Here is a 72,089-nt window from a genome sequence, read left to right on the forward strand (position 1 = left end):
CGAACCCGCGACCTATCATCGAATCGATGCACGCGCTAGCCATTACGACACAGCGTCACTGTGGCAGTGTCCCAGGCGAGATGTTTATTATACTAGCCCTCACACGCTGGGCCGGTGGCTGGGCCAAGCGAGGCCTACATTGTTTTTTTTCGTTTTGTGCTTTACTAGCGCGCGTGCAGGGGCTCATTTGTTGGCATTTCCTGATCGGCGCTTTATGCACCTGATTCTTTGTTTTAACCACCTAGATAACCACACCTCTGTTGCTCAAAAAAAAAAGAAAGATAACCACACCTCTTGTGTTCCGTTACACACCTGCTGCCTTTTTACTCTTCATTCTTTTTTCGTTTCTTATATTTTTATTTTTATTTTTTTCGTTATTTAGATTCACGAGCTGTTTTTCAAAATCTAATAAGTTTTTTTCAAAACCAAGAACGTTGTTTCCAAATTGATGAACTTTTTTCAAAATTATGAATTTGTTTCGAAATTAATGAACTTTTTCTCAAATCAATGAAGTTTTTCACAATCAGTGAATTTATCAAAATCATTGAAGTTATTATGAAAATAGATGAACTTTTTTAAAAAACAATGAAATTTTCTCACAATAGATAATGTTTTTCTTAATTTGATGAACTTCTATAAAATTTCTGATTTTTTTCAAAAATTGATGAACTACTTGTGTAAATATTTAACCCCTTTTTGATTTCACAAATTTATTTTGAAATTATGAAAAAAAACTGAGAGGTTTGTTCCTACCGGATAAACTGCACAACAAACGGGGAAAAACTTGGCTCTTAGCGAGCGATCGAGCCAGCGAATCGAGCGGCCGAGCGAGCCAACGAACTCTGCAGGGTCGTGGCCTGCTCTTTGAGGGGTGCCTAGGTTTATTTTCATTTCATTTCAATGTTTTTGTTCCTTTCGTTTTCTTTATTTTTTCTTCTTCATTTTTCATTCACCGGGTTAGTTTTTCTCCTTGATTTTTAACATACTAAAAACATTTTTTAGATCGGCTTCAGTAATATTGTGAACATGTTTTCAAATGTGCATGAACATTTTTAATGTACGTTGAGCACTTTTTTGCATATAGAGAACATGTTTTAATGGATGATGTACTTTTCTTCCCAAATGGTGAACATTGTTTTAATATAATGTACGTTTGGTAATATATGTTGAACATTTTTTTAATATACGTTGAACAATTTTCTTAAGATCTTATGGATATTTGACATAATGCCAGGTGAAATACATTTTGTTAACCTTTCAAGTAACTGCGCATTGAAGAAAATAGAATTAATACACGAGTAACTAAAATAAAAATGTGTATTGGGCCTAAGTGAAGACACATAAATTTTGGGTCATGCGCAACCTCGCTAAGCCCAACTTCTGGCCCAACATTTCACACCACTTATAAAAGAGCGCTCCCCTCCTTTCGTTCGCGAGGTGGCCTCCTGCCGTCCTGGCTAGCGAGCGCAGCTTTAGAACTCCGGGTCGCGGGTTCGAATCGTCCTGGCGCGCGATTTTTGTTTCTGTTATTTATTTGTTCAATTCGTCGGAAACTTTTAAACTAGTCCGTGGAAAACATGCGAACGAAAAAAATCGCTCTGAGTAGCCTTTTTCCCATGAAATAATGGGCATTTATGTGATTACATATCCGCAAAAAAAATCTGCCACATAGGCACCCGACAGGTGGGCCCCTTCGGTCAGATACACTGTCAATACGTGATTTAGACCTTTTTATAACGGCTAGCCCCAAACTTGGTACTGACATGTAAAATTACGAAAAATGGTACCAATCTGCATGTAATGCCCCAATTGTGGTACTTCTGTGTAATTTACTCCATAATCTTTGTTCTGATCCGGCAAAATCAACACTGGTGATGTAACCAAACGTTTCTTCAACTCCTGGAAACTGGCATCACATTCCTCAGTCCATTTGAACTTGGTATCCTTCTTCAACAACTCCGTCATAGGCTTTGCAATCTTCGAGAAATTTTCAATGAATCTCCGGTAGTATCCTACGAGTCCAAGAAAATTACGGATCTCTCCAACTGTTGTTGGTGCTTCCCAATTTGTCACAGTGTCAACATTGGTGGGATCTACTGCTATACCTTCTCCGGATATAACGTGTCCTAGGAATCCCACTTCCTTTAACCAAAATTCACATTTGCTAAACTTTGCATATAACTGATGTTCTCTGAGCTTCTCAAGTACTAAACACAAATGTTCCTTATGCTCCTCTTCATTCTTCAAGTAAACCAGAATATCATGAATGAACACTATGACGAACTTATCTAAAAACTCCATAAATATTGTGTTCATCATGTTCATAAAATATGCAGGTGCATTAGTCAGTCCAAATGACATAACGGTGTACTCGTACAGCCCATACCTGGTGGTAAAAGCCATCTTAGGTATATCCTGTTCTCGAATCATCAACTGATGGTATCCGGATCACAGATCGATCTTGGAAAATACATTAGCTCCTTGCAATCGATCAAACAGATCATTGATCATTGGTAGTGGGTACTTGTTCTTAATTGTTACTTCATTCAATCCTCGATAATCAACAACCATCCTTAATGATCCATCCTTTTTCTCCACTAGAAGTTCTGGCGATCCCCAAGGCAAAGAACTTGGGCGAATATATCCTTTATCCAGTAACTCCTTAATCTGCTTCTTAATCTCCTCCAAATCTTTTGCGGGCATCCTGTATGGTCTCTTAGATATTGGCCCTATGCCTGGCAAAAGCTCGATCAAAAACTCAATGTATCTATCCGGTGGCATGCCTGGCAATTCCTCTGGAAACACATCAGGGAAATCCTTTACCACTAGTATTTCCTCTTGCACAACTCCTGTTAACGAATTTACTTGAGTCCTCTTCGGCACACGCCGGGATACATACTTGATCCTTCTTACTTCTGGGGTGGTGAGCACACTACTAGGAAAAGTGCTATAGATGAAATGGATGCTAATGGCGCACCTGACACGTGGTGCGCCACAACTATATAGCAGTGGCGCACCATGTGCAGATGCGCCATTAGTGTGGAAGACACTAATGGCGCACCAGACACATGGTGCTCCACTAGTAACAATTTTTTTTCATTTTTCCAAACATACTAATGGCGCATCCAGCCATAGTGCGCCATTACTAGTTCTAACTAGTAATGCCGCACCAGCCACACAGTGCGCCACTACTATATTTTTTTATTCTTTTTTTTGCAAAACTACTAATGGCGCACCGTGGCATAGTGCACCATTACTAGTTTAAACTAATAATGGCGCACTAAACTAGTAATGGCGTACTATGCCACCGTGCGCCATTAGTATATATATATATTGCAAAACTACTAATGGCGCACCTGACGCTGGTGCGCCATTAGTAACGAGGGTTACTAAAGGCGCTTGAGTGGATGGTGCGCCATTAGTAACCTGGGACCAGTTAGATATTTTGGACAGCCACACCTACACACTCACTTTCCCCACTTCATTCCCTCCACCTCCTTCTCCAAGCTTGTGTCGGCTGCCTCCTCCTCCTCACCTCATTTGCACCATAGATTCATCAAAATTAAGTGGCTACATTACCTTTTTTTGATAGGTAAGTAAGGGGAAAGCTATCTTTATGTTGTAGATCTACTTTTTTTCTCCCTAGCTCGCTCCAACAACGTGCACATGCACTTTTTGTGGCCTAGCTAGATCTATGTATGTTTGTGGTGTTGCATATGTTTGTGGTGTTGCATATATGTTTGTGTTTGCAGGTACCGGTATTTGAAATGCGATAGTTGCCAATATTTTGCCGGAATGTTGATTCATTTCCGTTTCGGCGAGAATTTTGGCACTATGCATTCTTTTTGGTCCTATTTTTATGGAAAGTCATCCCAAATTTTTTCTTGGTTCTAAAATATCGTTTTGCTCTACCCCGCAGGCGACCATGGTCCGCACGATGACCGAAGGCATCGTGAATAGGTTTTTGAGCTCCATGAAGGCCGAGATGCTTCAAAAGAATGAGACAGAGATAAGATGTCCGTGTCGAAGATGCAAGCTAAAGAGCCTTATTGCGGACCCGGATTCTGGGCAGGTGCGGGACCACCTGCTCTTGCGTGGTTTCATGGATGGCTATCGGTGGCAAGGTGATGAAGATGACTATGAAGTTGTCCATGGGGGCCGGGCAAGAAATGAGGAAGGGCAGCAAAACAACCACCGCGGCTCGGGCGGGCGAGAAGACGAAGAATCTCCAGGACATGATCACGATGGTGATGCTGTACACAGTCATCATGTAGAAGATGCCGGACATGATGATGAGGAAGATGCCGGAGCAGACGAAGGGCATGATCATGAAGATGAAGATGCCAGCGAAGCAGACGACGATGGACCATCGATGGGCTGGGTGGAGGACCCTCATATTCAAGAGCTGCTTCTCAAGCAGACGGATAACGCAAGAGCTGCTGCCCGAGAGAAAGCCAAGCTGGATCAATTAGAGATAGACGCGGTTATTCCATTGTATGAAGGATGCAGGCCCAAGGATACCCGCCTGAAAGTAACGCTCATGGCTTTGGAGATGAAGGTAAAACACAAAATGATCGACGCATGCTTCGACGAGAACATGTCATTCTGGCACGAACATCTTCCTGAGGGGAACAAGTGCCCGACCAGTTTCGAGGAGGCGAAGAAAATCGTGTGTCCTCTGGATTTACTGCACGTGAAATACCATGTGTGCATGAACAATTGCATCATTTATCGGGACGAGCACGCGGAGTCTACCATATGTCTAGTGTGCGGCGTCACTCGATACAAGAAGAGGAAGAAAGCTCCTCGAAAACCGGTGCAGTACTTTCTGATCACTCCTTGTCTGCAACGGTATTTCGCGGACCCTAAGTTAGCAAAGCTCCTACGTTGGCACGCGGATAGGGAGGAGAAGAAGCGAGAAGATGACGCAAATGATCCGGAGATAAATAAAAAGACAAAATGCTGGGTCACCCTAACGATGGGAGCCAGTGGCAAGCGTTGAACTTCGAACACCCAGAATTTGGGAAGGATCCAAGGAACATCGTGCTGGGCGCGAGCACCGATGGAGTCAATCCGTTTGGCAGCCAGAGAAGCACACATAGCACCTGGCCTGTGTTTGTGTGGATGTACAACCTTCCCCCCTGGTTGTGCATGAAGAGGAAGTACATTCACATGAGTATGCTAATTGAAGGGCCGAAACAACCAGGGAACGACATCAATCTGTATCTGGGGCTGCTGAAAGAGGAGCTAGACATGCTGTGGAAAACACCAGCCAATACGTGGGACGCCACAGAGAAAGAATATTTCCCTATGAGAGCCACACTGCTCACGACGATGCACGACTATTTGGGTTACGGATATCTCGCGGGGTAGGTGGTCCACGGATTTTCTGGATGCGTCAGGTGCATGGATGACACAACGTATCGCCAGCTAGATAGAGATCCCGGGTCTTCGAAAACCGTGCTCATGGCACATCGAAGGTGGCTTCGTGATGATGACCCGTGGAGGAAACGCAAGGATCTGTTCGGTGGTGAAACCGAACCCCGAAGACGCCCGCGTACGAGGAGCGGCAAGGAAATAGATGAGCTGTTGAAAAATTGGAAAGATTGCCCACTGCCGGGAAAGAAGCAAAAGGCACCAGAGCCAGGAAAGAAGCGAACGGCGCCAGAGCCGCTGCTAAAGGTATGGAAAACGAGGTCTGTTTTTTGGGACTTGCCGTACTGGAAGATCCACCGTGTGCCTCACAGCCTTGATGTCATGCATATCACGAAGAACGTGTGCGAGAGTCTGCTAGGTACCTTGCTCAACATGCCAGAGAGGACCAAAGATGGGTCAAACGCAAGGGCAGACTTGAAATCAATGGGCATCAAGGAGGCGCTTCACGCTAATGATGATGATGATGATGATGATGATGATGATGATGAGGTGAAGTAGGACACGGAAAGTCGAAGCAAAGGCAAAAAGGCCAAGAAGACCGGAAATGACTACCCTCCCGCGTGCTGCACTCTAAGTCAGGAGGAGATCGATCAGTTTTTCACCTGCCTCGTAGGAGTAAAACTTCCTTACGGTTACGCGGGGAAGATAAGCAAATACCTAGACCCAGCGAAGCAGAAGTTCAGCGGGATGAAGTCTCACGACTGTCACGTGCTGATGACGCAGATACTTCCAGTTGCAATCCGTGGGATCATCGATGTGCACGTCCGTGAAACGATATTTGGCCTATGCAACTTTTTCGACGTCATCTCTCGGAAGTCAGTTGGCGTGAAGCAACTCAGAAGGCTACAGGAAGAGATCGTGGTGATACTATGCGAGCTTGAGATGTACTTCCTGCCCGCATTCTTCAACGTTATGGTGCATCTGCTGGTCCATATCGTGGAGGATATCATCCAACTCGGGTCGACGTTCCTGCACAGCATGATGTCGTTCGAAAGGATGAATGGTGGCATCAAAGGATACGTTCGCAACATGTCACGTCCAGAGGGAAGCATAGCCAGGGCCTTTCTGACCGAAGAGTGCATCTCCTACTGCACGAATTATCTAGGCATCAAGAACCCCGTTGGTCTGCCCGTCAACAAGCACCTCGGCAGGCTAGCTGGATGGGATCACCATGAGGGTTGATACGTCTCCAACGTATCTATAATTTTTTATTGCTCCATGCTATATTATCTACTATTTTGGACTATGTTGGGCTTTATTTTTCCACTTTTATATTATTTTTGGGACTAACCTATTAACCAGAGGCCCAGCCCAGGATTGCTGTTTTTTGCCTATTTCAATGTTTCGAAGAAACGGAATAACAAACGGAGTCCAAATGAAATGAAACCTTCGGAAACGTGATTTTCTAACCGAACGTGATCCAGGAGACTTGGACCATATGCCAAGGCATCAGAGAGGCGGTCACGAGGGTGGGGGCGCCCCGCCCCCTAGGGCGCGCCCCCCTGCCTCGTGGGCCCCTCGATGCTCCACCGACATACTTCTTCCTCCTATATATACCTACGTACCCCCAAACGATCAGAACAGGAGCCAAAAACCTAATTCCACCGCGGCAACTTTCTGTATCCACGAGATCCCATCTTGGGGCCTGTTCCAGAGCTCCGCCGGAGAGGGCCGTCATCACGGAGGGCTTCTACATCATCATAGCCTCTCCAATGAAGTGTGAGTAGTTTACCTCAGACCTTCAGGTCCATAGTTAGTAGCTAGATGGCTTCTTCTCTCTTTTTGGATCTCAATACAAAGTTCTCCCCCTCTCTTGTGGAGATCTATTCAATGTAATCTTCTTTTTGCGGGGTGTTTGTTGAGACCGATGAATTGTGCGTTTATGATCAAGTCTATCTATGAATAATATTTGAATCTTCTCTGAAATCTTTTATATATGATTGGTTATCTTTGCAAGTCTCTTCGAATTATCCGTTTGGTTTGGCCAACTAGATTGGTAGTTCTTGCCATGGGAGAAGTGCTTAGCTTTGGGTTCGATCTTGCGGTGTCCTTTCCCAGTGACAGAAGGGCAGCAAGGCACGTATTGTATCGTTGCCATCGAGCATAACAAGATGGGGTTTATTTCATATTGCATGAATTTATCTCTCTACATCATGTCATCTTGCTTAAGGCGCTACTCTGTTTTTAACTTAATACTGTAGATGCATGTTGGATAGCGGTCGATGAGTGGAGTAATAGTAGTAGATGCAGAATCGTTTCGATCTACTTGTCACAGACGTGATGCCTATATACATAATCATGCCTAGATATTCTCATAACTATGCTCAATTCTGTCAATTGCTCAACAGTAATTTGTTCACCCACCGTAGAATACTTATGCTCTTGAGAGAAGCCACTAGTGAAACCTATGGCCCCCGGGTCTATTCTCATCATATCAATCTCCATCACTTTAATCTTGCTTTGCTTTGTTACTTTGCCTTTACTTTTTACTTTGCATCTTTATACCAAAAATACCAAAAATATTATATCTATCAGATCTCACTCTCGTAAGTGACCATGAAGGGATTGACAACCCCTAATCGCGTTGGTTGCGAGTAGCTATCATTTTGTGCAGGTACGAGGGACTTGAACGTGGCCTCCTACTGGATTGATACCTTGGTTCTGAAATGTTGGGGAACATAGTAATTTCAAAATTTTCCTATGCACACGCAAGATCATGGTGATGCATAGCAACGAGATGGGAGAGTGTTGTCTACGTACCCTCATAGACCGAAGAGGAAGCGTTGACGCAACGTAGAGGAAGTAGTCGTACATCTTCCCGATCCGACCGATCCAAGCACCGAACGGACGGCACCTCCGAGTTCTGCACACGTTCAGCTCGATGACGCTCCCCGGGCTCCGATCCAGCAAAGCTTCGGGGAGGAGTTCTGTCAGCACGATGGCATGGTGACGATCTTGATGTTCTACTGTCGCAGGGCTTCGCCTAAGCACCGCTACAATATGACCGAGGTGTAATATCGTGGAGGGGGGCACCGCACACGGCTAAGGAACGATCACGAAGATCAACTTGTGTGTCTAGGGGTGCCCCTGCCTCCGTATATAAAGGTTCAAGAGGGGGAGGCCGGCCGGCCATCATAGGGCGCGCTAGGAGGAGTCCTACTCCCTCCGGGAGTAGGACTTCTCCCCCAATCCTAGTTGGAATAGGATTCGCGAGGTGGGAAAAGAGAGAGAGAGAAGGAAGGGGCGCCGGCCCCCTCTCTCCTTGTCCTATTCGGACTAGGGGGGAGGGGCGCGCGGCCCAGCCCTGGCCGCCTCTCCTCTTCTTCCACTAAGGCCCATTAAGGCCCATGTACCTCCCGGGGGGTTCCGGTAACCTCCCGGTACTCCGGTAAAATCCCGATTTCACCCGGAACACTTCCGATATCCAAATATAGGCTTCCAATATATCAATCTTTATGTCTCAACCATTTCGAGACTCCTCGTCATGTCCTTGATCACATCCGGGACTCCAAACAAACTTCGGTACATCAAAATGCATAAACTCATAATATAACTGTCATCGTAACCTTAAGCGTGCGGACCCTACGGGTTCGAGAACAATGTAGACATGACCGAGACACGTCTCCGTTCAATAACCAACAGCGGGACCTGGATGCCCATATTGGTTCCTACATATTCTACGAAGATCTTTATCGGTCAGACCGCATAACAACATACGTTGTTCCCTTTGTCATCGGTATGTTACTTGCCCGAGATTCGATCATCGGTATCCAATACCTAGTTCAATCTCGTCACCGGCAAGTCTCTTTACTCGTTCCGTAATACATCATCCCGCAACTAACTCATTAGTTGCAATGCTTGCAAGACTTAAGTGATGTGCATTACCGAGAGGTCCAGAGATACCTCTCCGACGATCGGAGTGACAAATCCTAATCTTGAAATACGCCAACCCAACATGTACCTTTGGAGACACCTATAGAGCTCCTTTATAATCACCCAGTTACATTGTGACATTTGGTAGCAGAGAAAGTGTTCCTCCGGCAAACGGGAGTTGCATAATCTCATAGTCATAGGAACATGTATAAGTCATGAAGAAAGCAATAGCAACATACTAAACGATCGGGTGCTAAGCTAACGGAATGGGTCATGTCAATCAGATCATTCAACTAATGATGTGATCCCGTTAATCAAATGAAAAATATTTGTCCATGGTTAGGAAACATAACCATCTTTGATTAACGAGCTAGTCAAGTAGAGGCATACTAGTGACACTCTGTTTGTCTATGTATTCACACATGTATTATGTTTCCGGTTAATAAAATTCTAGCATGAATAATAAACTTTTATCATGATATAAGGAAATAAATAATAACTTTATTATTGCCTCTAGGGCATATTTCCTTCGATCTCCCACTTGCACTAGAGTCAATAATCTAGTTCACATCGCTATGTGATTAACACCAATAGTTCTCATCTTTATGTGATTGGTTCACATCTCCATGTGACTAATACCCAAAGGGTTTACTAGATTCAATAATCTAGTTCACATCGCTATGTGATTAACACCCAAAGAGTGATCATGTTTTGCTTGTGAGAGAAATTTAGTCAACGGGCCTGCCATATTCAGATCCGTATGTATTTTGCAAAATTCTATGTCTACAATGCTCTGCACGGAGCTACTCTAGCTAATTGCTCCCACTTTCAATATGTATCCAGATTGAGACTTAGAATCATCTGGATCAGTGTCAAAAACTTGCATCAATGTAACCCTTTACGACGAACCTTTTTGTCACGTCCATAATCGAGAAACATATCCTTATTTCACTAAGGATAATTCTGACCGCTGTCCAGTGATCTACTCCTAGATCACTATTGTACTCCCTTGCCAAATCAGTGCAGGGTATACAATAGATCTGGTACACAGCATGACATACTTTATAGAACCTATGGCCAAGGCATAGGGAATGATTTTCATTCTCTTTCTATCTTCTGCCGTGGTCGGGCTTTGAATCTTACTCAACTTCACACCTTGTAATACAGGCAAGAACTCTTTCTTTGACTGCTCCATTTTGAACTACTTCAAAATCTTGTCAAGGTATGTACTCATTGAAAATACTTATCAAGCATCTTGATCTATCTCTATAGATCTTGAAGCTCAATATGTAAGCAGCTTCACCGAAGTCTTTCTATGAAAAAATCCTTTCAAACACTCCTTCATGCTTTACAGAATAATTCGACATTATTTCCGATCAACAATATGTCATTCACATATACTTATCAGAAATGCTGTAGTGCTCCCACTCACTTTCTTGTAAATACAGGCTTCACCGCAAGTCTGTATAAAACTATATGCTTTGATCAACTCACCAAAGCGTATATTCCAACTCCGAGATGCTAGCACCAGTCCACAGATGGATCGCTGGAGCTTGCACATTTTGTTAGCACCTTTCGGATTGACAAAACCTTCTGGTTGCATCATATACAACTCTTCTTTAATAAATCCATTAAGGAATGCAGTTTTGTCTATCCATTTGCCAGATTTCATAAAATGCGGCAATTACTAACATGATTCGGACAGACTCTAGCATAGATACGAGTGAGAAACTCTCATCGTAGTCAACACCTTGAACTTGTCGAAAACCTTTTGCGACAATTCTAGCTTTGTAGATAGTAACACTACTATCAGCATCCGTCTTCCTCTTGAAGATCCATTTATTCTCAATTGCTTGCTGATCATCGGGCAAGTCAACCAAAGTCCACACTTTGTTCTCATACATGGATCCTATCTCAGATTTCATGGCCTCAAGCCATTTATTGGAATCTGGGCTCATCATCGCTTCCTCATAGTTCGTAGGTTCGTCATGGTCAAGTAACATGACCTCCAGAATAGGATTACCGTACCACTCTGGTGCGGATCTCACTCTGGTTTACCTACGAGATTCGGTAGTAACTTGATCTGAAGTTACATGATCATCATCATTAGCTTCCTCACTAATTGGTGTAGTAGTCACAGGAACAGATTTCTGTGATGAACTATTTTCCAATAAGGGAGAAGGTACAATTACCTTATCAAGTTTTCTACTTTCCTCCCACTCACTTCTTTCGAGAGAAACTCCTTCTCTAGAAAGGATCCATTCTTAGCAACGAATGTCTTGCCTTCGGATCTGTGATAGAAGGTGTACCCAACTGTCTCCTTTGGGTATCCTATGAAGACATATTTCTCCGATTTGAGTTTGAGCTTATCGAGATGAAACTTTTTCACATAAGCATCCCAACTCCAAACTTTAAGAAACGACAGCTTAGGTTTCTTGCCGAACCATAGTTCACACGGTGTCGTCTCAACGGATTTAGATGGTGCCTATTTAACGTGAATGCAGCTGTCTCTAATGCATAACCCCAAAACGATAGTGGTAGATCGGTAAGAGACATCATAGATCGCACTATATCTAATAAAGTACGGTTATGACGTTTGGACACACCATTACACTATGGTGTTCCAGGTGGCGTGAGTAGTGAAACTATTTCACATTGTTTTAATTGAAGGCCAAACTCGTAACTCAAATATTTTACCTCTGCAATCATATCGTAGAAACTTTTATTTTCTTGTCACGATGATTTTCCACTTCACTCTGAAATTCTTTGAACTATTCAAATGTTTCAGACTTATGTTTCATCAAGTAGATATCCCCATATCTGCTCAAATCATCTGTGAAGGTCAAAAAATAATGATACCTGCTGCAAGCCTTAATATTCATCGGACCACATACATCAGTATGTATGATTTCCAACAAATCTGTTGCTTGCTTCATTGTTCCGGAGAACGGCGTTTTAGTCATCTTGCCCATAAGGCATGGTTCGCAAGCATCAAATGATTCGAAAAGTCCATCAGTATGGAGTTTCTTCATGCGCTTTACACCGATATGACCTAAACGGCAGTGCCACAAATAAGTTGCACTATCATTATTAACTTTGCATCTTTTGGTTTCAATATTATGAATATGTGTATCACTACGATCGAGATCCAACGAACTTGTTTCATTGGGTGTATGACCATCGAAGGTTTTATTCATGTAAACAGAACAACAATTATTCTCTGACTTTAATGAATAACCGTATTGCAATAAACATGATCAAATCATATTCATGCTCGACGCAAAAACCAAATAACACTTATTTAGTTTCAACACTAATCCCGAAAGTATTGGGAGTGTGCGATGATGATCATATCAATCTTGGAACTACTTCCAACACACATCGTCACCTCACCCTTTACTAGTTTATGTTTATTCTGCAACTCCCGTTTTGAGTTACTACTCTTAGCAAATGAACCAGTATCAAATGCCGAGGGGTTGCTATAAACACTAGTAAAGTACAAATCAATAACACATATATCCAATATACCTTTGTTTACTTTGCCATCCTTCTTATCCGCCAATCACTTGGGGTAGTTCCGCTTCCAGTGACCAGTCCCTTTGTAGTAGAAGCACTTAGTCTCAGGCTTAGGACCAGACTTGGGCTTTTTCACTTGAGCAGCAACTTGCTTGTTGTTTTTCTTGAAGTTCCCCTTTTTACCTTTGCCCTTTTCTTGAAACTAGTGATCTTGTAAACCATCAACACTTGATGCTCTTTCTTGATTTCTACCTTCATCGATTTCATCATCATGAAAAGCTCGGGATTCGTTTTCGTCATCCCTTGCATACTATAGTTCAACACGAAGTTCTACTAACTTGGTGATGGTGACTAGAGAATTCTGTCAATCACTATCTTATCTGGAAGATTAACTCCCACTTGATTCAAGCGATTGTAGTACCCAGACAATCTGAGCACATGCTCACTAGTTGAGCGATTCTTCTCCATCTTTTAGCTATAGAACTTGTTGGAGACTTCATATCTCTCAACTCGGGTATTTGCTTGAAATATTAACTTCAACTCCTAGAACATCTCATATGGTCCATGACGTTCAAAACGTCTTTGAAGTCCCGATTCTAAGCCGTTAAGCATGGTGCACTAAACTATCAAGTAGTCATCATATTGAGCTAGCCAAACGTTCATAACGTCTGCATCTGCTCCTGCAATAGGTCTGTCACCTAGCGGTGCATCAAGGACATAATTCTTCTGTGCAGCAATGAGGATAAACCTCAGATCTTGGATCCAATCTGCATCATTGCTACTAACATCTTTCAACACAATTTTTCTCTAGGAACATATCAAAATAATCATATGAAAGCAACAACGCGAGCTATTGATCTACAACATAGATATGCTAATACTACCAGGACTAAGTTCATGATAAATTAAAGTTCAATTAATCATATTACTTAAGAACTCCCACTTAGATAGACATCCCTCTAATCCTCTAAGTGATCACGTGATCCAAATCAACTAAACCATAACCGATCATCACGTGAAATGGAGTAGCTTTCAATGGTGAACATCACTATGTTGATCATATCTACTATACGATTCACGCTCGACCTTTCGGTCTCAGTGTTCCGAGGCCATATCTGCATATGCTAGGCTCATCAAGTTTAACCTGAGTATTCTGCGTGTGCAAAACTGGCTTGCACCCATTGTAGATGGACGTAGAGCTTATCACACCCGTTCATCACGTGGTGTCTGGGCACGACGAACTTTGGCAACGGTGCATACTCAGGGAGAACACTTTTATCTTGAAATTTAGTGAGGAATCATCTTATAATGCTACCGTCAATCAAAGCAAGATAAGATGCATAAAAGATAAACATCACATGCAATCAAAATATGTGACATGATATGGCCATCATCATGTTGTGCCTTTGATCTCCATCTCCAAAGCATCGTCATGATTTCCATCGTCACCGGCATGACACCATGATCTCCATCATCTTGATCTATATCAATATGTCGTCACATGGTCGTCTCGCCAACTATTGCTCTTGCAACTATTGCTATCGCATAGCGATAAAGTAAAGCAATTATTTGGCGCTTGTGTCTTATGCAATAAAGAGACAACCATAAGGGTTTTGCCAGTTGCCGATAACTTCAACAAAACATGATCATCTCATACAACAACTTATATCTCATCACGTTTTGACTATATCACATCAAAACATGCCCTGCAAAAACAAGTTAGACGTCCTCTACTTTGTTGTTGCAAATTTTACGTGGCTGCTACGGGCTTAAGCAAGAACCAATCTAACCTACGCATCAAAACCACAACGATAGTTTGTCAAGTTGGTGCTGTTTTACCCTTCGCAAGGACCGGGCGTAGCCACACTCGGTTCAACTAAAGTTGGAGAAACTGACACCCGCCAGCCACCTGTGTGCAAAGCACGGCAGTAGAACCAGTCTCGCGTAAGCGTACGCGTAATGTCGGTCCGGGCCGCTTCATCCAACAATACCGCCGAACCAAAGTATGACATGCTGGTAAGCAGTATGACTTATATCGCCCACAACTCACTTGTGTTCTACTCGTGCATATAACATCAACGCATAAAACCTAGCTCTGATACCACTGTTGGGGAACGTAGTAATTTCAAAAATTTCCTACGCACACGCAAGATCATGGTGATGCATAGCAACGAGATGGGAGAGTGTTGTCTACGTACCCTCGTAGACCGATGCAGAAGCGTTGACGCAACGTAGAGGAAGTAGTCGTACATCTTCTTGATCCGACCGATCCAAGCACCGAACGGACGGCACATCCGAGTTCTGCACACATTCAGCTCGATGACGCTCCCCGGGCTCCGATCCAGCAAAGCTTCGGGGAGGAGTTCTGTCAGCACGATGGCGTGGTGACGATCTTGATGTTCTACTATCGCAGGGCTTCTCCTAAGCACCGCTACAATATGACCGAGGTGTAATATCATGGAGGGGGGCACCGCACACGGCTAAGGAACGATCACGAAGATCAACCTGTGTGTCTAGGGGTGCCCCTGCCTCCGTATATAAAGGATCAAGAGGGGGAGGCCGGCCGGCCATCATAGGGCGCGCTAGGAGGAGTCAAGAGTAGGACTTCTCCCCCAATCCTAGTTGGAATAGGATTCGCGAGGTGGGAAAAGAGAGAGAGAGAAGGAAGGGGTGCCGGCCCCCTCTCTCCTTTTCCTATTCGGACTAGGGGGGAGGGGCGCGCGGCCCAGCCTGGCCGCCTCTCCTCTTCTTACACTAAGGCCAATTAAGGCCCATGTACCTCACAGGGGGTTCCGGTAACCTCCCAGTACTCCGGTAAAATCCTGATTTCACCCGGAACACTTCCGTTATCCAAATATAGGCTTCCAATATATCAATCTTTATGTCTCAACCATTTCGAGACTCCTTGTCATGTCCGTGATCACATCCGGGACTCCGAACAAACTTCGGTCATCAAAATGCATAAACTCATAATATAACTGTCATCGTAACCTTAAGCGTGCGGACCCTACGGGTTCGAGAACAATGTAGACATGACCAAGACACGTCTCCGGTCAATAACCAATAGTGGGACCTGGATGCCCATATTGGTTCCTACATATTCTACGAAGATCTTTATCGGTCAGACCGCATAATAACATACGTTGTTCCCTTTGTCATCGGTATGTTACTTGCCCGAGATACGATCGTCGGTATCCAATACCTAGTTCAATCTCGTCACTGGCAAGTCTCTTTACTCGTTCCGTAATACATCATCCTGCAACTAACTCATTAGTTGCAATGCTTGCAAGACTTAAGTGATGTGCATTACCGAGAGGGCCCAGAGATACCTCTCCGACGATCGGAGTGACAAATCCTAATCTCGAAATATGCCAACCCAACATGTACCTTTGGAGACACCTGTAGAGCTCCTTTATAATCACCCAGTTACATTGTGACGTTTGGTAGCACACAAAGTGTTCCTCCGCCAAACGGGAGTTGCATAATCTCATAGTCGTAGGAACATGTATAAGTCATGAAGAAAGCAATAGCAACATACTAAACGATCGGGTGCTAAGCTAATGGAATGGGTCATGTCAATCAGATCATTCAACTAATGATGTGATCCCGTTAATGAAATGACAACTCTTTGTCCATGGTTAGGAAACATAACCATCTTTGATTAACGAGCTAGTCAAGTAGAGGCATACTAGTGACACTCTGTTTGTCTATGTATTCACACATGTATTATGTTTCCGGTTAATACAATTCTAGCATGAATAATAAACTTTTATCATGATATAAGGAAATGAATAATAACTTTATTATTGCCTCTAGGGCATATTTCCTTCATGAAAAACTGAGGGAAATACTTTCTACTTTGCTGCATCATCCCTTCCTCTTCGGGGAAAACCAACGCAAGCTCAAGAGGTAGCAAGGGTCGCCGTGAAATGCATGTTGACTTCGAGGGTCGACTCGCTGACTTTGAAAGAGCAAACCTAGTCACGCTACAACACATAGACGTGGTCGATCCTTGGTTGGTAGAGCACAAAACCTTTATTCAGAAGACGTACAATGACCGAGGCCAACAGAGGACGGACGGAGATATAATCAAAGAGCACAACTCATGTTTCACGCGTTGGTTCAAGCAGAAGCTTCTGTCATACCCTTTACATGAGGATTCTTCCGCGGAAGAACAACTCATATTCGCCTTGTCACAGGGCACTGAGCATAACCTGATGACCTATGAGGCGTACTATATCAACGACTACACATTCTACACCGAGGACAAGGACATGAAGAGCGATGGTTATCAGAACTCTGGGGTAATGATGGAATCCTACACCGGTAACGACAAGGACAGATACTACGGTAGGATGGAGGAGATCTGGGAGCTGAGCTACGCTGGAGAGAAGGTCCCGATGTTCCGTGTCAGGTGGGCCAAGAGCGTCCTAAAAGAAGACCGGTATTTCACCACCATGGTTATACCCGAGGCCAAATCCAAGACCGCGGGCGCAAACGTCACCGCGAAAAATGAGCCAGGGTACTGGCTTCCCAAGTGGACCAATGCTTCTACATTACCGACCCGTCAAAGCCCAGTCGTGTTGTCGTGAGGAGAGGCAAAAGGAATATCATTGGAATGGATGGAGTAGCCAATGAGCAAGACTTTGACAAGTACGGCGACCCGAAGATCGAACATGACGACGACAATGAAGTAGCAGTACACACCACAAGAAGAAGAAGGACCACCCTACCTAAAGGACGTTTGTTCCACAGAAGAACTCCATTTGCAAAAAAGAAGGGCAAGAAGATTGTGAATAGATAGCTAGCTAAGATCGATTGTATTTAAATCGTAGCCTTCATTTCTCGATTGTATTTCATGGGCACTTTTTGATATCATGAATATTTTTAAATTTCATGGACACTCGATCTCGACCCCCCTCCATCTCGATCGCTACCCCACCTCGCCAGACCCGGTCTCCCTCGCCGCCGAGCACCCCCCGCACCCTCTCCCCCGCTCCACCGGCCGCCGCCGTCGACCCCCCGCACCCTCCCCCGCTCCACCGCCACCGCCGACCCACCGCACCCCTCCCCCGCTCCACTGCTGCCGATGACCCCTCGCACCCTCCCCGACCCACTCCACCGTCACAAATGAATGCAACTAAAATTGCAAAAAAACAAATTTGATTACATTTTCAAATAACAAATTTGATGATATTTTCAAATAATAAATTTGATGATATTTTTTAAAAAATTATTATTGTTTTTATTAAAAATTATTACTATCTCATATTCATATTCATTTTCTAAAAAATTATTAGATGCAACAAAAAATAAAAATAAAATTACTTATGGCGCACCTCTGGCTGGTGCGCCATTGCTATATACATAAAAAAAGATTACTAATGGCGCACCTCTAGCTGGTGCGCCATTGCTATATAAAAAACGATTACTAATGGCGCACCGATCGCGGGGGCGCCATTGCTATCTAAATAACATACTAATGGCGCACCACCGCGGGGTGCGCCATTAGTAAGCTTTCCCCCACACTAAATCCCCAATCTCTCACATTTCTCTCTAATCTCTCCCCATGCCTCATTTCACCCGCGCCCGACCATCACCGCCCCCTTGCTCACCATCCCGGGCCGTGCTCGCTGCCCCCCCTCCCGTGCTCGCCGTCCTCGAGCCGAGCGCCGCCTCACTCGTCGTCCCCCCTCCGCCCGCGGCCGGGTTCGCCACCTCGCGTCCGGCCTCCCTCGCGCTCTGCGGCTTCCTCATCTTCATCAACGTCTTCGCCTTCCTCCTCGCCGTCGGCGCCGAGCAGCGACGCAGCACCGTACCCCCCCGACCCTCCCATCCCTCCTCCTCCCCTTGCCCCCCGCCTGCGCCGGGGCTGACGCCCCCTTCTCTGTCTCGCAGGGCAAGGTGGTGCCGGACGAGTACGACGAGCACTCCTACTGCCTCTACGACACCGACGCCTCCACCGTCTATGGCATTTGCGTCTTCTTCATGCTCCTCCGCACGCAGCTGCTGGTCTCCGGCGTCACCCGCTGCCTCTGCTTCACCATCTTCGCCATCTCCTGGTGCGCCTCACTCAAACCCTAGGTCGATCTCGTTCAATCTCAAGAGCACATTTGATCTTTCCAGTCTGATTCGATAGTACCAGCAAGCCTTTGCATTAGTGTACTAGTATTCGACAGCACTCTGAATTTAGTTCAGTGTACTAGTATGAACACAAGTGTTGGTGGCAGCACTACACTTCATCATTTGCATTAGTAATGTACGGGTGAGAGAAACAAAATTTGAATGGGAAAGGGAACTTTCAGTCCAAGTTTTAATTGTCACCTGGGTATTCAGAGTTCAGTGCAAGCACTAAATTCAGTACTAGGTTTTGTTCCTACGCTTCTCTGCATCATCAGTTCATTAGTAAATTTAGTACTAGGTTTTAATTGTCACCTGGAAACAAAATTATTAGTAATGTATGGATGTTTTGTTAGTACTAGGTGATTGAATTTCTCTAGAGATGATTCATGACATCTTCAATGACAATGGCCATGTATCATTAGAATATGAAAGCTGAGAGTTGCCACATGAACAATAACAAATATGCTAAAAAATCTCCCCAAAATGTATTCAAGAAGCTGCTGCAAATGGCGTCATCATCAGAACAAAGCTGCTGCAAATGCATAACTTTTTATTTACAAGTGCATCTGCACATTCTGATCCATTCAGAGTTATCATAAATATATTTCCAAGGTTTTTTTTTCATTTCACTATAGAGTCTTTGCTTCTGGACTCAATGCACATGCTCCACGAAAGTAAATTGCCATGGTCCAAATGTAGCAGAAGTTTCAAGTAATGTTTTGTTTCTGTGTTTGAATAGGCAGCAAACTTTCTATTCTTTCTGTGTTTGTACAGACTTGCTAAACTATTGATGATTTTTTGTTGGGTGACCTATTAGATCTGGAATAGAAGCTCACATAAGTTGAGCTGATTTTTGTCCATATGAAAGCAGAGGACCATATGGTCTGTGGCCTTTTCATCCATATGAAAGTAGAAGCACATTGTGGTGCTAGTTTGCTGGGTTTTGTCTCCGACCTTCGTGTTGTGATGATTTTGCAGGTACCCCGAGAGGCCCTTGAGTTTGCCGAAATGTCGATTAACTTCTGTTCTGGCAAATTCGGGTACTCCATATGTCCTATTTTCAGCAAAGGTCATGGTGAATTTTTCCGTGAATTTTAGCATGACTTTGCTAAAAATCGGACATATGGGTACTTGCTACTAATGCATGGGGCAGGGTATCTTAGTACTTAATTAAGTAGGATCAACTGCCCCTTTATTCTTGCTGCATTAAACCATAGGTGGCAATAGAGCCAAGTGATTAGGCCCAACTTAGAGTCGACAAACCCTAAATGATGAAACCTTGGCTTTTAGGGTGCCTCGATGTCTTGATGAGAACCTAAATGATGTAAACTTAGGCTTTTAGGGTGCCTCGGCATCGACAAACCCTAAATGATAGAAGCTTAGCTTTTAGGATGCCTCGGTGTCGACAAACCCTAAATGATGAGACCATGATCTTGTTCCTTGACAATAACCAACTTTTTGACCAAACTTTTTTCCTATTTAGAGCGAATCATGGCCCACAACAATGAGGCCGGCGGTTCGGGCGGCAAGCAATTCTGGGAGCTATCCCAGGAGTTGGAGGAAGAACCTCACCGCTGTGAGGACGCCGCGGAAGACACCGATCCTGACTACACAACCCCTAGTGGCGGCGGGGATGACACCACTGATGATGGCGCCGAGGATGCCACCATTGATGATGGCGACGCACACACAGATGGGAGCTAACCGAAGAGGCAACGGAAGGACCAGCGCCCGAGCGCGTCAAGGAGGAATTTACTAAAGTCAACTCCGACGGGCATCCGATGGCGCCCAAAGAAGTAGTCAAGGGGTACTCGGTTCAGCTCGGGTGCATTCTCCGGAGCACCGTCTCGATCAACACCGCGAACCTAAGGCATAAGGACCGAGGGAATTTGCGCAGCCTCCTTTTCACGAAGCTGCATGAACGATACAAGTTCCCCGCTGACTTTGCAAACACATGCCTCTCAGCGAATAAAGTGAACAGTGCCGCCCTCACGAGGATGAGCACGGCCCTGTCTACTTGGAGAAGCACGGTGAAGGCAATGATTGAAAAAGGTGCTAGTTATGAGAAGATCAAGGCGAAATATCCTTTGATGAGCGAAGATGACTACAAGGAGTTCAAGATCAAGTGCGAGAGCAGCGCAACCTCCGAATCAAGTCAGTGGGGGAAAGAAATGCGGAAGTTGAACTTAGGGGTCCACCAACTTGGTCCCGGCGGTTACAGAGTGGCGGAGCCTATATGGGACAAGGAGGACACGGAGCGTGCCGAGCAAGGCCTACCGTCCCGCTTCGAGAAATATCGTGACAAGCAGACCAGGATCTTTCTCAAGGCCCGGTACAAGGAGGACCCGGTAACAAAGGAGCTTACCACGGATCTGAAGACCAGGGCGCTTGAGCTTGTTCTGGTAAGGAATACACCCCCGCCTAATTAGCTCCATATGGTTGCATTCTAATTAATCCCCAATATTTCTAAATGGTTCACGTTCCTTCCGTAGGACAATGAAAGCAGTAGCGCGGGGTCGTCTCAGAGCTCCCCTTTTGACACCCCTTTAAATAGGGAGTTGAACGTAATGAAAAACAAAGGATAAGCTCAGTAAGCCGGCGTCAGCTGGTCGTGTGGCCGGCAAAGGCTTATCCACAAAATTGTCGTCATACAATACCACTGGTGGGCGAAAGGAGAAAAAGACCAACTCGGAAAAACAGTCGCGCGAGGTTGAAGCACTCAAGGCACAAGTAGCGCGGATTCCGGAGATTGCCCAAGAGCAAGTGCAACAACAACTTGGAACGACGCTCAACGCCATGGTGCCTACGTTGATCCATGGGCTGACGACGTGGATTGCGGGCGGCCAACAGGGGCCTCCCCCAGTTCCCAGCTTCACGGCCAGCAACTTGCACAATGCGCAGGCGGCGCCATTGGTGTCTCCGGCGGAGGCGGTATTCGTGTCTCCGGCGCCAGCACGGGCATTGGAGCTTAATGCACCCGGGTGTACGCCAGCCGGCACCTCGCCAGCAAGCTGCCCCTCCGTCAGTTGCACGCCCGCCGTTGGCGGTGCCTCGACATTAGCCGAGCTCGACGGCATCACGGTACCTAAGCCTCTCAGCCGATGACTTCATCTCCTTGCCTTTGACTGGGCATCCCTGACGCCCTTCATGTTTTCACAGGGCGCCGCCGACGTTCCTTGCACTCTCCTGCACTTCGTGGGTGGCGAGTTGGTCGATGTCGCCAAGGGCAGAATCATTCAACTGGGCAACCCCGTGTTCCACGGTAATCCGATGCCACCCATAGTGTATAGGGTTGAACTCGTTCGGGTGCTACCAGGCTACGACGAGCTGTTACCTCCGATTCGACCCGCTGGGGCTGACGAAGATGATGAGATGACCCTCAGCGCCTGCGTAACCTGGCCCTTGCTTTGGCCGAACAGCCAGATTCGTTTGGGGGCGGGGACACCACTCCACAGACAAGACCGCCAGTCGTGCCGACGCCAAGCCATGGCAAGAACGCCGCAACGCTACCAGACATGCCGGGCATCCCTATGGCACAGGATCCGGACATGCATATGGCACAGGATCCGGATGACGACGACAACGATGACGGTACATTTACCAACGTTGATAAGTACTTTGCCGAACATGGGTACGGTGACGAGTTCTGCAGGCCTCCTTCTCAAGAACCCAACCAAGACGACCGCGATCTAGCTGGTACGGCGGAGAAACCCAATTGCAACAGGCGTCGTCTGGCGTTCAGTTCTTAGGAGACGCCTCCAGCTGCCGCCTTCACCGAGCCTCAGATAGCTGAGGTGCGAAATATTATCAGCCCCAACACGCTCAAGAAGGCGGTCTGTGAGCAGAACTCGGTCCCATTATAGTAGATCAAGAAGGGATGAAAACGAAAGACTAAAAAGGGCGCCGGTGTGAGCCAGCCTGCACCGAGTACGATCCTTGCTCAGGACGGGCCACCTTCACCTAAGCATATCTCGAGGAGGGTGCATGTGGCGGGTAGGGCGATGCTACCGACAAATATGCTCAATGCTGCAACCGGTGCTATGCGGAGTTTGCATGACAGTGTTCTTTCTTTGGAGAAGCAGCGTCTCAGAGAGAATGATGTGGCATACCCGCTTTTCATGGCCAAGGTGCCAGAGGGCAAGGGCTTTGTGGATGGCGCCATCGGGGGTACGATCGTCCTGCGGTTTGATGACATCTTTTCTATGTTTAACCTTCATCCGCTGCACTACACCTTTGTTCGGCTGTTTTCGCTGAGTATGGAGATGCGGATCATTAGAGACAAGACCCCAGACATCGTGATATTCGACCCCTTCTACATGCGTGCCAAGCTCTTGGGCAGCGCTGGGGACCGCCAAGTCGCGAGTTCATACCTCAAAGGCGTCATTCTGGCAAACCTAGATAAGGATAACTTGCTCGTGCCTTACTTTCCCGAGTAAGTCATCCCCTAACCGCCCCGTAACATATGATTTCTTAGATTTCGATCGTTCTTTTTTTCTAACATTCCGTGTTCTGTGAAGTGACACACATTGCACACTCATCCTCTTAAGCCCGAAATATTCCATGGCCACGTATTTTGACCCGAACCGTGACTCCAAGATAGACTACACAAATATCAAGAAAGCTCTTGATGATGTTCTCCTCGGCTACGCCAAATCTGGAGGCACCTTCACCAGGCCAGTTCGTAGGTACGGCAGGCACGTGTTCGCCCACAATACTAAGTTCTGCTGTGTCAAGCAGCCGCCTGGCGGTCAGAAGGATGCCTACTACTCCCTCCATCACATGCAGCGATCGTACGGGACCATCATCACCTTCTTCTACCAGATAATATCAAAGATTTGGCCGCAAGGTTGTCGCCAATCCAGGACGCGGACATCAGACAAGAATTCTTTCGCATCCAGTCGGAGTTTGCGGAAATCATCCATCAAGATGTCCTTCATACCTCGGTGCAGTTCTACCTCAGATATCAACCGTCCAACAGTGAGATAGACACAACACTACAAATGCAGGTTGACAACGCCCGCGATTTCATGACCATCTTGACAGACGGCGGCTTCATCCATGCTCCGGTCCCATTAGTCGAGTCGAAAGTAGTGATGCTATGTGTAGTTCTGAAACATTGATTGGCTCATGTTGTAATTAAACTTTAATGAATTGTATGTCTCTTTGGTTTGGACAGTCGTTCAACTTAGATGTAATCGATGCTATTTATTAGTAGGACCATGAATCGTGCTATTAATGTCTTGCTTTTCTCTTCCGATCCTTATGTTGCACACTTATATATTGCTTATGTATTGTCTGTTGTTTGGCTTGTGCATAGAGATGTCGTCGTATGTCATGTACAAGGGTAAGGTTCCCGGAGTCTATGACGACTGGGAGGAGTGTCGGAGACAGGTTCACCGTTTCAGCGGTAACAGTTACAAAGGGTACACCACTAGGGCGGAGGCGGAATCTAAATACGCCCGCTATCTAGCGGGGGAGAGGAGGGAGCGTTGGAGGAACCGGATGAAGACCAGTTTCATCGCCATGATGCTCATCGTGATGACCGCAACTCTCTTCTATGTGATGGTAGTTTAGATGATCGATATCGACTTGTAATGTGAAGACAAACTCGCTACTCGTGGTCTCGAGACTTGTAATGTTCTATCTTTGTTCGGTCTTTTGAATTCGGAGACTAATATGATGAATTGTATTCGGAGACTAATCTTCTATTGTATTCGATGAATCTGCTATTGCTATGTGGTGCTGTCTATATTCTGTCCAATAATATATTTTGTAACCTGTGCAAAAATCAGAAAAGTAAAAAAAAACCTAATATTCATACTAATGGCGCATCTCCTCAAAGTGCGCCATTAGTATGCCAAAGGATACTAATGGCGCATCACTACATAGTGCGCCATAAGTATGCCAAAGGATACTAATGGCGCATCACCCCACAGTGCGCCATTAGTGTGCCAAAGCACATGGGTAAATATGGCCCCCTGGGAGGCATACTAATGGCGCATGTTGGTCTATACTAATAGCGCACGGCGTGGTGCGCCATTAGTATACCAGATACTAATGGTGCACCAGTGGTGTGCCATTAGTATATAATACTAGTGGCGTGGTACTAGTGGCGCACCAGTAGTGCGCCATTAGTAGGCAAAACTGGTGCGCCACTAGTAGGTCTTTTCCTAGTAGTGGCAAAATTGACTTACTGGCGCAATCGATGTTTCCTCCATACAACGATAGCCAATCCATACCCAGAATTACATCCAAACCTTGTGATTCCAAAATGATTAAATCCGAGGGAAACACATGCCTACCTATACTCATTGGCACTTGAAAACATCCTTTACTGGCCATGTACTGCACTCCTGGTAAGCTTACTAACATAGGTGATCTAAGAACTTTGGTGGGCAGGTTAAACTTATCCGCAAATTCCCTTGATATGTATGAATGCGATGCACCATTATCAAAAAGAACGATTGCAGTAAAAGACTTAACCAAAAACTTACCGATTACTACATCTGGCTGTTCTTCAACCTCCTCTACGTTAACGTGGTTCACCTGTCCCCTATTGAAAGGGTTCGGCTTCTTCCCAGAGCTTCCATTGCCATTTCCATTCTGGGCTTTAGGACATTCATTGGCATAATGTCCAGTCTTCTGGCACTTAAAGCAAGTGACTTGGCTCAGGTCTCTCTTGGCTGGGGTTGATGGCTTGGCACGGTTCTGGCCATTGCTTCCTCCATTCCCATTACCATTCTTGGGGCCATTATGATTGTGCGAGCTACCTCCTCCATGGGTATGCTAAAAATGTCCTCCCGGTCTAGGGGTAAAACGCCGCTTCTCCTGGGCTCCAGAATTGTACTTCCCTTGTCCATACTTCCTCTTGCGGTTCTCAATTTGCTGCTACTTCCCTTCAATCATAATAGCACGATCTACCAACTCCTGGTAGTTGTTGAAGGTTGCTATCATCAACTGCATGCTCAACTCATCATTCAGTCCTTCCATAAACTTCTCCTGCTTGGCTGCATCCATAGCAACGTCATCTGGGGCATAACATGCTAGCTTACTAAAGTCCTCCACATACTGACCAACTGTCCGTCCTCCTTGGCTCAAGTTGTGAAACTCGCGCTTCTTCATGGCCATAGCTGCTACTCAAACATGGGCAGTACAGAAAGCCTGCTGAAACTGGTCCCATGTGACAGTGTCGATAGTGAAAGTGGCTGTGAAATTCTCCCACCATGATGCTACGGGTCCATCAAGCTGATGTGCGGCAAACTTCACCTTTTCCGCATCAGTGCATCCTGTCATGGTCAACTCCCTTGCTGTCTTGCGGAGCCAATCATCTGCTACGATAGGCTCGGTGCTACTGGAGAACACTGGCGGGTTCAGCCTTAGAAAATAGGCTAAGTGATCAACAGGTGGTGGTGGTGGTGGGGGTGGGTTGTTGTTGTTGTTGTTCCACTGATTCTGATTCTGGACTAGCAACTGCATCAACGTATTCTGCTGCTGGATCAACTGAGTGAGCTCTGGTGGGAAGATAAATCCGGGGTCACGTCTCGGAGGCATCTGATGGGTTTAGAAAAGATGAGATTTAAGAATAGAGAGGGGTCTAAAGAGAAAACATTACCCATATGCACATGAGGCAAAAGCAAACAATGTCACTTCATTCAATCAAACAAGGGCATACAATCAGTCTAACTATCGCAAAAGTGTTCGGACTACTATATTGTGGAATACTACTACTGATGGGGTGGTCTACTAGAAATATTCTTCAGTTGCATACTCCATGTTATCTGCTCGAGCTTCGTCAACATAGTCATCATCGCTACCGTCTAGGTCCGAGTCGGTGTCATCGATGATGATGTAGTCTTCCGGGCGAATCTCCTTGGGTTCTTCGTCTTCTTCTACTGGTGTAGGGCCTCCCGTAAATATTCCGATCTTCATGGTTAGGTCGGCATTCTTATCCACTAGTACTTTGATTTCCTCTTCATAATCTTCATGTGTAGCCTTGAGTTCTTCCTCCAGTTCCATGATTCTTGTCCTCGCCTTCTTCAGATCTATCATATCTGCGCACATCTGGTTCTCCCGTCGTCGAATGTGTTGGTTTAACTCCTGGATGAAAGCTGCGATTGATCTATCCTTCTTGGTGCTGATCATCTCCCACTGCTCATCTCGGCGCCCACAAATCTGGTAGATTGTATCCTTGAGATCATTTCGGTAAACTTCTCCAATACGTCCCATGCCGATGTGAGCTGCCATGCTCTTTCCTAGACTCCAGGTTGGTGCATCAAAGGAAAACTCTATGGGCTTGGTGACTGGCATGAACGTCCTTCCTGGAACTTGAACTTGAATCATCCAACGCTCTTCTTCAGGTAAAGTGGCGTTGTAGGTTCCGGTGAAGCTTGGTACTCCGATGTTTAGATATCTAGTGACTTCCTTCAAGTGACGTCCAAAGGGTGTATCTTCATCCGGTTGCATGAACTTGTTCCTTGCATCCGCCATCCTAAAAGAGTAGAAAAGATGAGGAGTCAGAATAAGAAGAGTGAGCAGTGATCTAGGGCTTTAGCTTAGTGGTCATGTCCTACAGTCAGCGTGTGCTCTGATACCATCTTGTAGCGACCAGACCTCAAACGGTCCGATCTCTGCGCTCCAGTGTCATCCCTGGATCAGTAATGCTGACACCGCACAGTACTTGAAGGATTTATAACAAAGTAGCAATCACACACTTACTACATCGAGTGTCTCAAAAGAGAACTTATTACAATAAATTTGGCTTAAGGCTATCTAATAACGATAACAGTGGAAGGCTTGGAAGATAAGTGAGTCCATCAGCTCCAACGGCATCACTGAGTATAGAACCATGACCTAAGGCATCTTACTCGTCGTCTAAAAAGTCTGCATCATGAATGTTGCAGCCCGAAATGGGTCAGCACATGGAATATGCTGGCAAGGTAACACATAGATAATAATGGAAAAATAAACTATACTACATGCATATTTGGCTGCTGGAAAGCTCTATGGTTACAGTTTTGCGTAAAGCCAATTTTTCCCTACTGCAAAGGAATAAATTTTATTTAACTATCATGGTAGTTGTTAAACATTGAAAGTGTAGACACGCTCTCAAGCCCAATTAAGCATCAACATTAAAACCCAACAATATTAATTGAAGTAACACGATGAGATTCACATGATAATCCAAGTACTAGATACTTAAGATGTCCATAACCGGGGACACGGCTGACCATGATTAATTTATACACTCTGCAGAGGTTTGCGCACTTTTCCCCAAAAGACTCGATCTCCTCCGTTGGGATTCTCGCACTACATGGTGATTGAGAAACGGATGACCGAGACATAGTCTTTCAGAAGCGCTAGCACCTTACGATCGGGTAGACTATTACACCTACTTTCCCCTACATCTGCTAGTCTACCACCGTAAGAGTTCGCACGACTTAATCAACTATGCTAGATCCCATAGTAGCATGTGGTTGCACACGGAAGTTTCTAGTATGAATAATCTCATGATCCCTTTGAGCCTGGGTGGCGGTCCAAAAGAAAGCAAGCAATTGCTGGAATACCCAGGTGCCTCAATCCACCCAGATGTGTGTTTAAGTTGCCACCTTAGATAAACCATTAATTATCAATCTCACATCTGTCATGGATACACTCACCCAATCCACGTCTACTAGCATAGCATAGCAATATAAGCAAACGTAGAAGTAACTCCAAAAGGTTTGATAATAACAGGTAATAGGTTCTACCTCATCTACTTCCCAAAACCCACAGTTTAATTAGATCCTAATCATGCAATGTTTGAGGATTGATCTAATGCAATAAAAACTGGGTAGTAGGAGGTATGATCAAAGTGTTACTTGCCTTGCTGATGATCCGCAAAACCTAGCGATTTGAAGTAGCAAGCGGCGCACTCCGGGTACTCCATCGCAAACAAACAAGCATACAATAAGTACTCATCTAATGCACAGGTAAAACTCAAATAAAAGGTCTAACAAGAAAGTTCAACTTAAGAACTCCAGTTGGCAAAAAGAATCAAATCGAACGAAGCAACGAAAGTCAAACGGCAAAAGAAACAAGCTTCGTTTACTATTCTGGTTCTAGGTCAAATTTTACAAAGGCAAAAACTTGGTTGAGTTGGTTAAATGGAAAAAGGGTTTCGAGACGAAACTCTAGGCGCTTGAATCGCCTGATTCCGATAAACGAGCGAAAAGTTATACTAAAACGAAAATCGGATCAGAAATCGCGATCAGAAATATTCACGGAAAATCCGAGAAAAAGAAAAACGACGAACAGATTACCGAACGAACGTCGTTATCTGGATCTAAACGATGAACGCGTTCGTTAAAAACGAACGAACGAGAGAACGCTCGCTAATTAACCTAAACCGAAAAAACCAATCAAATAAAAAACAAAAACTAAAAAAACCGAACGAAAAACTGGCGAAAACCAACGGTTTTCTAAAAAAACCGGCGGCGGGCTCAACCTCGGCGGGCGGGTCCGGCCGTGGCGGCAGGCGGCGGCAGCAGGGCCGATCCTGGCCCGTAGGCGGTTCGCGTTTTTTTAAATAATTTCGCGCAGAAAAACAAACAAAAGAAATACTAAACGGACTCCAAAAATTCTGAAATAAATTTCCCTGGCTTTTAAAATCAAGCCGCACGGGATGAACATTTATTTGGGGCCTAAATGCAATTTTGAAAAATGCGCACTTTTCCTAAATCTTTACCTAGTAGTAATAAATCACTCATTGGCTTCTGGTCGTCCGTCGTCGTCAATTTGTAAAAAAGTCCCTATGATTTTCTATAATCAATCTGCGGTCCTTTTTAAAGTGAGAAAAACAGTTTGAGCCCAGATCTGGCCTGCCCAGCCCGAGTGCCGCCGCACATACGCCGCCACCACCAGCCCCGCAGAGCTCCCGACCCCGAACTCCTCCTCCTGTGCGCCTCCTCATCGGCCTCCTCGCCGGTCGTCCAGTGACCGGCGTCACCGCCGAAGACCACCTACGTCACGCCGCCGCTCCACTGCCTTTTCTCTCTCCTCTCTCTCTCTCTCTCTCTCTCATCTCCGTGCCTCCTTCTCTCCAGGAGCACAGCGCCAGCACCATGGATGCCCAGTGCTCGAGCTCACCTTGGAGGTTCGAACGCCGCCACGGGACCTCCACCGGCCAGATCCGGCGCATTCCTCCCGGATCCGTGCGCCCTGCACCTCCTCTACACGATCTGGCGCCGCCTAACCTGCCATGACCTCCACCATGGAGCTCCTGTAGCTCGTCCCCTGCCTCCTCTTCATGTGCTCGAGGGAGACGCGCCTCCAGCGCATCGAGCACAAGGCGCAACCGCGCCAAGGTCTACCCTGGCCACCTCTGCGTCCAGCCAGCCTACCCCGGGTAACGGTCGATCCGGTTGGCAACTTGGCATGTGTACTAGCAGGGTCCCGGCAACTATATTATACTCTTTGGTTGGGATTAGCTTTTGCTGTTACTGACGAGAATCAGTACAACTATGATGGACTGCTTTTCTAGAGCTAGAGCACTACAAAAGTAGACATGGTCTTTCACAGCTACACAATTGGAATTGATCTCTGTTCATTCATAAATCATAATTAGTGTAGTTCAAGCAGAGTGTTAGGGCCATTGTAGTTTGTCTCACTAAATCGAGACTTCAATTATTAAATAATGTTACAACTTATATGTAGATAACTTTTATTAACTTGATTTTTCTATTTTGCAGGTCCCTGCAGTTATTTGTCATTGGATACTTTAGAAACATTCTGTAAATTGGTATCAGTTGCACACTTTTTGTTTATCTTCGTATCTATGATGATTACCCACTCCAAAGCATCCCTACGTTAATCAGGGATAAAAGGAGAAGAGCAGAACCAGGATTTTTATTCAATGGTGGTTGATTAGTATGTATGATCCAATCAAATGTGTCCAGCTGTCCTCGTGTTCATCTCCAACCTTTGAAACTCAGTTTTCAAGTTTAGAAATCCAACATGTATATTCCAGTACATGATTTTGTTTTATGATGGTTTATTTAGTAGGAATGATCTAATCAAACATGTCCAACTCTCCTGACAGTGTTCCTCTCCAACCATTGAGGCTCAGTTTGGAAGTTCTGACTTAGCATCAATCCATCATGTAAATTCCCAGTACATGACTTTATCTCGCAGTGGTTAATTTAGCAAAGGAGTTGTACCCCGTTGTTTGAAGCGGGTCAGGCGCCGCCTCTGTCTGCGAGGCTTCCACAAGTAATATAGTGGCGGCCTGGCGCCGCAAAAATTTGCTACCTCGACGCCATTCAACTTCCTCACCAGTCGCTCCTATGCCCACTCACAGGCAAGTAAAACTTTGCATCCTTCAATAATCTGCTATTGATCAAATACTCGTATAATTTATCTCAAGTATCACAGTCCAGATCATTAATGTATTGTTTGTGTTTCTATCATGCTAGATTTTGTTTCAAGTTCATTTCATGTGTAAGCAAATTTAGAGTGTTGAAGTCGTAGTGAACTAAATAACATTTGGAACCTTTGTCTAACAATCTTTGTCCAAGTCTGAGATGAACAGGGCAATCGGTTTTCCAAGATTGAAAATTCATGAATAAACAGTTGTGATGCAAATTTACAGAACCTGAAACTTGATGATAGTTACTTCAGTGTGCGCGCACCTTTTGCCATATTTTATGTACTGTACAACTACTTTGCTTTTGTCCGATGAAAACTGTTTGCGACACTTGGCAGCTTGGCCTCCTGGGAAGAAGAGACGAGGGAGAGAGAGGAGGTGAGATGGAGAGAAGAGAAGGAGGCGGGACGACTTAGGCCAGTGTGGCCCTCACTTCATTACTGCTTTGCCTTGGTTGGCACCGGACACACAGGCCCCACACAAGCGTGGTCTCGGATGTCTCTACTATGGGAACACATTGCTGAATCGCTCTCATCTATGACTGTTCCTATTCCGTGCATCATGCCACTCCGATGGTGTAAAGCTAGCTGTCGTGATTGTTTGGGTGGTGCACAGCCAGTGTTTGTTGGAATGCCTATGCGACAACAGGTAAGTGATTGACTTTGCAGCAGCAATTACTGATGAAGATTGCGAGCAGGTTCCTCTTTTAGCACGACCGGCTGAGTTCCTCAGTTAAAGATTTTTTTACTGAATTGGGATGCTTTGCCTGCATTTAAAGTGGATATTGTTGATTGATAAGTGTTGGCAGTTACTAGAATTATTGATGTTTCATAGTATTTTTTTTGGTAGCTCACAACCTCATGTAGTGCTTGACAAAACCTAAGAATATTGAGAAGCTTCGTGCTGCGAGTGCGAGGAGATGAACAAGTACTTCTCTCACTGCAAGGTACGATCATCAGTTAGTGTCTACAATCTTCTTTCTCGGAAAATAGGGGATTTATATCAGCGTGCCATCACTGCAAGGAATCAACACCATCTCAACGGCGGCAACAGCGGATACAGAACAACTGATGCGGCCTGAAGTGGACCTCATTCAACCTTAATTCCAGGTATAGTAATAACTATCTTGCTGCTTAATTACCTCCGCTACTATATAGCCATTAGAACTGATCCACGTATACTGTATAGGTAATTAGCTTTTGCTGGGTCCAGTTGAGTATCACCTGATCTTTTGAACTTCTTTTTTCATGCACATTATTCGATGGTGTTTTGAAAAGGCATACGGCAGTTGTTATTTTGGAGTTTTGAAACTATTTCTCTTGCTATTCTTGCCTCGCAGAAGGCAGGCAATGCGCGGCAAGCTATTTCACCTACTTGTTAGATATTGCATCCTTATTTATTCTCAACACATGGCAAGTTGAGTTGTTTCTATTCATATATACTGTAGTAGGATACACACACAAATATTTTGTAATGTTGTAGCCAACAAAGAGGCACAAAAGAGCAGATGCAAGTTGCTGTCAACTGGCGCTCCATCTGGATTCGGAATTCATTTTCATATGGGATGCATTTTGTGCAGTAAAAAACCATTGGCTAGGAAGAAATAAAATCATGAATTTCCAGCCAATCAACTACCAAATATAGGCCCTTGACAGCAGCATTAATTCTGTCTCATACTTAAATTTAGTTACGGCATGTTGGCTTAGGTTGTTCATATAAATTTTCTTATTAATTATGTGGCATATCACTTAATGAGGTTGCCTGTGTGGTATATGTTTGGGGCAACTCGGTTTTTTTCTAGAGGCCAGAGCTCAGTGTCTAATCGCATCAAAGCATGCTGCTGTTTAGCATGATTGGCATAGCTTACAGTTTTTGTTAAACTGAATTAGCGAATATATGTTGCTTTTTCACGTGCGCACCATGTCATTTGAGACAATTTCAAGATCTTAGAAATTAGCCCCAAGCTTCAAAATTCCAACAAACTAATACAAAGATAAGATTATTCATTTAAAATTAGCAAGTTATGAGAGGAGGTTTTGCATAAAGTAATTCTACATGGCGTAAGATTACAATATTCATTGTAGCAAGATTTTCTTTCTAATCTGCGGCACCATCAAATTGGACATCCATCATGGTTCATGACATTAGGCATCAAGGATATAAGCATATATGTTGGATATCTATGACATAAAGAGATTATCGTTTCAACTACTTGACCTATCAGTGTTTGGTTAGTTCAATCAAATTTATAGATTTACTGTTGATTGTTTGGATGGTTGGTTAGGAAAGTGAAAAGGAAACTCTTTGATGTTGACAACTTAGTTTCTCTGTGGTAATGACAAACTTCTTAATTTACTCACAAGTGAGGATCTGATGTCAGTTATTTTGTGGATCAAACCTGCCAGCAATGACCTTACTTGAACAATATCTATTCTGTGGGATCATACCGCTGCAAACGTGCCAGCAAGTAAATTTGTTGGCATTTTATTCTGTTTCAGGATAACTTTTCTTTTTGTTGCTCAATAAAAGGAATATCCCTCTTCGTAAATCTATTATTTCGCTTTCCCATGAAGCTGTAGTTCTCTCCAAATAATTTTGAGATTACACTAAGCAGAAGCTGCTAAACATGCTGTGGAAGCTGATGCAAAATCAAACAGTAAAGTGGAGGTTGCTCTGTGTTGCCATTGTTGTATGAATATAATGCGACCTTCTGCTATTGTATGAAGAAAAGTATGTGCATAACTGCATACTTGCAGGAATAGAAGATAGATAAATATGACCTTGCGTACAGATTGTTGTGTAGATAAAACTGACCTTGCTTACAGATTTTGTTGTATGTATTTTTTTTGTATAGTTGACCGAGATAGATAGAATATGGTAGAAGAAAGAGGTGCAGATTGTTGTATGGCCATATTGTACATGGTGATCATTGTTGTATTTATTTTACATAGATAGAATAATGATGTAGATATAGAGGGTTTTCGCATATGTACCAATTTTCATAGGAACTATGATTATGTATGACTGGTATATGGTGCACAAATCAGTCATATACTCATTTATTGCGTGTGGCATGTACTGTGTTTGTGAAGTGCGATGAGCAAACAACCTGAGTGGTTTTCTTCTTACTTGTCATAAAGTTTTGATGGATGAAGTTCTATACAATGCTTACTAAATTTTAGCGAGTTGACAATTTTCTGTCCTGTTGCAACGCACAGGCATCTGTCCTAGTTCAAATAAAATAGCAAATAAAACCAAAATAAAATCTTATTTGATTTTATTATCAAATCCTCAATATTTTCTTTATTTTGGGAAAGTCATTTTATTCCTTGTCTCATATTTTTATGATAGAAATAATTGAAGATAAAATAAATAAAATCAAATGATCCTATCACTATTAGGGAAAAGCCTAGCAGTAGCGCAGGTTTTAGGCCTATCAGTAGCGCGGGTCGATGCGTTACTGATAAGGCGCTACAGCTAACGTATAGCAGTAGCGTGCCTCCGCCCGCGCTACTGCTAAATCGGCTTAGTAGTAGCGTGTTCCTAGAGGTGCGCTACTGGTAATTAGTAGTAGCGCTTCTCCCTGCCCGCGCTGCTACTATTATTTCGTATTTTATTTCTTTTTTTTCATGTTGTGTTCGTACACCTTTACACAAGTTTTCATACAACAGGAATTTAGAAATTGTTTTGAAATCATAATGAGTTATTACATCACGGGGTGAAAGAACCGTGGACTAGTTTCAAGTGGATGGACATCCACTTGAAACTAATCCGCGGTTCTTTCACCCCCGTGATGTAATAAATATCATCATCATCATTATCATATCATTAACAACTTATCATCATAATACATCATTGTCATATAACACCTCCTCAAGATCATCAATGAGACATCACATAGCAAATTGGCCACTAGTCGTAATCACAAGTACTCCTCGTCATGAACTCTAACACATTGTATCACATAATAAACATATTGTACCTCATAGGACCTACTACATTCTCTTAGGACCTACTATATTCTCTAAGGTAAAATAGCAAAAAACAAGATAGCCCCTGACTCTCCATTATGGAGAATGGAGATTATCCTGTCTCCAATTCTTGCCTTTCGCTTAATGTTACTTCCAAGAACCTCCTTGCGAATGTCCAAACATTTTTTCCATTCTTTGATTAGCATGTGTTCACCGGTTTTAGAAATCCGATATGCACAGGTGAGCTCCTTAGATTGACCTGGCTGTAGGTTCATAACTGCAAGGCGACCATTCTGATACATCAGATGAGGCACACAATCCATCGGGATTTCCTGTTGAAAAACATAGTAATAACTTCGTAGTTAGCAATGATGTACTAGTTTTAGAAGTATGCAAAAGATGCATGGATGTTGTAATAGTAAAAAATCTTACCAGGGTATCTCCATAGAAGTTACCGTGGTTCAACACGTGCACTAGTGGCACGTATTCACCCTAATTTGGAGGATTTCGATAATAGGTATTGTAATTCTCAAGAAAAGTACAATAAGAAATCAGATGGCTTTTCTCCTTATAAGTTAATTCGGAGCCATCAGTGTAGTGGGTTTTGTCTACCATCTTCTGCACATTCTTTGAAGATTCAAAATAAGCTATCAATGGAAATAAGTTGTCAACTATTTTTGAAATAAACAACATAAATTAGTTAATAACTATATTTGAGAAACTCACATTGTGGTAGAATCGGAAGCGTATCAACAAGGACCCAAATGTCCATATTATCTTGCTCGATGTCAGGATTACCAAGATCCATGGTGACAATCATACCCTCATAAAAACCATACATTTTGAAAAGTGCTTCCCAATTTTGGCAACCAAAATGGGTTACGCTCTGAAAATTGTACAGATTTACTTCAAAATCGATATCATGATGGGTCCTTAGGTGTATTTTCTTTGTTTCAAAAGTTTCATGGTCTTCAAAACCCATCATCTCCAAGACATAGCGTCTTGCATGGCATGGGATAAGCTAGTCGAATTGTAAAAGATGAAAATTAGATGTTGAAATAGTTGAAGTCATGCTTAATTACGAAAAAACACTTGTCGTTGTTGCGTACCATTTCAATATCGAAGGTCTCCTCAAGCTTAATGCTTAAGCGCCGATCTTCATCCAGCTCAACGAACCTGTCGCACACACCTCGATCGTCGTGGCACTAGCTGCACTCCCCCGGGAGACTGTCGTCGTCTGAGTACGACATGTCCTATGTTCATAATTCAAAGATTAAACTTGTACAATTAAATATATGTACTAAAAAACCTAAATTAGATCATTATTTTTTGAGAAAATCCAGGCCACTCGATATTTCCTACATATTCTAGCACAAGTCATGCTTGAATTCACGGAAAAATCTGGCATGACCTTTGCTAAAAAGGACATATCGAGCGCCTGAAACTCATAAAGGACTCATATTGACATGGAGATTTGCCTGGTCTCACCTCGAGGCCGGAGGGGGTCGGTGACGGGGACGACGGCGGGGATGATGGAGGGGCTCCTTGATTTCTGCAAAAGTAAAAACCCTATGAATTCAACTAGTACATCCCGAATAATTGCTTAAACTAAAAAATAACAACAAATATGACATGTTCAACTAGTTCTATTAATTCAACTAGTTCTTACTAAATATAAACTTACTGTAAATAGAAAAAACTAGTTCTTTCTAAAAATAAAGTAGTTCAACTAGTTATTTTAATTTTCTTACTAAAAATACATTAGTTCTATTAATTCAACTAGTTTATTAATTTACTTACTAAACTAGTTCAACTAAAACTAAACTAGTTCTATTAATTCAACTTGTTCTTACTAAATATAAACTTACTATAAATAGAAAGAAACTAGTACATCTACTACTACATCTACTACTAATTAACATCTACTACTGCTAATTATACAACTAGTTTACCATCAGTACTACTAATTAATATCTACTATTACTAAAAATCATTATCTATGAACCCTAAATTAACATCTACTACTACTAAAATCATCTACTAACTAAGCAAAGAGAGAGGGGTGGGGGAGGGTTGGGGGGCTTACAGAGAGGGGAGAGACGGTGGCGGGGAGGTGCTCGGCGACGGAGGTAGGGGCGGCGAGGGCGGGCTCAGGATCGGGAGGTGGCAGTCCTGGGCGGGCTCGGGCAGCGGCGGTGAGGTCGAGAGCGGCGGCGCGCGGTGGCGGTGAGGTTGATGGCGGGCTCGGGCGGCGGCGGTGAGGGGAGGCTCGGGCTCGGGCGCCGCGGCGCAACAGGAGTAGGGGAACAGGGGGGGAGGAGGACTTAGCAAAATTTTGAGCCAGGGTTGGTGGTTAAATCGAACTAGTAGTAGCGCTCATAAGGAAAACGCGCTATAGCTAACTTATCTATAGCGCGTTTTACAAAAAAACGCTACTGCTAATGGAAGCAGTTATTTCTTTTGTTTATCCCAAAATCAGTAACGCTTTGTCCTGAAAAAACACTGTAAGTCTAAGCAATGTGAAAACATCAAAAATATACATTGGTCATCATTGATCTTTTTGTGTAGAATCTAAATAGTCAACATGAATCCTCACTGTACCTATATAGGTACAGGCGAGGATTCATATTGCAGCTACAAATCATACACATATAGTTCAATGAAGACCAAGTGCTCGAGATAGGTTGAGAAGTAACATATTTAAGGTGGTAAACACCTTGTTCGCTTAGCAGTATGGGACTAAACTTAATTAGTTGCGGTGATACTTAGCAGCAGTGAGTTTTTAAGAAAAACGCTGCTACTAAGTACTTTAGTAGTAGCGTGTCCCCCGGAAGGTCGCTACTACTATATCTTGCCGGGAGGCAACACCGTGGCAAATATAGTAGTAGCGTTTGTTCTGCATAGAGTGCTACTGCTAATTAGATATTAGTAGTGCTGCTCTCTGGAGCTCGCTACTGCTAATTAGCAGTAGCGTCTGTTTTTAAACCACACTGCTCCTAAGATTCTGTGTATAAGGTTTTCCCTAGTAGTGACCGCTTAGTAGTAGCGCGGGTTAAAAACCCGCGCTACTAGTATCAACTTAGTAGTAGCGAGGGGTAAAAACCCGCGCTACTAGTAAGTAGCAGCAGCGAGGGTTATAAACCCGCGCTACTAGTAAGCGTCTGTCTATAAGCTTTTCCCTAGTAGTGTATTTTCAAAATTGAGAAAACTCAAATATGAAAATAACGAAATCCCCAACTCTCTCCGAGGGTCCTTGAGTTGCGTGAAATTTCTGGATCAACCAAAATGCAATAAAATATGGTATGCAATGATGATCTAATGTATAACATTCCAAATTGAAAATTTGGGATGTTACAAGTAGATGGTATTATTAGACGTTGTGTACCTGAGCATGAACAGGAACAGATCCTACGCAAGTGCCACTCTGAAACTTATGGAGGACACCACGCGGGAGATAGAACTGCACATAAGGTATTGCAATCAGGTTTTTATTGGCCTACTCTCTTCAAGGATGCCCGTAAGTTTGTCCTATCTTGTGATGAATGTCAAAGAATTGGTAATATTAGTAGACGTCAAGAAATGCCTATGAATTATTCACTTGTTATTGAACCGTTTGATGTTTGGGGTTTTGATTATATGGGACCTTTTCCTGCCTCTAATGGATATACACATATTTTAGTTGCTATTGATTACGTTACTAAGTGGGTAGAAGCTATTCCAACTAGTAGTGGTGATCATAACACTTCTATTAAAATGCTTAAAGAAGTTATTTTTCCAAGGTTTGGAGTCCCTAGATATTTAATGACTGATGGTGTTTCACATTTTATTCATGGTGCTTTCCATAAAATGCTTGCTAAATATGACGTCAATCATAAAATTGCATCTCCGTATCACCCACAGTCTAGTGGTCAAGTAGAATTTAGTAATAGAGAACTCAAATTAATTTTGCAAAAGACTGTCAATAGATCTAGAAAGAATTGGTCCAAGAAACTTGATGATGCATTATGGGCCTATAGAACTGCATATAAAAATCTTATGGGTATGTCTCCGTATAAAATGGTATATGGAAAAGCATGTCACTTACCTCTCGAACTAGAACATAAGGCATATTGGGCTATTAAAGAGCTCAACTATGATTTCAAACTTGCCAGTGAAAAGAGGTTATTTGATATTAGCTCACTTGATGAATGGAGAACCCAAGCTTATGAAAATGCCAAGTTTTTTAAAGAAAAGGTTAAAAGATGGCATGACAAAAGGATACAAAAGCGTGAGTTTAATGTAGGTGATTATGTATTGTTATACAACTCTCGTGTAAGATTTTTTGCAGGAAGACTTCTCTCTAAATGGAAGGCCCCTATGTTATCGCGGAGGTCTATCATTCCAGTGCCATAAAAATCAACAACTTCGAAGGCACAAATCTGAAGGTGGTAAACGGTCAGAGAATTAAACATTATATCTCAGGTAATCCCATAAATATTGAAACCAATATTATTGAAACTGTAACCCCGGAGGAATACATAAGGGACACTTTCCAGAACATTTCAGACTCCGAAAAGGAATAGGTATGTGGTACGGTAAGTAGACCGATTCCAAAACAGTTTTTAAGGCAATATTTCTCCGTTTTGGAATATTTAGAAAAATAGAAAATTAAGTAGCAGTCTGGGAAGGACACGAGGGCCCCCCTACCTCGTGAGCACATTGTGTGCCTTCCGGACTCCTGTAGCAGTCTGGGAAGGATATGTATTTTGGTCGGTAAAAATTCACTACATATTCTCCCGAAGGTTTTGACTCCTGTATCACGCAAATATCCTCTGTTGTTGTTTTGGGCTGTTCTCTGTCAGGGTTGTCAAGGCCAAGCATCATGTCGTCCCCCTCCTCCAACAACGGTGACAAAGATGCCTGGCTAATGAAGATAGAGCTGAAGAGGGAAGAACCCATGGAGATCAACAAGGATGAAGGGATCAAGAAGGCCATGGAGAACCAAGCTCCGGCAACAGAAGAGATCCTTCAACTTGATCACAACCTTCTTACCCCAACTGAGATCGAAGCTTTCCAGATGATTGAGTTAACTCGTATTCAAAACAAGTATCTTACAAGTGAAAATATTTTGTTGAAGGAGCATATCTTTGCACTCAAGGTCATTATTCGCAAGCTAGAGGACCTCTTACGCTCGATGTGCGACTATCCATCACCTCCATCTTCACCAACCAAGGAGATATAATCACATGGGTATGGGCACTCCCCTTGGCAACTGCCAAGCTTGGGGGAGGTGCCCCGGTATCGTATCACAATCACAACTCCTATCTTTACCGTTTTCCTTAGTTCGATCCTATTAGTAGTATTTTGATCTAGTAGAATAAAGTTTATGGCATGATCTAGTTTTGAGTTTTGCCTTATGATCTCTCTATGTAATGGAGTCTGTGAGGTATATAATAAAGATTAGTGTTGAGTCAAGGGCTTGATTTTCTTGCTATGATCTTGGGTGAATAAAAGAAAAGAGAAAAAGAATAAGAAGAAACAAAAGTTCATATTGATCTTATTGATAGTAATGACTTCACATAGAAAGGGTGTGATGATTAAAAGTTGTTGGGAGTTGGCAGACATAGCTTTGGTCATCGTTGCGATTAATAGGAAGTAATAAGGAAAGAGAGGTTTTCACATATAAATATACTATTATTGACATCTTTTATGATTGGGAGCACTCATCAAAATATGCCATGCTAAAGAGTTGATGTTGGACAAGGAAGACAACGTAATGGGTTATGTTTTCTTATATCTGAGATAAAGTATGTTGTCATGGATCATCCAACATGTTGAGCTTGCCTTTCCCCCTCATGCTAGCCAAATTCTCAGCACCAAGTAGAGATACTAATTGTGCTTCCAAATACCCTTAAACCAGTTTTGCCATGAGAGTCCACCATATCTACCTATGGATTGAGTAAGATCCTTCAAGTAAGTTGTCATCTGTGCAAAGCAATAAAAATTGCTCTAAATATGTATGATTAGTGTGGGAGAAATAAGCTTTATACGATCTTGTGATGTGGAAGTAATAAAAGCGACGGACTGCATAATAAAGGTTCATATCACAAGGGGCAATATAAAGTGACGTTCTTTCGCATTAAGATTTTGTTCATCCAACCATAAAAGCGCATGGCAACCTCTGCTTCCCTCTGCGAAGGGCCTATCTTTTATTATTATCTTCTACTTTATGCAAGTTTCATGGTGATCTTCACCTCTCCCTTTTTCATTTTATCCTTTGGCAGGCCCAGCATGTTGGAAAGAACCTGATATATGTATCTAATTGGATGTAGGGGGCATGAGTTATTATTGTTGACATTACCCTTGAGGTAAAAGGTTGTGGGGAAAACTATAAGCCCCTATCTTTCTCTGTGTCCGATTAAAACTCCGTAACCACAAGTATTGCGCGAGTGTTAGCAATTATGAAGGACTAGATGATAGTTGAGTATGTGGACTTGTTTTTTTAGCTCTGACATAGACTCTTTTTGATGTTATGATGAATTGCAATTGCCTCAATGACTGAGGTTATAGTTTGTTAGTTCTCAATCAGGTTTCTGATTCATACTTTTGCATTGTGAATAGATCATCACTTGAACATAAGTAATCATATGACAATATCTATATATGTTGCTGTTATGAGAATAATCATGATGCCTCCATGCCCGTATTTTATTTTTATCGACGCCTCTACCTCTAAACATGCGGACATATTTATAGTTATCGGCTTTCGCTTGAGGACAAGCGAGGTCTAAGCTTGGGGGAGTTGATACGTCCATTTTGCATCATGCTTTTATATCGATATTTATTGCATTATGGGTTGTTATTTCACATTATGTCACAATACTTATGGCTATTCTCTCTTATTTTACAAGGTTTACATAAGGAGGGAGAATGCCGGTAGCTGGAATTCTGGGCTGGAAAAGGAGTAAATATTAAAGACCTATTCTGCACAACTCCAAAAGTCTCGAAACTCCATGGAATACCTTAATATAAATAATGAAAAATCCTCGCCAAAGATGAAGACCAGGGGGCCCACACCCTTTCCACAAGGGTGGGGGCGCCCCCCTAGGGCACGCCCCCCTACCTCGTGGGCCCCCTGGTGGCTCTCCGATGACCATCTTCTCCTATATGAAGTCTTTCGTCGAGAGAAAAATCATAAGCAACCTTTCGGGAGAAACTCCGCCGCCACGAGGAGGAACCTTGGCGGATCCAATCTAGAGCTCCGGCAGAGCTGTTCTGCCCAGGAAACTTCCCTCCCGGAGGAGGAAATCATCGCCATCATCATCACCAATGCTCCTCTCATCGTGAGAGGGCAATCTCCATCAACATCTTCATCAGCACCATCTCATCTCAAAACCCTAGTTCATCTCTTGTATCCAATTCTTGTATCCAAGTCCGGGATTGGTGCTAATAGGTTGCTAGTAGTGTTAATTACTCCTTGTAGTTGATGCTAGTTGGTTTAATTGGTGGAAGATCATATGTTCAGATATGCATATTATTACCCCTCTGATTATGAACATGAATATGCTTTGTCAGTAGTTACATTTGTTCCTAAGGACAAGGGAGAAGTCTTGTTATTAGTAGTCATGTAAATTTGGTGTTCGTTTGATATTTTGATGAGATGTATGTTGTCTAGCCTCTAGTGGTGTTATGTGAACGTCGACTACATAACACTTCACCATTATTTGGGCCTAGAGGAAGGCTTTGGGAAGTAATAAGTAGATGATGGGTTGCTAGAGTGACAGAAGCTTAAACCCTAGTTTATGCGTTGCTTCGTAAGGGCTGATTTGGATCCATATCTTTCATGCTATGGTTAGCTTTACCTTGATACTTTTGTTGTAGTTGCGGATGCTTGCAATAGAGGTTAATCATAAGTGGGATGCTTGTTCAAGTAAGAATAGCACCCAAGCACCGGTCCACCCACATGTCAAATTATCAAAGTACCGAACGCGAATCATATGAACGTGATGAAAACTAGCTTGATGATATTCCCATGTGTCCTCGGGAGCGCTTTTCCTTATATAAGAGTTTGTCCAGGCTTGTCCTTTGCTACAAAAAGGATTGGGCCACCTTGCTGCACTTTATTTACTTTTGTTACTTGTTGCTCGTTACAAATTATCTTATCACAAAACTATTTGTTACCACTTATTTCAGTACTTGCAGAGAATACCTTGCTGAAAACCGCTTATCATTTCCTTCTGCTCCTCGTTGGGTTCGACACTCTTACTTATTGAAAGGACTACGATCGTTCTTATTTCATTAGTATGTTTCTCCATGAACTTAATACACTAGATGCATGCTAGATAGCGGCCGATGTGTGGAGTAATAGTAGTAGATGCAGGCAGGAGTCGATCTACTAATGTTGAATGTGATGCCTATATACACGATCATTCCCTTGGATATCTTCAAAATTATTTGCTCTTCTATCAATTTCCCAACAGTAATTTGTTTACCCACCGTATGATATTTTCTCGAAAGAAGCCACTAGTGAAATCTATGGCCCCCGTCTCTATTTTCTATCATATTGTTTTCAGATCTATTATTCCAAAAACCCAAAAATACATTGCTGCAATTTTTCTTTACTTATTTTATTTCGTGTTTTTGCTAGATCTATTTATCCAATCTCATACTGTTTTATCCATCTTATTACCGTGGAGGGATTGACAACCACTACTAGGGAAAGCCTTATACACAGCTTCTTAGAAGTAGCGCTGGACAAAACAACGTGCTACTGCTACTTAGTAGTAGCGTGTTTAAATAAACCACATTACTACTACTACTTTAGCAGTAGCGCGTTCTAGGAAAATGCGCTGCTGCTATGTTTGTACTGGGCGCAGATGGCTAGCCCCACTTAGAAGTAGCGCGTATCTGCAACCACCGCTACTGCTACGTTCCATAACAGTAGCACGTATCTCGGAAACGTACTACTACTTACTTAGCTTATCCTCACCATGCGCCCAACCCTCTCACTCACTCTCCCTCTCACTCACCCTCGCCCGTGCCGAAACCGTCGTCCGCCGTCGCGCTGCTCCTCCACCGAGGTACTCCCTCCGTCCCTCCTCCTCCCTCCTCCTCCGACCGCCCTCCTCCCACCGCACCTCCCTCCTCCTCCTCCCGCTGCCCCCTACCTCCTCCTCCTCCGGCCGCCCTCTCCCACTCCTCCCCCCATCCCTCCCTCCTCCGATCCCACCGCGTCCTCCCCCTCCTCCTCTCACCTTCCTCATCCCTTCCGCTCCTCCCTCCGTCTAATTTTTTCCTGTTTTTACTATATTTTTTTTACTATTTTATAATGTAGTTTTTTTACTGTTTTTAGTAAGTGTTTAAAATAATTATTAAGTAAATTAATAAAACTAGTTGAACTAGTTTATTTTTAGTAAGAACTAGTTGAATTAATAGAACTAATGTATTTTTAGTAAGAAAATTAATATAATTAGTTGAACTAGTTTATTTTTAGAAAGAACTAGTTTATTTTTATTTAGTAAGTTCATTTTTATTAAGAACTAGTTGAATTAATAGAACTAGTTGAACATGTCACATTTGTTGTTATTTTTTTAGTTTAAGCAACTATTCCCGCATCGACGTCGACGATGCCTATCCCGCATCCTCATCGTCGATACTCGTCGTTCGCTAGGGTTTTAGTTGTATTAGTGATGTTATATGTATCATACTATTCGGTATGTATCGGTTTTTGTTTTTGCAGAAATCTAGGAGACCCTCCATCATCCCCTCCGTCGTCCCCGTCACCGACCCCCTCCGACCTTGAGGTGAGACCAGCCAAATCTCCATGTCAATATGAGTCCTATAAGATATGATGTAGATAAAAACATGTATATCTTGTGTTGCTCAAATAGGATATGTGATTGCCCAAGTGGTCGGTCATGTTTGCAGGTTACACCTCCGAGTGGCCTATGTTTTGTCGGAGTGTGGATTAATGTTCCGAAAAAATTCAGGCACTCGATATGTCCTTGCAAAGGTCATGCCGGAATTTTCCGTGAATTTTGGCATGACTTGTGCTAGAATATGTAGGAAATATTGAGTGGCCTAGATTTTCTAGAAAGATAATTAAACGATATATGAGAGGACGAAGAATCCCGACTGTTGTTGTGGGGGACGCTTCTCCTTCGTTCCCATGTGCTCGACATTATGGTGTAATGCACTTGGGAAGGAAAGGAGGAGCGACCATCACCAACGGTCGAATGTATACACCACGTGAGTTGAGAGTTTTCAAGAAAAGACTCAACAGACCGATAGTCAATCCGTGATGAATAATAATGATCTAATTTAGTTTTGTAGTACATATATTTAATTGTACAAGTTTAATCTTTGAATTATGAATATAGGAAATGTCGTACTCGGACGACGAAAGTCTCCCCGGGGAGTGCGACTGGTGCAACGACGACCGAGGTCTGTGCGACAGGCCTCACCAGGACGAAGATCGGCACTTCAGCATTAAGCTCCAGGAGACCTTCTATGTTGAAACGGTACACAACGATGACAGGTGTTTTTTTCGTAATCAAGCATGACTTCAACTATTTCAATGTATAATTTTCATATTTTACAATTCGACTAGCTTATCCCATGCCACGCAAGGTGAAGGAAATATGCCCTAGAGGCAATAATAAAGTTATTATTTATTTCCTTATATCATGATAAATGTTTATTATTCATGCTAGAATTGTATTAACCGGAAACTTAGTACATGCATGAATACATAGACAAATAGAGTGTCACTAGTATGCCTCTACTTGACTAGCTCGTTGAATCAAAGATGGTTAAGTTTCCTAGCCATAGACATGAGTTGTCATTTGATTATCGGGATCACATCATTAGATAATGATGTGATTGATTTGACCCATTCCGTTAGCTTAGCACTTGATCGTTTAGCATGTTGCTATTGCTTTCTTCATGGCTTATATATGTTCCTATGACTATGAGATTATGCAACCCCCGTTTACCGGAGGAACACTTTGTGTGTTACCAAACGTCACAACGTAACTGGGTGATTATAAAGGTGCTCTACAGGTGTCTCCGAAGGTACTTGTTGAGTTGGCCTATTTTCATATTAGGATTTGTCACTCCGATTATCGGAGAGGTATCTCTGGGCCCACTCGGTAATGCACATCACTATAAGCCTTGCAATCATTGTAACTAATGAGTTAGTTGCGGGATGATGTATTACGGAACGAGTAAAGAGACTTTCCGGTAACGAGATTGAACTAGGTATTGAGATACCGACGATCGAACCTCGGGCAAGTAACGTACCGATGACAAAGGGAACAATGTATGTTGTTATGCGGTTTGACCGATAAAGATCTTCGTAGAATATGTGGGAGCCAATATGAGCACCCAGGTTCCGCTATTGTTTATTGACCGGAGACGTGTCTCAGTCATGTCTACATAGTTCTCGAACCCGTAGGGTCCGCACGCTTAATGTTTGGTGATGATTTGTATTATGAGTTCATGTATTTTGATGTACCGAAGGTAGTTTCGGAGTCCCGGATGAGATCGGGTACATGACGAGGAGTTTAGAAATGGTCGAGACGTAAAGATCGATATATTGTACGACTATATTCGGACATCGGAAATGTTCCGAGTGATTCTGGTATTTTTCGGAGTACCGGAGAGTTACGGGAATTCGCCGGGGAGTATATGGGCCTTATTGGGCTTTAGGGGAAAGAGAGAGGAGAGGCTGCACCCCCCCAATGCTTAGTCCGAATTGGACTAGGGGGAGGGGCGGCGCCCCCTCCTTCCTTCTCTTTTCTTTCCCTTTCCTTCTCTCCTACTCCTACTACTTGGAAGGGCTCCTAGTTCTACTAGGAAAGGGGGAATCCTACTCCCGGTGGGAGTAGGACTCCCCTAGGGCGCGCCATAGAGAGGGTCGGACCTCCTCCTCCTCCTCCACTCCTTTATATACGGGGAGGGAGGCACCCCTTGGAGACACACAAGTTGATCATTGATCCCTTAGCCGTGTGCGGTGACCCCCTCCACCATAATCCACCTCGATTATATCATAGTGGTGCTTAGGTGAAGCCCTGCGTCGGTAGCATCATCATCACCGTCACCACACCGTCGTGCTGACGAAACTCTCCCGTGAAGCTTTACTGGATCGGAGCTCGCGGGACGTCATCGAGTTGAACGTGTGCAGAACTCGGAGGTGCCGTGTGTTCGGTACTTGGATCGGTCGGATCATGAAGACGTACGACTACATCAACCGCATTGTGCTAATGCTTCCACATTCGGTATACAAGGGTACGTGGACACACTCTCCCCTCTCATTGCTATGCATCACCATGATCCTGTGTGTGCGTAGGAAAAAAAAAATTAAATTACTAAGTTACCCAACAGTGGCATCCGAGCCAGGTTATTGCGTAGATGTTATATGCACGAGTAGAACACAAGTGAGTTGCGGGCGATACGATTCATACTGCCTACCAGCATGTCATACTTTGCTTCGGCAGTATTGTTGGATGAAGCGGCCAGGACCAACATTACGCGTACGCTTACGCGAGACTGGTTCTACCGACGTGCTTTGCACATAGGTGGCTGGCGGGTGTCAGTTTCTCCAACTTTAGTTGAACCGAGTGTGGCTATGCCCGGTCCTTGAGAAGGTTAAAATAGCACTAACTTGACGAAATATCATTTTGGTTTTGATGCATAGGTAAGAACGGTTCTTGCTCAGCCCGTAGCAACCACGTAAAACTTGCAACAACATAGTAGAGGACGTCTAACTTGTTTTTGCAGGGCTTGTTGTGATCTGATATGGTCAAGACGTGATGAGATATAAGTTGTTGTATTAGATGATCGTGTTTTGTTAAAGTTATTTGCAACTGGCAGAAGCCTTATGGTTGTCTCTTTATTGCATAAGATGCAAGTGCCATGTAATTGCTTTACTTTATCGCTATGCGATAGCAATAGTTGCAAAAGCAATAGCTGGTGAGACGACCGTGTGTTGACGCGCTGATAAAAGATCAAGATGATGGAGATCATGGTGTCATGCCGGTAACAATGGAGATCATGACAGTACTTTGGAGATGGAGATCAAAAGCACAAGATGATGAAGGCCATATCATGTCACATATTTGGATTGCATGTGATGTTTATCATTTATACATCTTATTTTTGCTTAGTTCGATGGTAGCATTATAAGATGATCTCTCACTAAATTTCAAGGTAAAAGTGTTCTCCCTGAGTATGCACCGTTGCAAAAGTTCTTCGTGCTGAGACACCACGTGATGATCGGGTGTGATAAGCTCTACGTTCAAATACAACGGGTGTAAGACAGTTTTGCACACGCGGAATACTCAAGTTAAACTTGACGAGCCTAGCATATGCAGATATGGCCTCGGAACACTGGAGACCGAAAGGTCGAGCGTGAATCATATAGTAGATATGATCAACATAGGATCAATAGCTAGCGATGTTGCTCCCCGTTTATTTTGATATGTTCCTAGAGAAAAACTATGTTGAAAAATTTTAGTAGCGATGATGCAGACTAGCTCTGTAATCTGAGGTTTATCCTCATTTCTGCGCAGAAGAATTATGTCCTTGATGCACTGCTAGATGACAGACCGATTGCAGGAGCAGAAGCAGGCGTTATGAACGTTTGACAAGCTCGATATGATGACTACTTGATAGTTTAGTGCACCATCCTTTACGGCTTAGAATTGGGGCTTCAAAGACGTTTTTGAAACACCACAGAGCATATGAGATGTTCCAAGAGTTGAAATTAGTATTTCAGACTCATGCCCATGTCGAAATGCTTAAGACCTTTGACAAGTACTTTGCCTATAAGATGGAGGAGAATAGCTCAACTAGTGAGCATGTGTTCAGAATGTCTGAGTACTACAATCGCTTGAATCAAGTGGGAGTTAATCTTATAAGATAGTGATTGGCAAAGTTCTCTAGTCACTATCACCAAGTTACTAGAACTTCATGATGAACTATAATATGCAAGGGATAACGGAAATAATTCCCAAGCTCTTCGTGATGCTCAAATCGACGAAGGTAGAAATCAAGAAAGAGCATCAAGTGTTGATGGTTAACAAGACCACTAGTTTCAAGAAAAGGGAAAAGGGATAGAAGGGTAACTTCAAAAAGAACGGCAAGCAAGTTGCCGCTCAAGTGAAGAAACCCAAGTCTAGACCTAAGCCTGAGACTGGGTGCTTCTACTGCAAAGGGACTGGTCACTAGAAGTGGAACTGCCCCAAGTAATTGGCAGATAAGAAGGATGGCAATGTGAACAAAGGTATATTGGATATACATGTTATTGATGTGTACTTTACTTGTGTTTATAGCAACCCCTCAGTATTTGATACTAGTTTAGTTGCAAAGGTAACTTGAAACGGGAGTTGCAGAATGAACAGAGACTAGTTAAGGATGAAGTAACAATGTGTGTTGGAAGTAGTTCCAAGAATGATATGATCATCATCGCACACTCCCTATACTTTCGGGATTAGTGTTGAACCTAAATAAGTGTTATTTGGTGTTTGCGTTGAGCATGAATATGATTTGATCATGTTTATTGCAATACGGTTATTCATTTAAGTTAGAGAATAATTGTTATTCTGTTTACATGAATAAAACCTTCTATGGTTATACACCCAATGAAAATGGTTTGTTGAATCTCAATCATAGTGATACACATATTCATAATATTGAAGCCAAAAGATGCAAAGTTAATAATGATAGTGCAACTTATTTGTGGCACTGCCGTTTAGGTCATATTGGTGTAAAGCGCATGAAGAAAATCCATGTTGATGGGCTTTTGGAATCACTTGATTATGAATCAGTTGATGCTTGCGAACCGTGCCTCATGGGCAAAGATGACTAAGACTCCGTTCTCCAGAACAATGGAGCGAGCAACTGACTTATTGGATATAATACATACTGATGTATGAGGTCCGATGAGTGTTGAGGCTCGTGGCGGGTATCGTTATTTTCTGACCTTCACAGATGATTTGAGCAGATATGGGTATATCTACTTGAAGAAACATAAGTCTGAAACATTTGAAAAGTTCAAAGAATTTCAGAGTGAAGTGGAAAATCATTGTAACAAGAAAATAAAATTTCTACAATCTGATCACAGAGGAGAATATTTGAGTTATGAGTTTGGCCTTCAATTAAAACAATGTGGAATAGTTTCACAAACTCATGCCACCTAGAACACCACAGCGTAATGGTGTGTCCGAACATCATAACCGTACTTTATTTGATATAGTGCAATCTATGATGTCTCTTACTGATTTACCACTATCGTTTTGGGGTTGTGCATTAGAGACAGCTGCATTCGCATTAAAAAGGGCACCATCTAAATCCGCTGAGATGACACCGTATGAACTGTGGTTTAGCAAGAAACCTAAGCTGTCATTTCTTAAAGTTTGGGGTTGCGATGCTTGTGTGAAAAAGTTTCATCTTGATAAGCTCAAACCCAAGTCGGAGAAGTGCGTCTTCATAGGATACCCAAAAGTAACTGTTGGGTACACCTTCTATCACAGATCCGAAGGCAAGATATTTGTTGCTGAGAATGGATCCTTTCTAGAGAAGGAGTTTCTCTTGAAAGAAGTGAGTGGGAGGAAAGTAGAACTTGATAAGGTAATTGTACCTGATCCCTTATTGGAAAGTAGTTCATCATAGAAATCTATTTCTGTGACTCCTGCACCAATTAGTGAGGAAGCTAACGATGATGATCATGTAACTTCAAATCAGGTTATTACTGAATCTCGTAGGTCAACCAGAGTGAGATCCGCACCAGAGTGGTACGGGAATCCTGTTCTAGAAGTCATGTTAATTGACCATGATGAACCTACGAACTATGAGGAAGCGGTGATGAGCCCAGATTCTGCGAAATGGCTTGAGGCCATGAAATCTGAGATGGGATCCATGTATGAGAACAAAGTGTGGACTTTGGTTGACTGGCCTGATGATCGGCAAGCCATAGAAAATAAATGGATCTTCAAGAGGAAGACGTACGCTGTTAGTAGTGTTACTATCTACAAAGCTAGACTTGTCGAAAAAGGTTTTGACAAAGTTCAAGGTGTTGACTACGATGAGATTTTCTCACTCATAGCGATGTTTAAGTCTGTCCGAATCATGTTAGCAAATTGCCACATTTTATGAAATCTGGCAAATGGATGTCAAAACTACATTCCTTAATGGATTTCTTAAAGAAGAGTTGTATACGATGCAACCAGAAGGTTTTGTCGATCCTAAAGGTGCTAAAAAATGTGCAAGCTCCAGCGATCCATCTATGGACTGGTGCAAGCATCTCAGAGTTGGAATATACGCTTTGATGAGTTGATCAAAGCATATAGTTTTATACAAACTTGTGGTGAAGCCCGTATTTACAAGAAAGTGAGTGGGAGCACTACAGCATTTCTGATAAATATATATGAATGACATATTGTTGATTGGAAATAATTTAGAATTTTCTGGAAAGCATAAAGGAGTATTTGAAAGGGGTTTTTCAAATAAAGACCTCGGTGAAGCTACTTACATATTAAGCATCAAGATCTATAGAGATAGATCAAGACGCTTGATAAGTTTTTTCAATGAGTACATACCTTGACAAGATTTTGAAGTAGTCCAAAATGGAACAGTCAAAGAAGGAGTTCTTGCCTGTGTTGCAAGGTGTGAAGTTGAGTGAAGACTCCAAACCCGACCACAGCAGAAAATAGAAAGAGAATGAAAAGTCATTCCCTATGCCTCAGTCATAATTTCTATAAACTATGCTATGCTGTTTACCAGTCCTATTTTACACCTTAGCATCTTTCTGGCAAGTGAGTACAATAGTGATCTAGGAGTAGATCACTGGACAGTGGTCAAAATTATCCTTAGAGGACGAAGGAAATATTTCTCGCTTATGGAGGTGATAAAAGAGTTCGTCGTAAAGAGTTACGTTGATGCAAGCTTTTTACATTGATCTAGATGACTCTAAGTCTCGATCTGGAAACATATTGAAAGTGGGAGCACTTAGCTAGAGTAGCTCCGTGCAGAGCATTGTAGACATAGAAATTTGCGAAATACATACAAATATGAACGTTGCAGACCCGTAGACTAAACTTCTCTCACAAGCAAAACATGATCACTCTTTGGGTGTTAATCACATAGCGATGTGAACTAGATTATTGACTCTAGTAAACCCTTTGGGTATTAGTCACATGAAGATGTGAACTAATCACATAAAGATGTGATCTAGATTATTGACTCTAGTGCAAGTGGGAGACTAGAGGAAATATACCCTAGAGGCAATAATAAAGTTATTATTTATTTCCTTATATCATGATAAATGTTTATTATTCATGCTAGAATTGTATTAACCGAAAACTTAGTACATGTGTGAATACATAGACAAACAGAGTGTCACTAGTATGCCTCTACTTGACTAGCTCGTTGAATCAAAGATGGCTAAGTTTCCTAGCCATAGACATGAGTTGTCATTTGATTAACGGGATCGCATCATCAGAGAATGATGTGATTGACTTGACCCATTCCATTAGCTTAGCACTTAATCGTTTAGTATGTTGCTATTGCTTTCTTCATGGCTTATACATGTTCCTATGACTATGAGATTATGCAACTCCCGTTTACCGGAGGAACACTTTGTGTGCTACCAAACGTCACAATGTAACTGGGTGATTGTAAAGGTGCTCTACAGGTGTCTCCGAAGGTACTTGTTGAGTTGGCTGATACGTCTCCAACGTATCTATAATTTTTGCTTGCTCCATGCTATATTATCTACTGTTTTGGACATTATTGGGCTTTATTATCCACTTTTATATTATTTTTGGGACTAACCTATTAACCGGAGGCCCAGCCCAGAATTGCTGTTTTTTGGCTGTTTTAGGGTTTCAAAGAAAAGGAATATCAAACGAGTCCAAATGGAATGAAACCTTCGGAAACGTGACTTTCTCATCAGAAAAGATCTAGGAGACTTGGACCCTTCGTCAAGAAAGCCACGAGGCGGTCACGAGGGTGGAGGGCGCCCCCCCTAGGGCGCGCCCCTGCCTCGTGGGCCCCTCAAAGCTCCACCGACGTACTTCTTCCTCCTATATATATCCACGTACCCCCAAACGATCAGAGACGGAGCCAAAAACCTAATTCCACCGCCACAACTTTCTGTATCCACGAGATCCCATCTTGGGGCCTGTTTCGGAGCTCCGCCGGAGGGGGCATCGATCACGGAGGGCTTCTACATCATCATCCAAGCCTCTCCGATGAAGTGTGAGTAGTTTACTTTAGACCTACGGATCCATAGTTAGTAGCTAGATGGCTTCTTCTCTCTTTTTGGATCTTAATACAATGTTCTCCCCCTCTCTCGTGGAGATCTATTCGATGTAATCTTCTTTTTGCGGTGTGTTTGTTGAGACCGATGAATTGTGGGTTTATGATCAAGTCTATCTATGAATAATATTTGAATCTTCTCTGAATTCTTTTATGTATGATTGGTTATCTTTGCAAGTCTCTTTGAATTATCAGTTTGGTTTGGCCTACTAGATTGGTTGTTCTTGCCATGGGAGAAGTGCTTAGCTTTGGGTTCTATCTTGCGGTGTCCTTTCCCAGTGACAGAAGGGGCAGCAAGGCACGTATTGTATCGTTGCCATCGAGGATAACAAGATGGGGTTTTTATCATATTGCATGAAACTATCCCTCTACATCATGTCATCTTGCTTAAGGCATTACTCTGTTTTTAACTTAATACTCTAGATGCATGCTTGATAGCGGTCGATGAGTGGAGTAATAGAAGTAGATGCAGGCAGGAGTCGGTCTACTTGTCTCGGACGTGATGCCTATATACATTATCATACCTAGATATTGTCCTAACTATGCTCAATTCTGTCAATTGCTCAACAGTAATTTGTTCACCCACCATAGAATACTTATGCTCTTGCGAGAAGCCACTAGTGAAACCTATGCCCCCCGGGTCTCTTTCTCATCATATCAATCTCCATCACTTTATTATTTCTTTGCTTTTACTTTGCTTTTACTTTTTACTTTGCATCTCTATACCAAAAATACCAAAAATATTATTTATCATCTCTATCAGATCTCACTTTCGTAAGTGACCGTGAAGGGATTGACAACCCCTAAGCGCGTTGGTTACGTTGAGGTATTGTTTTTGTGTAGGTATGAGGGACTCGTGTGTAGCCTTCTACTGGATTGATACCTTGGTTCTCAAAAACTGAGGGAAATACTTACACTACTTTGTTGCATCATCCTCTCCTCTTCGGGGAAATCCAATGCAGTGCTCAAGAGGTAGCAAGAAGAATTTCTGGCGCCGTTGCCGGGGAGTCTGCGCAAAAGTCAACATACCAAGTACCCATCACAATCCCTATCTCCCGCATTACATTATTTGCCATTTGCCTCTCGTTTTCCTCTCCCCCCAATTCACCCTTGACATTTTATTCACCCTCTCTCTCTCCTTCTCTATTTGCCTCTTTTTTCCCGTTTGCTTTTTGTTTGCTTGTGTGTTAGTTTGCTTGTTTGTTGCGATGGCTCTACCTAGATTTGGTGATCTTCACCTTAAAAGGTTAGAGGAGATCGAAAACAACGTCAGGAAGTTTATGGTTTTGCAATTTGAGCATAATAATTTCTTTAGAAATGAGCTTAAGGAACAAAAAAGTTTCATGAATTATATGAATAAAGAGCTCGATGATATGTCTAAAGAATTTGATGGTATAAGATCCCAAATTGCCCATCTTGAAAAATTAACTGCTAAAATTTCGGATGTGCAAGCTACCTTAGTCAATAAGATGGCCGCTAAACCGGATTCCTATGAAAATAATGATGAAGATCTAAAAGTTATTGATGTGTCCCCTATTAAATCTTTGTTTTGCAATATGAATCTTGATAATGATGGGACTGAATATGATCCACCTTTACCTAGAAGGCGTTCCAATAATTCTGAATCTTTTGAGCTTGATGCTAAATTTGATAAAAGTGGGATTGAAGAAGTCAAAACTTTAAATATTAATGAACCCACTATTTTGGATTTCAAGGAATTTAATTATGATAATTGCTCTTTCATACATTGTATTTCCTTATTGCAATCCGTGCTAAATTCTCCTCATGCTTATAGTCAAAATAAAGCCTTTACCAAATATATCGTTGATGCTTTGATGCAATCTTATGAAGAAAAACTTGAGTTGGAAGTTTCTATCCCTAGAAAACTATATGATGAGTGGGAACCTACTATTAAAATTAAGATTAAAGATCATCAATGCTATGCTTTCTATGATTTGGGTGCTGGTGTTTCCACGATTCCAAAGACTTTGTGTGATTTGCTAGGTTTTCGTGATTTTGATGATTGCTCTTTAAACTTGCACCTTGCGGATTCCACTATTAAGAAACCTATGGGAAGAATTAATGATGTTCTTATTGTTGCAAATAGGAATTATGTGCCCGTGGATTTTATTGTTCTTGACATAGATTGCAATCCTTCATGTCCTATTATTCTTGGTAGACCTTTCCTTAGAATGATTGGTGCAATTATTGATATGAAGGAAGGGAATATTAGATTCCAATTTCCGTTAAGGAAAGGCATGGAACACTTCCCTAGGAAGAAAATTAAATTACCTTATGAATCTATTATGAGAGCCACTTATGAATTGCCTTCCAAAGATGGCAATACCTAGATCTATCCTTGCTTTCATGCCTAGCTAGGGGCGTTAAACGATAGCGCTTGTTGGGAGGCACCCCAATTTTATTTTTACTAGCAAAAGAGTCCGTGCGTTGCAATGAAAAAAATATACCACACCCTAACCCAATAAATTAAATTAGTGACGTTGCAATAATTTATATACCAGAAAATGTGTAATCAAAAGGTTAATTTATAAATTACTATTGATCTTGCAAAAAAAGAATAATTTACATGTCGGATGTGAAACATATTTTTTTACTTCGCCGTGTGTGCCATAACCCCCTCCCAGCTGGCGTGCGGGACGAAATAGAACGTGAGCAAGATGCACCGTTGTCGCACTCTCTCTACTCTTCATTCCCCCTCTCTCCTTCCTATCTCACCAACGACATCGATGACAACCAGGGAGCCAACTGATGTTAAATCATATTGGAGGGGGCCAAAGTCAAAAAAAATGTCGTAAAACACAATATTAGCAGCAAGTAATCAGTCATGTGGTGGAAAATTCTGCATGTTGGCCTTGGCCGAGGCCCCTGCTTGCACCCTTTCCTCTGCCACTGAGTACCCGTGAGCCCAAATATCTTCTCCCTTAAAATAGTATTTCTTTCCAGTTTTCCACTCACTTTAATTTAGTCTATCTGAATTTGTAAGGTGTGATAGGCATGAATATTAAACTATGACACTAACAACAAACAACAACAAGTAATTATAATTGGTGCTCATCCGGAAAACGGTGTTAGCACGCATAGCATCCAACCATGGTTTTGTATGTTTTGTGTTTCATTTTGAAAAATTTACCACCCTTGAATGAAATGAGCGAATTTTGAATTTTTTTTGTAAGATCTCACGCGAAATGGACAATCCAAAATCTGAATTTTTGGACAAAAATGGGCGAAATATGAATGAAAAGCGACCAAAATTATACCAATATTTTAAATCTTGCAACAATGGAATAAAGCAGAATCAAACTGAACAACACCAATCGCTTGCTTGATATACACCCACGAATAACTTAGAACAATGCAATTAGCAGAAATACCACAATACTTACTCATCTTGGTCTGATTAGTACTACTACATCCTAACGCATGCGCACCACACTCTGCGGTCCAGCAGCTTCTAGTCCCAAGTTGATTAAAAGAAGCAACAGGCACCACCAAATCCCCACCGATGTCACCGCCCACTACGTGCCTTCTTATCCACAAACACATCGTCATTCCCCTCATCACCCAAACGCCGCCCCGCCTCCATCTTCCTCCTGCTGCCTGACCAGTGACCACACATCATTGCTCCTCCTCCTCCCTCCTCTCCTCTTCTCCATCCACCTCACCACCCAAGTGTTGGTCTCCTGTTCTTGGTCGCGGTGGCTGGCCAGAGCCAACATCCCAGCTGACAACATCGGCGTGCTTTCTGGCTACGCCTGGGGCGGTGGTGGCCTGTTCGTTGGCGCACTGGGGCCGGGGCGGAGTCCCCCTTCCTTGCAGTGGTGGTGATGGTGGAGCCCCTCCTCCCGGAGGGTGGCTGGGGGCAACCGGGGTTGCGCCGTTGCGGGGTAGGTGTGTAGTGGCTCGGTTGCGCCAGATCCGGCAGCCGACCAGCCCGCGCGGGGGACGGTCTGGTGGTGCTGGCGTGCTGCTCGACTGCTGGTGGCCACGGATGTGGGAGTGCCGAAGCTGCCTCCGGTGAAAGCCCCCGGGGCCCTGGTTTTCTCTCTTCCATGAGCTTGTCTCTGTACCAAAAATCAATATGGGCATCAATTTTCTCTGTATCTTTAGTTCGGCTCTCTCTCCTTCTTTAGGATTTTTTTTGAGCAAGCATTAAGCTTTATTAAGCACCGACTTGGGCTAAATCGCCCATTACAGCGTCAGCTACAAGAGCTGGAACATCATCATCATCATCATCATCATCAGATACACGCACTCCTCCAGTGGGGAGAGATAACCCTAGCTTGGCTAATTGGTGGGCCGGCACATTTGCTTCCCGTCTACAATGGAGCACATCGCACGAAGCGAACCAGAGATTCATTTGAAGCTTGAGATCCTCAATCAACTGTGCCTGCTTTGAGAAGTCCAGACCTCTTCTGTTAAGGGCTTGTTCCACTAAAAGAGCATCAGTTTCGACAATTAGGCGCACTACACCCAGCTCCGAAGCAATATCAATCGCTTTTTGGACAGCGAGCAGCTCTGCGCCAAAAGCATCAGCGACATGACCGCTTCGACCCGAGCGAGCTGCCACCATCGCCCCTTCGCTGTCTCGCACTATTACACCCCATGCACCAGTCTGTGCGCCAGGGATGTGGGCTCCATCCACATTGAATTTGAGGACGTCGGTCGGTGGCAGGCCCCAAAGCTGCGGTGTTGCATGTGGTTTGCCTGTTTTGCAATAATAACCCTGATACTCCTCCAAAGTGCATGCAGCCCTACAGGCGAACTGACCATGCTCCAGCGGTTTCTCGCCCTCCCTCACTTTGTTGCGCTGCGTCCACCATTGCCACCACATGACGACAATCAGCATCCGATCCTTCTCCGGTAATGTCCACAAAATGTCCAGGGTTGCACCTACAGACTCACATTCTTCTAGTTGTTGACGGGCATGCTCGAGATGAAGAGCCCGCCACACCTGTTTGATCTCCTGGCACTCCACAAACAGGTGTTTACCTGATTCGTTTCCGGAGTTGCACATGAAGCACTTGTGATTCTCAATAGTCATGCCCCTCCTGCATAAGATATCCTTGGTGGCTAAAGTGGTGTGCGCCAATCGCCACCAAAAGTGCTTGATTTTCCCCGAGCAGGCCATACGCCAAATTCTCTTCCACTTGTCCTGACCCCCCTCATTCAGCGAGCTGGCCTCGTGCTGGCCCTCCCCAGCTTGTCCCTCATCGGCTTCCCCAAGGGCTCTGCTTAGTTTATACGCGTGTTTAACTGAGAAGAGCCCTTTTGAGTCGTAATGCCATGCCGCAAAGTCGACCGCACCATCCCGTAGTGGCATCTGAAGAATCAGCTCAGCGTCTTCCTCCCAGAAATTGTCTTGAACAAGCTCCGTATCCCATTGGCCGGTACCCGGATCAATTAGTTCCGACACCCTGGTTAGTAAACTGCCTCCTCTAGGCGTAATAACTCTTCTCGACCAAGCCCTCGGGATCCATGGATCTTCCCAAATCCTGATATTCGCCCCATCTCCAACCCTCCAGATTATACCCTTGTTTATGAGCTCTATTCCATGGCAGATACTACGCCATGCATATGACATATTCGGGGCCGTGCCCGCTTCCAAAACCGAGCTGTGAGGGTAGTATTTGGCCTTCATTAGTTGTGCACAGAGGCTCTCGGGTTCCTGAAGCAGTCTCCACACCTGACGGGCAAGCATTGCAATATTGAAGTCATGGATATCTCTGAAGCCGAGACCACCTCGCCCTTTCGACCTAGTAAGTTTCTGCCATCCCACCCAATGGATTTTGTTCTGCTTATCTTGTTGGCTCCACCAGTACTGGGCAATCATGGCACTAGCTAATCTCCTCGCACAAGGTCTTGGTCTGGTAGAAAACGGACATAGCGAAGGTGGGGATAGCCTGCGCCACCCCTTTCACCAAGATTTCCTTGCCTTGTCTAGACAAGGTTCTCTCATTACAACCTTGCATTCGGTTCCAGATGGCATCCTTCAAATATGCAAACGCCTTCTTTTTGGATCGTCCAATGTACACAGGAAGTCCCAAGTACTTCTCGTTGTATGCCTCACTAGATATGTCTAGGATGGCCTGTACCGCCGCTTTGGACTGTGGTAAGCAATTCTTACTGAACATGATTGCCGACTTCTCGTGGTTTATACACTGTCCCGAGCATTGCTCATATATTTGCAGAATACGTTGCAGCTTCTCGGCTTCACTTTCTTTAGGATTATTAGCTCAAAGGGCAATTAACCCGAAGCCGCTCGCCTCGATCCGGATGACGCCGTCGTTAGGTGCGTCTAGCCCGTGCCCTGCCGCCGTCTTTTGCGGATGCCACTCGATTAGATCGAGCGAGAGAGCCGCTTGCCTCCCCACGCGCTGGTTGACCCGCCTCGATCCAGATCGACCGGGAGGATAACGGGGTGAATATACCCAAACAGTTTTTTTACTTACGGGTGGCAGTGGGGTAAATATTATCAACCTTTGGGGCACTTTTAATGACGGTGAGCGGGCGGGCAGAAGCACTGCGTGCTTTATTATTAATTAACTAGGTAATTGCCCGTGCGTTGCAACGGGACCAATCTTTTAGTATGCATCTCTCTCTTAAAACAACAATAAAAAAAGTCCATAAACAAATGCAAACTGCATTGGTCAAAGGAGGGCACTCGCAGCACCATGTAGTGAGGTCACAAATAAGACAACGCCTCCAAAGTCCCACTATATGATGTGTGCTGAATTCTTACTAAAAATTATTTTGCTTTCACGCAGACTCACATAATAATAACACGAAAGAATTATGATGGAATTTCATGTTCAAGCCAGTAGTATTATTTTCCTTTGATTGTGCCATACTCCGTTGGTTACTTTTCATATTGTGTGTATCTTGCAGATAAATAAGAGTTCTAATTAATTGTTGGAACCTGACCAGTAGCAAAATATAGAACCACCCATTATTCTGCTGCATAATGTACATTTTAAAGCATATCAGGTGCGCTTCTTTCTGTTTGTGCCTTGAAAATACTGGAATAATTTTCTTGGCCTTGCCTTGAAACCAAAAAGTGTGTTATTGAAGATTTTTCCTAACTCGATCTATATGGCTAAATTTTTAACCTGACTTCTCTCCCATATTTCTTGTAAGAGCCATCAACTTCTGACCCCAGCAATCCGCCAACCATGTACCTTCGTTAGGAAAAACAAGAATCATACCTCATTATCTTGTACTCTTAGCATGAATATATTGGGAACATAGAGAGCAAAGAAAAGATCCTTGCACGATTCTCATCCTGTTAAACCAGCATTCATCACAATGTCCTTTAGAGATAGGATGTGACAGAAACACGATCGCCCACAAAAAAACGATCGCCCACAAACCAGTAAGCACATGATTATTTGTAATCTCCTATATTATGCAAAAATGCACTACATAGATATTATATCTGTATCAATATCAACTATTATCTTGTAGGGCATAAACTGCGGCAAACTAAGACTTGCAAGCAAAGGGATCTGTAGGACGTGACACTCTTTTCATGTAAGGGGTAAGTTTGATTGCCACAGAAAAGTATAGAAGATTTAAATGGCTACAGACTTACGGTTTGGACAAAAGGGGTAATTAGAAATTGTTGTGTTAACATTTTACCTTGCCATGGTTCTTTCTCATATCAAGGAACTAAACAGCACCAGCATGCCGAGGCTCCAAGTATACAACAAAGGCAGCTAGCTTTTGGAAGAATGCATGTAGTATTTCAGAAGACTGTAATTAGAATGCCATCAAATGTTGAGAAATAATGAAACCTACCATTTCTCTTCCACCACCTTGATCTACATAATGGGTAGTACTATCATGGAAAACATATGACATAGGAACAATCGCATTAGATGTCCCATTTGTTCCTTGAATATAACTCCCAGTGGCAAAAATGTTGTGAACCGAGGAGGTCATCCTTGTGTAACCCTAGTTCCCTACTGAAACTGTCATTAACATGTGTTGTGGCCTTTTGACGACATTCCCGCCAAGCTTTAAGAGGCAATACCTCTCCAAAGTCATGAAATCTAAGTATTCATGATCAAAGTCCCTGTCGTAAATTATCTCTCTGTCCAAGAAAGCCGCATTCTGGAATTAGATGGCGCAACATTAGGAGCAGTATAAGATGTAATGTCTTCAAACAGAGCAGAGGAGGGCACATTAGAATGCATCACATAGTCCTATACATATGGATATTAAATGAAATGGAGCAGAAAACTTATAGCAAAAGTTATCTTCAGTTGTCTCCCATATTGATGTAGAGAATAAGTTTCTTAAAAAACACACAGATCCTTCTTATGTTAATGCTTCATCTCTATTTTTACTAACAAGCAATTGAGCAAGCGAGCAAAAAGATTCTAAGTATTCCATTGGTAAATCAGTACTAACCGTTGTCATTCACATTCATGCATATATGTCGATCGCAGAATCAGACCTGCCGTTGGCACCGGTTAGCCCAACAAACTGAAGGAAATTAATGTCAATTAATCTCAATGGACCAAACCATGCTTAAGTACACTTAATCACCCTATTTAACTATTAGCAGCTTAGCATTGTCCAGACAGGAGGTGAACTGAACGAATTGTTGTATACTACCCTCATCACGCAATGGTTTAGGGTTCCCAATGTTTGTCCATTCATTCAGCTACAGTCAGAACAACCACCGTGCCTATTTCTACACATGATGCAGGTAGTTAGTTGGATAGGAGAGCGAGTGCCTCGACGATTGCAAGCACAAGGGGAGGACCGAGAAGAGCGTCACAGGTCGCCGCCGCCATGGGTACCAAACTCACACGGGCCTGAAGCCCTGAACGACAGAGAACGGCTGGGGCAGTGCGAAGTAGGACGTCCCGGGCCTGAACGACACGCCCACATGGGATAGGACAACGAGTATAGCACGAGCAATGGCTTCCGCCTGCCACCGCTTCATGGCACTCGCTTACTTGTGCTCTCCGCGGACATCGATGGCCCTCGCTCAATCACCTCGTGCGGTGGCCACTGGCGACACCGGCAAGCACCCCACCAGGCAAATCTATGATGGGGTCTAAGGATGAGAGACGCTGCTTTTTTTTCTTTGAACATACTCCTAGATGAGAGCCGCTGCTTACCAATCAGGGCCGGCAGCACGGGGGAAAGGAGGCGATAGTTCTACCATGCCACATCTCAAGGTATGGTAATTGCAGGTGCATTAAAAATTTCACGAGATTAAAGGGCGAGAGGATTCCGATCCGATTCTTAGATGCGCAAGCCATGGAAGGAAACGGGTCGGTTTTTAATCGTTTGCTTTGATCATGATTGATTGACTTACCAATTGTGAAAAGGAAAATCAGGAGGGGTGGGATAGTGTACGGAAGGTGGGGTGGGAGAGAAGGTTGGATGAAAATTTTGACGTAAGAGGGGAGAGGGAACGTTACGTTTCTTTTAGATGATAGAGATTATTATTATTATTATTATTATTATTATATTAGGGAAAGATTCTTGATGCGCCTTGTTTGTGTTCAACACAACTCATGTAAATATATAAATATGTAAAAAAATTGTATAAAATGGCGAGATAATACTATTTAATAGGACATCAAATCCATCGATCAACTTTTTGAAGCAGGCCAGTTTGACTTGGCTCATGTTTTTTTGGCAGGCTCTACCATCCATTAGTACGGTGGATCGGATAAAAAAATTGTGTGTTTGTGCTGTGTTGTGAGTTCGACTTTCGCTCGAGCATCAATTCTTTCTGGCTCGCTCTAGGCTGGAGCGTGAGCCAGCAATTGCTCAGCCAGACGACACAGGCAAGACTTGGCCCAGCACGCTGCGGACATATAAAAATAGAGATATGGGCCAGCCGGCCGCTTCACTTAGTTTTACCTTTCTTCTACAAGTAGAACGTCTCGCTTTTCAATTTTCCTCAACAACAACAAAATGTCTCGGTTTCCAATTAAAAAGTAGCGTACGTAAAAATAGTTAAAACGGAACGAAACAAAGCGGAACCAAGAATACCTATTCTCGCTTTGCAATTTTCCTCAACAACAAAAAAATGTCTCGGTTTCCAATTAAAAAGTAGCGTACGTAAAAATAGTTAAAACGGGACAAAACAAAGCGGAACCAAACCAAGAATACCTATTCCCTTTAATAGTAGGTGTAGATATAGATATAGATTTCATGTTTTTTGCTTCTATTTAGTAAAAAATAATTTATTTAGCCTTTGTTTTGGTTGTGTTTTTTGTGTTTAATTAGTGTTTGTGCCAAGTAGAACCGTTGGTAAGACTTGCGGAAAGTCTTTTGAATCTTGCTTTAAAAAAACAGAAACTTTAGAGCTCATGAGAACTGCTGCCATTTTTATTTGGAAAGTGCTATTTAGTTAATTCTTTTTGCATATGATTAATAGATAAATTCTTCACGCCCATCAATTTATTTTAGAATTTTTGGGGTTCCAGAACTTGCGTTAGCTGCAGATTACTACAGAGTTTTGACAGATTCTGTATTCCGTGTGTTGTTTGCTTATTTTGATGAATCTATGGCTAGTAAAATAGTTTATAAACCATAGAGAAGTTGCAATACAGTAGGTTTAACAGTAATATAAATAAATAATGAGTTCATTACAGTACCTTGAAGTGGTGTTTTGTTTTCTTTTGTTAACGGAGCTCATGAGATTTTCTACTTTAAGTTTTGTGTTGTGAAGTTTTCAAGTTTTGGGGAAAGATTTGATGAATTATGGAACAAGGAGTGGCAAGAGCCTAAGCTCGGGGATGCCCATGGCACCCCAAGATAATCTAAGGACACCTAAAAGCCAAAGCTTGGGGGATGCCCCGGAAGGCATCCCCTCTTTCGTCTACTATACCGGAAACTTTACGTGGAGCTATATTTTTATTTACCACATGATATGTGTTTTGCTTGGAGTGTCTTGTATTATTTGAGTCTTTATTTGTTAGTTTTCCACAATCATCCTTGCTGCACACACATTTTTAAGAGAGACACACATGATTCAAAAATTGTTAGAATACTCTATGTGCTTCACTTATATCTTTTGAGTTATATAGTTTTTGCTCTAGTGCTTCACTTATATCTTTTAGAGCACGATGGTGGATTTGTTTCATAGAAACTTTTGTTCTCTCATGCTTCACTTAGATTATTTTGAGAGTCCTACAAAACAGCATGGTGATTTTCTTTAATAATGTTAGGCATTCAAGATTAATAATAAAATTTTCTTATGAGTGTGTTGAATACTATGAGAAGTTTGAAACTTGATAATTATTTTGAGATATGGAGATGGTGATATTAGAGTCATGCTAGTTGAGTAGTTGTGAATTTGAGAAATGCTTGTGTTGAAGTTTGTGATTCCCGTAGCATGCACGTATGGTGAACCGTTATGTTAAGAAGTCAGAGCATGATGTATTTATTGATTGTCCTCCTTATGAGTGGCGGTCGGGGACGAGCGATGGTCTTTTTCTACTAATCTATCCCCCCTAGGAGCATGCGCGTAGTACTTTGCTTCGATAACAAATAGATTTTTGTAATAAGTATGTGAGTTCTTTATTACTAATGTTGAGTCTATGGATTATACGCACTCTCACTCTTCCACCATTGCTAGCCTATCTAATACCGCGCACGTTTCGCCGGTATCATACACCCACCATATACCTTCCTCAAAACAGCCACCATACCTACCTATCATGGCATTTCCATAGCCATTCCGAGATATATTGCCATGCAATTTTCCATTGTTTCGTTTACTATGACACGCTCCATCATTGTCATATTGCTTCGCATGATCATGTAGTTGACATTTTAGTTGTGGCAAAGCCATCGTTCATAATTCTTTCATATAAGTCACTCATGCATCATTGCTATCCCGATATACCGCCGGAGGCATTCATATAGAGTCATACTTTGTTCTAGTATCGAGTTGTAATCATTGAGTTGTAAAAAAATAGAAGTGTGATGATCATCATTCATAGAGTATTGTCCCAAAAAAAAGAGAGAAAGGCCAGAAAAAAGAAGGCCCCCCAAAAAAGGGGCAATACTACTATCTTTTTTTCCACACTTGTGCTTCAAAGTAGCACCATGATCTTAATGATAGAGAGTCTCCTATGTTATCACTTTCATATACTAGTGGGAATTTTTCATTATAGAACTTGGCTTGTATATTCCAACGATGGGCTTCCTCAAAATGCCCTAGGTCTTCGTGAGCAAGCAAGTTGGATGCACACCCACTTAGTTCTTTTTGTTGAGATTTCATATATTTATAGCTCTAGTGCATCCGTTGCATGGTAATCCCTACTCACTCACATTGATATCTATTAATGGGCATCTCCATAGCCCGTTGATACGTGATACGTCTCCAACGTATCTATAATTTTTTATTGCTCCATGTTGTATTATCTACTGTTTTGGACATTATTGGGCTTTATTATCCACTTTCATATTATTTTTGGGACTAACCTATTAACCGGAGGCCCAGCCCAGAATTGCTGTTTTTTTGCCTATTTTAGGGTTTCGAGGAAAAGGAATATCAAACGGAGTCCAAACGGAATGAAACCTTCGGGAACGTGATTTTCTCATCGAACATGATCCAGGAGACTTGGACCCTACGTCAAGAAACAAAGGAGGAGGCCACGAGGTAGGGGGGCGCCCCCCCAGGCGCGCCCTCCACCCTCGTGGGCCCCCTGTTGCTCCACTGACGTACTCCTTCCTCCTATATATACCTATGTACCCCCAAACGATCATATACGTAGCCAAAAACCCTAATTCCACCGCCGTAACATTCTGTATCCACGAGATTCCATCTTGGGGCCTGTTTCGGAGCTCCGCCGGAGGGGATATCCATCACGGAGGGCTTCTACATCAACACCATAGCCCCTCCGATGAAGTGTGAGTAGTTTACCTCAGACCTTCGGGTCCATAGTTATTAGCTAGATGGCTTCTTATATCTTTTTGGATCTCAATACAATGTGCTCCCCCTCATCTATTTGATGTAATCTTCTTTTTGCGGTGTGTTTGTTGAGACCAATGAATTGTGGGTTTATGATCAAGATTATCTATGAACAATATTTGAATCTTCTCTGAATTCTTTTATGTATGATTGGTTATCTTTGCAAGTCTCTTCGAATTATCAGTTTGGTTTGGCCTACTAGATTGATATTTCTTGCAATGGGAGAAGTGATTAGCTTTGGGTTCAATCTTGCGGTGTCCTTTCCCAGTGACAGTAGGGGCAGCAAGGCACGTATTGTATTGTTGCCATCGAGGATAACAAGATGGGGTTTTTATCATATTGCATGAATTTATCCCTCTATATCATGTCATCTTGCTTAAGGCGTTACTCTGTTTTCATGAACTTAATACTCTAGATGCATGCTGGATAGCGGTTGATGTGTGGAGTGATAGTAGTAGATGCAGGCAGGAGTCGGTCTGCATGTATCGGACGTGATGTCTATATACATGATCATACCTAGATATTCTCATAACTATGCTCAATTCTGTCAATTACTCAACAGTAATTTGTTCGCCCATCGTAAAATACCTATGCTCTTGAGAGAAGCCACTAGTGAAACTTATGGCCCCCGGGTCTATCTTCATCATATTAATCTTCCAATACTTAGTTATTTCCTTTGCTTTTTACTTTGCTTTTATTTTACTTTGCATCTTTCTCACAAAAATACCAAAAATATTATCTTATCATATCTATCAGATCTCACTCTCGTAAGTGACCGTGTAGGGATTGACAACCCCTTATCGCATTGGTTGCGAGGAGTTATTTTCTTTGTGCAGGTACGAGGGACTCGCGCATAGCCTAGTACTGGATTGATACCTTGGTTCTCAAAAACTAAGGGAAATACTTACGCTACTTTGCTGCATCATCCTTTCCTCTTCAAGGAAATCCAACGCAGTGCTCAAGAGGTAGCAATACGTCTAGTTGATGTGAGACTATTTTCTCCCTTTTTGTCTTCTCCACAACCACCATTCTATTCCACATATAGTGCTATGTCCATGGCTTATGCTCATGTATTGCGTGAAGATTGAAAAAGTTTGAGAACACCAAAAGTATGAAGCAATTGCTTGGCTTGTCATCGGGGTTGTGCATGATTTAAATACTTTGTGTGGTGAAGATCGAGCATAGCCAGACTATATGATTTTGTAGGGATAACGTTCTTTGGCCATGTTATTTTGAAGAGACATAATTGCTTAGTTAGTATGCTCGAAGTATTATTATTTCTATGTCAATATTGAACTTTTGTCTTGAATCTTTTGGATCTGAATATTCATATCACAATTAAGAGAATTACATTGAAATTATGCCAAGTAGCATTCCACATCAAAAATTCTATTTTTATCATTTACCTACTCGGGGACGAGCAGGAATTAAGCTTGGGGATGCTTGATATGTCTCCAACGTATCTATAATTTTTGATTGTTCCATGCTATATTATATCCTGTTTCAGACATTATTGGGCTTTATTATACACTTTTATATTATTTTCGGGACTAACCTATTAACCGGAGGCCCAGCCCAGAATTGCTGTTTTTTGCCTATTTCAGAGTTTCACAGAAAAAGAATATCAAACGGAGTCCAAACGGAATGAAACCTTCAGGAATGTGATTTTTGGAACGAACGTGATCCAGAGGACTTGGACCCTACGTCAAGACATCAACCAGGAAGGCACGAGGTAGGGGGAACCTACCCTCCCCCCCAAGGCACGCCCTCCACCCTCGTGGGGCCCATGTTGCTCCACCAACGTACTCCTTCCTCCTATATATACCTACGTACCCCCAAACTACCAGATAAAGAGCCAAAACCCTAATTCCACCGCCATAACTTTCTATATCCACGAGATCCCATCTTGGGGCCTTTTCTGGAGCTCCGCCAGAGGGGGTATCGATCACGGAGGGCTTCTACATCAACACCATAGCCCCTCCGATGAAGTGTGAGTAGTTTACTTCAGACCTTAGGTCCATAGTTATTAGATAGATGGCTTCTTCTCTCTTTTTGGATCTCAATACAAAGTTCTCAACCTCTCTTGTGGAGATCTATTCGATGTAATCTTATTTTGCGGTGTGTTTGTTGAGATTGATGAATTGTGGGTTTATGATCAAGTTTATCTATGAACAATATTTGAATCTTCTGTGAATTCTTTTATGTATGATTGGTTATCTTTGCAAGTCTCTTCGAATTATCAGTTTGGTTTGTCCTACTAGATTGATCTTTCTTGCAATGGGAGAAGTGCTTAGCTTTGGGTTCAATCTTGCGGTGTTCTTTCCCAGTGATAGTAGGGGCAGCAAGGCACGTATTGTATTGTTGCCATCGAGGATAAAAAGATGGGGCTTATATCATATTGCATGAGTTTATCCCTCTACATCATGTCATCTTGCTTAAAGCGTTACTCTGCTCTCTTGAACTTAATACTCTAGATGCATGCTGGATAGCGGTCGATGTGTGGAGTAATAGTAGTTGATGCAGCCAGGAGTCGGTCTGCATGTCTCGGACGTGATGACTATATACATGATCATACCTAGATATTCTCATAACTATGCTCAATTCTGTCAATTGCTCAACAGTAATTTGTTTACCCTCCGTAATACTTATGCTCTCGAGAGAAGCCTCTAGTGAAACCTATGGCCCCCGGGTCTATTTTCCATCATATTAATCTTCCAAAATATTAGCTTATCATATCTATTAGATCTCACTCTCGTAGGTGACCGTGAAGGGATTGACAACCCCTTTATCGCGTTGGTTGTGAGGAGTTTATTTGTTTGTCTAGGTGCGAGGGACTCGTGTGTGGCCTCCTACTGGATTGATACATTGGTTCTCAAAAATTGAGGGAAATACTTACGCTGCTCTGCTGCATCACCCTTTCCTCTTCAAGGGAAAACCAACGCCGTGCTCAAAAGGTAGCAGAACTCCACATTATGGCCAATATGTGCCACTAGTGCACGTGTTGAACCATGGTAACATCCATGGAGATGCCATGGTAAGATTTTTTACTATTACAACAACTGTGCATCTTTTGCGTACTTATAAAACTGAACTACATTGCTAACTACGAAGTTATTACTATGTTTTTCAATAGAAAATCCCAAAGGATTGTGTGCCTCGTCTGATGTATCAGACTGGTCGCCTTGATGTTTTGAACATACGGCCAGGTCATCCTATGAATCTCACCTGTCCATATCGGATTTCTAAAACCACTGAAGACATGAAAATCAAAGAATGGAAAAAATGTATGGACAGTCGTAAGGAGGTACTTGGAAGCAACATTGTGCGAAAGGCAAGAATTGGAGACAGGATAATCTCCATTCTCCATAATGGACAGTCAGGGGCTATCTTGTTTTATGCTATTTTACCCAAGAGAATATAGTAGGTCTTAAGAGAATGTAGTAGGTCCTATGAGGTATAATGTTTATTATGTAGTACAATGTGTTAGAGTTGATGATGAGGAGTAGTTGTGATTATGACTAGTGACCAACTTGCTATGTGATGTCTCATTGATGAAAACGATGATCATGAGGACGTGTTATATGACAATGATGTATTATGATGATAAGTTGTTAATGATATGATGATGACGATGATATTTATTATATCATTGGGTGAAAGAACCGCAGATTAGTTTCAAGTGGATGTCCATGCACTTGAAACAAGTCCACGGTTCTTTCACCCCATGATGTAAAAACAATCTCTAAATTGCTGTTGTATGAAAACTTTTATAAAGGTGTATGAATACAACATGAAATAAAAAGAAATAACATACGAAATAATAGTAGTAACGCGGGCTGGTAGAAGCGCTACTATTAGTTACCAGTAGTGCTCTTGGGGAAAGCGCTACTACTAAGTCGATATAGCAATAGCGTGGGTTGACCCACGCTACTACTAACTTTAGCTGTAGCGCCATACCAGTAGAACTCCCTCCCGCGGTACTAATAAGCCTAAAACCCGCGCTGCTGCTAGCCTTTTCCCATAGTAGTGAACCCCTCATACACGTTGGGTTGCAAGTATTTGTTATTTGTGTGCAGGTACCGCTTACATAGTGTTGCTTGGTTCTCCTACTGGATTGATAGCCTTGGTTTCATAACTAAGGAAAATACTTACAGTTGTTGTGCTGCATCATCCTCTTCTTTTCAGGGAAATACCAACGCAGATACAAGCAATCAAGTGTGCCTGACACATTGTTCATTGAAAATTATATAAATTTCTTGACACAGATTAAGACTTTATTGAAAATAGTTTTTTCAGTAAAGTACTTAGGCAATATAGTCATTGTATTAGACAAAATCATCTATGGAGGTAATAATGTCTAATCGGGCTTAACCAAAAACATATTGACAAGATACTAAAGTTGTTTAGTATGGAAAATGCCAAGAAAAGTTTTTGTCAAAGTCACATGGAAGAGGTTCTTAGCAAGAATCGGTATCTTGGAAATAATGATGAGTGAAATACATGATTTAAATCACACTTGTATTAATTCCATGGTATCTAAATAACCATATATGTCCAGGACTCCAAGTTTGTGAGTAAAGTTACTGGAATGGTCAAATTGTTGAGCATATGATAACAGTGAAAATGTCGTTGACTACCGATGAAATGTTTTTCACATACCGTTGACTATCGTCGGTATCTCAATACCTAGTTCAATCTCGTTACCGGCAAGTCTCTTTACTCGTTCTATAATACATCATCCCGCAACTAACTCATTAGTTGCAATGCTTGCAAGGCTTAAGTGATGTGCATTACCGAGAGGGCCCAGAGATACCTCTCTGACAATCGGAGTGACAAATCCTAATCTCTAAATACGCCAACCCAACAAGTACCTTCGGAGACACCTGTAGAGCACCTTTATAATCACCCAGTTATGTTGTGACGTTTGGTAGCACACAAAGTGTTCCTCCGGTAAACGGGAGTTGCATAATCTCATAGTCATAGGAACATGTATAAGTCATGAAGAAAGCAATAGCAACATACTAAACGATCGGGTGCTAAGCTAACGGAATGGGTCAAGTCAATCACATCATTCAACTAATGATGTGATCCCGTTAATCAAATGACAACTCATGTCAATGGCTAGGAAACATAACCATCTTTGATCAACGAGCTAGTCAAGTAGAGGCATACTAGTGACACTCTGTTTGTCTATGTATTCACACAAGTATTATGTTTCCGGTTAATACAATTCAATCATGAATAATAAACATTTATCATGATATAAGTAAATAAATAATAAATTTATTATTGCCTCTAGGGCATATTTCCTTCAGGGCGCGCCTACCCCCACCCCCCAAGGCGCACCCTCCAACCTTGTGGGGGCCATGTTGCTCCACCGACGTACTCCTTTCCACCTATATATACCTACGTACCCCCAAACTACCAGATACGGAGCCAAAACCCTAATTCGCCGGTGTAACTTTCTGTATCCACGAGATCCCATATTGGGGCCTTTTTCGGAGCT

General features: G+C 42.9%; 1 long non-coding RNA gene across 1 annotated transcript; it reads left to right on the forward strand.

Annotated features, from left to right (window-relative positions):
• Nucleotides 1-32,290: 32,290 nt before the first annotated feature.
• LOC125556500 lies at nucleotides 32,291-34,410 on the forward strand. The gene is made up of 2 exons (XR_007305106.1): nucleotides 32,291-32,457; nucleotides 33,847-34,410. It is a non-coding gene; the product is annotated as an uncharacterized LOC125556500 (long non-coding RNA).
• Nucleotides 34,411-72,089: the final 37,679 nt, after the last annotated feature.

This window comes from Triticum urartu, chromosome 5 (assembly GCF_003073215.2).
Source record: "Triticum urartu cultivar G1812 chromosome 5, Tu2.1, whole genome shotgun sequence".
Taxonomy (NCBI): Eukaryota; Viridiplantae; Streptophyta; class Magnoliopsida; order Poales; family Poaceae; genus Triticum; species Triticum urartu.